This window comes from Brassica napus, chromosome C3, assembly GCF_020379485.1.
Source record: "Brassica napus cultivar Da-Ae chromosome C3, Da-Ae, whole genome shotgun sequence".
Taxonomy (NCBI): Eukaryota; Viridiplantae; Streptophyta; class Magnoliopsida; order Brassicales; family Brassicaceae; genus Brassica; species Brassica napus.
Window position 1 is genome coordinate 29111581 of NC_063446.1, and position 54331 is coordinate 29165911.

Sequence of the window (54331 nt, forward strand, 5' to 3'; positions counted from 1 at the left end):
AGAGTCTATGCAAGGAACATGACACGTGCAAAGCAAGGAGTATTCTAGAGCTGCTGTTGAGGAAAAAAAGAAATAGATAGAACCAGAATCTGTGAACGTACTGGTCAGTATGCTTCAGGGAGACTGTAGGCGCGATGAGTATACACTTAACACAGCTCGATGCTGTGACTTTAACTATACTATTATGCACGTTAGTTGTTCAAGCTCCACAAGGGAGATGAAGCTATGCGTAGATTGTTCAAGCTTCAGAGAGCTAAGATACTTGAATACTCAGCAAGAGAAGACCAAAAAGCGAATAAATAGACTTACATATCTCTACAGTAACATTAGGGGAGACAGTGAAAATGGTCTTTAAGAGACATCAACCCAGACAGCTGTTCTTAACATATACAAGGACGAGCATTTCAGACAGAACAATCTATGACACTGACCAACCATTGCAAAGTGCAAAACCATCATGGTATTAACTAGTTCCACCACTTTGCTGATGAGCCTGAGACTCCCAGAAGAGTCTAACAGTGGAATAGATAAGAGACGGCTCAGCCATCGCGCCATTACCATAGTCACCACAAGCCAACCTCTTCTTGATCGGAGGAATAAGAGTGATTCCAAGCTCATCAAGCGACAAAAGATGCCTCTCCGTAAAAGGATTGTTCCACATCAAAGTATTCATAGCCGGCGCAACGAAAAGCGGTTTGCTATAATCCCAAGCTCTTATGATACAAGTCAGAAGATTATCACACATCCCACCAGCTATCTATAAAGACACAAAAATTGAGCAAAGTGAAGTGTGGTTTTCTAATGAAACTTATAAATAAGGCTCTGGATCCGCAGCTAACAGTAAGAAAAATCTTTAATCTATAATTTTCTGTTACTATTATAACCACAACCAATTGGACCCTTAGATTGTGTTTTTTTTTTAACCTTGGCTAAAGTGTTAGCAGACAAAGGAGCGATGACCATGACGTCAGCCCAGCGTCTGAGCTCGATGTGAAGCACGGGATCGCCGATCTTGTTCCAGCTCGACCACTCGTCTTCGTCGGTGTAGAGAGTCACTTCCTGTGGGAGAGAGAGCTTGTCGAGGAAGTGGAGAGACGATTTCGAGACGACGGCTCTCACTTCCGCCCACTCTGTGAAGCAGTGGCAGAGGTTGCCGAATTTGATGGCGGCGACGCTTCCGGTTGCTGCGAGGAGTACGCGGGGCTTTCTAGGGGAGAGCTGCACTTCCATGTCTTCTCTGTCTCTTTTCCCGTTCTCCATGGCTCTTTTTGAAAACCCTTACAGATCTGAGAATTGGAGAATTGAGGAAGATGATGGTTGATTTAACCCATACCGAACCGAACCGAACCGATCTAGTCATTTATTGGTTATGTACCGATTGGTACGTTTTAAAATTAATTCTTGTTTTGTTTGATAATCGGTTAATTCAGTTATCGTTTTTTTTAAGTTTCCGATCAAACTAGTTTATACCAATATTTCAAACCAAACTGGTATAGCAACCGAAACTACACAAACTTAATCGAATTTAACCAAAGAAACTGAAATTTCTTCGGTTTGGAAACGAAACTAAACAAAATCGAGACGTAATTTGTTTCGGTTCAGTTGGAGTTTTTCAACTTTGGAATCAACCGAAAACTGTATTGCTTGACCCGACTAAACCGAACTAGCCTAATCAAAATGTTTGAGAGAGAGAGAGAGAGAGGACAACAATCATTGCTCTTTCTCTGGCTGGTCAGATGGGCCGTAAACTCCATCGCTGTAGGCCTCATACCTCTTATATCGACATTTTCTTCTTGATATTGACAATACAATGAATCGCGCAACGTATCAAATTTGAATTTTGGTGTTAGTATTGGGTTGCATGGAAACTCCTTTCTAGGGTTGTCTTCGGTGCTGTCAAAAAAAAAAAAAAAAGGGTTGTCTTCGGTTTTAAATATATTTTGGATACGAAATGTGTTGAAAATACAAGGATACGTGTTTCATAGAATTCGAAGTTTAATTTCTACAGTTTGCAAAAAAATTAGTTACTAATATACTATAGGACGTATATTTGTTCCGGATCATTTATATTTCATTGTTATGTTTAAAAAATATACTTTAGCATCTATGATTTTAATATATAGCAAAATTTTATAAGTACATATATTGATATGTTTAAATAATTTATAATTATTATTTTCTTAAATTTTATTCATGATTTATGAATTTTAACCCATTTTAGTAGTGAATGATATTTTAAATTATTTTATTAATATTTTATTATTTTATATTTAATTCATATAATGCTTCTATTTTAGTCAAACATAATAAATGAAAATATAAAACCAAACCAAGTGTCATATTATATTTTAGTCAAACATAATATCATAAATATAATAACATTTAAAATGAAAAAGGAAATAAATTCAAGTCAAGTTCCATATTTGTTTTTAGTCAAATATAATATCACGGAAATATAATTTTAATTAAATAAATATATTGGAAAATACAGAAAATTAATTCAAATCAAATTTTCAAATTTTATATTTAGTCAAAAACTAAATTACAATATGTAAAATAAATACAATTGATCCTAATTAAAATAATAAAGAATAGCAAAATAAACAGTTAAAATTTTAACTTATCTATTGTTCTTATTATCATCAATATTATTTTAATTTTATTAGTTCCTTAATTGTAGTTTTTTATTTATTTGGTTTAACTTTTTATTTCATCATTTTCAATTTGTTTCTTTGCTTTGTTATATACACTTTATTTTCTTTGATTTTCCATATAACAAAAGTTAAGAGCCAAAAATAATATACTTTCTAGTTTCTACTAATCTAATAGTTCTCGACTTTGGCGAAACTATATTAAAACTAGATTCTATTTCTATAATTTGAATTGGATGTTTAATGTTTCATTAAATATTTTACTAATATATTTTATATTTAGAAATATTTTATTTTCGTATATTCGTTTTAGTTTCTATGCAATCTTAGTTAGTATGTAATGCCAAAAATATGTTATATTTTGGTCTAGTTAAAAACAGTTATAGTGGGTGATCGAGACAATATTTTAGAAAATTATTCTTCTTTCTATAAAATTATCGTAAACGCGATTGAGAAAGTTATGTAATAGTACACTAAACAAATATGTACCATTTTAATACATAATTTCTTACAGACATGAAATAACAGATTAAGTATTTTCCATTTTAATTTACCGATTAATGTATCCATTCTATGATACATCACAGATTTAGTACTCAAATGTTATATAATAAAAATTATTGGTGTCGGAGAAAAAGAACATTATGTTGCAGGATTTTGAGTAAAGTTTTATCTAATGTAGGCTGATCATGATAAAAGTTCTATATGTGAAACCCTTTTATGATTAAATATTCATGCTCAGTTGTAAAATAAACAGGCGATTAAAAGTTAGATGAATTAAATTTGAAAAACATGTTAGTATATCATTTTGGATATACAAAAAAACTCATTGATTATAGTACTTGGAGTACACTTGATGTATTGTTACGGAAACATTTCTCAAAATCGTTAGGTTGGAACAGTAAGCACCCAGAATTAATAGACGACTTAATGTCTACAGTTTTAATTAACATTTCATTTAAAGAGCAACTACGTTAATATAAAGAGGTCAAAGGGAGTGTTCTAAAAGACTGAAACAATTGTTGCAACTTGGCCGAACTGTTTCAATGGTTGATGACTTCTCTATGTATACCGAAGGACTAAAGTTCAAAGTGAGTTCAAATGTAGCTGACTATTTGATTAAAACTAACTGTAGACATGGAAAAGATACGAAGATATTACTAACAACAATAATATCAAATTAAGATTCGACCTCAGTGAACTAACATATTAAAAAAAAAAAAAAAAAAAAAGCAGAATAGAAAGAAAGAATGGAGAAGAAAAAACTTAGGTTGATAAAAAGAGAAAACATCCAACACTGGAAATATCCATAGACAGAAACAAACTGACCAGAGCATCAAAAGGTTTTGTCTCTTCTCTAGCAAACTATTAAAAATAAAAATGCCTTACAGGCTTTATTCGGAGACGATCCAACACCCAAATATTAGAAGAACACCATAACCACAAACACCAAGGCTATGTCTAGGCTGTTTTGTTGGACCGTTACTTCAGAAATCAGAACATATCTTCATCCATTGCCTCAGCTTCTGTATTGGGCTGAATCTGGGGCAGGATCTGCGGTTGGGACTGGGTCAAGGGCAGAGGCTCAAGGTCACGCAGAGGTTCAAGCTCAAGCAGAGGCTCAAGCTCTGGCAGAGGCTCAAGCTCAGGCACAGTCTGAGGCTCAAGTTCACGAAGGATCTGGGGTTCAGGCTCGGTCAAGGTCAGGGTTTGAGGCAGAGGCATGGTCTGGGGCTGAGGATCGGACATGGTTTGGGGTTGGGGCTGGATCAAGGTCAGGGTCTGAGGCAGCGGCAGCGGCAGGGTCTCGGGATGAAGCTGGGGCGAAGTCTGGGGCTGCGGCTGGGTCAGGGTCTGAGGCTGCGGCTGGGTCAGGATCAGGGTCTGGATCTGTGCTTGTTCTCCTCCTCCTTCGCTTCCTTGTCCAAGTTCCATTTCTTGTGTTTCAGTTTCTATCTGTGGTGCTGTCTCCTCCGGCTGCACTTCTTCCATGGCATGTGGCTCCACAGTCATCATCTGTATCAGTCCTTCCAGCTCTTGTGCAGCTTGCGCCACAGCCAGATTGTCCCCAGCAATACCAGCGTCCAACACATTCAAGATCTCTTTTACTTTCTCTCTCTGAAACATTCAAAGACCAAAACCAAACATAAGAATCATGAATTTAATCTGAAAAGGTATCAACTAAAGACAAGACTGATTATTATAATCAACTAAACATACAGCAAGGTCAAGCTTTCTCTTGAGTACTCCATGGCCGGCCTCTTGGATAGTCCCAGTAGCCCTCGTGACTGGCCTTGGTATGTCCTAGTTTAATAAAAGTAAAACAAGTTAGATATAAGTTCAGCTAATTCAAGACAGACAATAATGTTTAAATAAGACAATGATATAATCTAGTTTCAAAAAAAAAAAAAAAAAAAAAAAGACAATGATATAATGCATAAATGATTGCAATAAAGAATACAGGTACAAGAAATAAGACTATGACAAAGCATAAAGCGAAACACCACCAACTATTGTCTTAACTGTCCTTGTCCAAATGAAAAATAAAATAAAAATAAGAACTAAACACGAATATAATTTAAAAAAAAAACAAACTTCGGAAATTAGTCAGGTTTTAGATTCTCTCTTTCACTGTCGGAAACAGACAAAGACACCAAATGATTGCAATAAAGTACGAAACCTTTAAACTTCTAACCTAGATATTGCGAATCTACCTCAAAAAAAGAACACAAAGATTCTGATATAGGGATAAGATATTATTACCTGTATGGGTCTACCTGCGGTACGTCCTCGTCCACGCTTAGGTGGACGTCCTGGTCCACGCTTCATCACGGCCGCAACCGCCATAGCTTCTTCACCAGCTGGAGCAAGGGTGGCGACTCCGCCAGATCCACCTCTCATTAGCCTTTCAGGACGTCCGGCATCGTTAGCGGCGACAGGAAGCATAGAGTCAGGAGCCGGGACAGATATGGGCTTCCTCTCTCTCCCTGAAGCTCTACAACTCATTGGCCAGCCCCTTCGTTTCATCGTTACAGCCAGATTCGAAGCTGGAACGCTCGGACCAGATCCGTCTTTCCTTGGACGACCAGGGCCTCTCTTTGCCGGCTCCGTGACCACCGGGGAAGGATTGGTCACAGGCAACTCGGGTTGCTCCTCCCCGCTTGGCTGGACAGCGCTGGGTTCAACATTGATGGATGGTTGCAGCGCTTGTGAGATTGGTTGAGCATCAATGGGTTGTTGCTGTTGTGGAGCTTCGGTCTTAGGCTTTGGTGGACGTCCACGACCTCGCTTCAGAGGCTGAGAAGCCGAGCCAGAAGCAGTGACAGCCAGCATATCATGCGAACCGGTGTTGGTCGGAGGGATCTCAGATCCGGAAGCCACCACCATATCAAGCGGACCGGTGTAAGTCGGAGGAATCTCCGATCCGGAAGCCACATGACCCGCAGCCGCCACGTTCCCCGGAGGAGAAGAGACAGCAAGCTTGTATGATTTCTTAACCATAGTGAGAATGCCACTTTTCTTCATGACCTCGAGATGGTGAGTCATCAAAGCCTCATGACCATCAGGACAATTAGGGTTCAACATCTGGACGTACCTGGAGATTGCCCACTTGCTGGAACCCTCAGGTTCGTTCAACGCCACAACCGCGTCGTAAATCATCTGGATAAAGAGAAAATGTTAGTAAATTATTACAAAAAGACCTATCATAATTGAGTTGAAAGAAAAAAGACTTTAGATCTGAGCCTACGTCGGTGTAAGGACGGCGGTTTGAGGAAGGCTGCGCCGGAACAAGAGCTGCCTCAGAAGCAGCATCTGGCTCACCCTGTGGCTGAACCACGGGCTCAACTTCTGGCTGAACCACTGGCGCAACTTGTGTCTCAACACGGTTTGATTCATTAACAGTTAGTGCATTCGGAGCAGTGGCGCTCTCGGGGACATAGGTGCTGGCGATGGTGGTAACGTCAAAAGGTTGGTGAGAATCAGATCGATCCATGATATCTTTTTTGTTTTTGAGAAAAAACAATGAAAAAAGCGGCTTGTGCGATTTCGTTCTTTTCTTATCTCACTCTTGTGATTATTGTTTGCTTTGTGAATATAAGTAAATTATTGCGGTATAAATAGGTAAAGTTAGCCTGGTTTGAGAGGCTGAGGATGGACGAGGTGCAAGATTATGATATGGTAGAAAATGGTATTGAAGTGTTAGCGTTGAATAACATTTACTTAATGATATTACCTTAGGCCTTGACGTTTGACTCGACAGATTTTTTTCTATTTGAGTTTTGTAAAGTATTTCTTACTTTTTGAACTTTTTCGATCCAAGAATTCTAAGCAAATAATTAAAATATAAAAAAATACCGCCAAGATTTCAACAAAGACCCGCCTAGATTTCAGTGTATACAATTTGTAAAACAAGGATATATTATCTCTTAAAAAGACAAGGATATATTCTCTTACAAAAACAAAGATATCATTTTCTGTCTCATACATGAACTGCAGCAATTGCCAGCAAACATTCATTGTTGCATTAAGTTACCTATGTAACAAACTCCATTAAAGAGCGAATGATAAGCAAATCTAAAGGACGGCTTCCATAAGTAGGTCTACTGATTGAATTACTGTACATCAGTATTGATGCTCAGAAAAAGTGTTAGGGTATATATTTGTTCTTTTGAAACTGTCATATTTTTATCATGATTTGTGCTTCATCCCAACAATACTTATACATATACTTGTTAATTAAGTTTATATGCATCAATGATAATGTCAGGAAAGGTGTTATGTAATTTATGTTGGAATGTGACCGACACCAACCAAAAAGAACAAAACTAAATGATAGGAGGGGAACGTTAATTAATAGTGGTACAATGAAACTGAACTAACAAAGCAAAGAAATAAGAGCAAGTTTGGTTTATAATGTGACACAAGTGTGTGAGGTTCACACAAAAACTCTAAGCACAACGCAATTGATGACTAGTATCCATGAAAAACTCAAGACTAGTTTGTTACTCAAGAGGAAAAAGGCACAAAGGTAAAAAGCAAAGAAGAGCACTGGTGCATCAAAAAACTTAACACTTGAACTAAGTGAAGACTAAGTTGGATCCCATGAAGGGTCCAAATCAAGTGTAACTAACACTTCATCTCAAGAGAAAAAAGAAAGCAAGAAGAAGAGGAAGAAACTTGCCCCTGTGGATTGTTCTCTCTTCCTAAGATCATATGTTTGTGTGTGTGAACAACAAATCCAAAAGGCTTCAATAATGTGTAAGGCACAAATTGGTAATCATTAACGGGTCAAGTATTTGTTGTTAAAGAAACTTATATAAAGCTAAGGAGAAGAAAGAAAGTGATAAGAAGATGAGAGTGAAAGTTGTGATTCTTTATTTTTCAGAGTGATATTTTATGTGCAAGTAGTAGACAAGTTGCTTTCTCCTTATGAGTGTTCTCTCCAGCAAGCTTAGTCATATGTTTCTATCAGGTATAACTACCTTATTAGGTATGTGAGAAATGATGTAATTAGGTGTAACTGTCAAAGTCTACGAGATTAAGTTCAAGCTTTATGTTTGTAGAAATATGTAAGCTTGTCTTCTTAATAAAATTAGCAGCTCTAGTTGAGCTTGTTCACCAGAAAATCACTCTCCATGAAACTTACAGTTTGATTTAGTTCTTCTTCTTTGCTTATTTAGCTTTGATCAAACACGGAAACTATGTTCTTACACTAAAAGTGATCTCATACTCTTTTGTTTCTCACTTGAGTCAATCATATTATCATAAACTGATTGATTGTGTGCTCGCTCATTCATTCTCTCAAATACACTACTCTATGCTAAGTGTGTGATACTCTTTAGTTCTCTCTTAAAGATAGCTCACCAACAAACACTTATAAATTTCTAGTTTACTTTATTTTGTGTTTCATCTCAAAATCACCAACTTTTTTTGTTTCATGAGCTTTTTCTTTGGGTGCGACTCTGTAAGCTTATTTTCTATCTAATCATCTCTCACACTCTCTCATATTCTCCTACTGCCATCAATCCTTGGATATGTGTTTCTGACTTCTCTAGATCTGAGTTGTAGCAGAGATGTGTTGTCTAAACGCTAACATGGTATCAGAGTCATGTATTCTCATTTCAAACAAATTCTTGATATATATTGTTTATTGTTTCCGATAATATACATATGCATGTACTTATAATTAAGTCACTAGATTTTGATCGACGCTTCGAAAACGTAGGTTTTTTTCCTATATAAACAATTTAATATGAATAAGTATTTTGAAATTGTTATATATTTATGTTACAAAATCGTATTATATTGAACAAGCGAATAACTATTTAATTTATGAATTATTTTATTTAAAATTTCTGAACGTACACTCTTATGTAACTATTTTTAGGCATGGTATATTATCCGGACCCGAGAAACCAAACCAAAATTGACTTGAAAATACAGGTTTGGTTCGGATCCGAGTCCAGAGTAAATTACCTATTGGGTATTTTTTTGGACATGCGAGTCTCGGTTTGAATCTGGATCGGGTCTCGGTTTGAATCTGGATCGGGTCTCGGTTCGAGTATAGGTCCTACTCGAGACTTGACAGGGTACCTAAAATATCTATAATATTTTGTGTATATTAGGTATATTTGGATATTTCGAATATGTTTTATGTATTATGAATATTTTTAAAAGTTTTGGTTTGGTTTTAGGTATAGTTTCGGTTTTTGAATAAAATTTCAAATTTTAAAAATATATTTTGGTATTCAGATAAAATTTTGAGTGTGTTTTTTGGTTCCACCGCCAAATTTGGGGTTAAAAACAAATTTTGGGGGGGGGGGGGGAGTGGAGTTTGGTATTTGAAGATTTTTCGGGTATTTGTTTAGGTATTTTTGAGTTTTCAGATACTTCAAATCTTTTTTGGGTCTTAAATATCCGGACCCGAAAGGAACCAATCCGTACCCGAACCCAAGATCCGAATGCACATGTCTACTCTATCTCTCATTATATTTTGTATGTATTTTATAAGAGTTATATTTGTTGAGTTGGTGAAATTTAAGATTTTCTTGGCAGATTTTTAGCTAATTTAAGAGTATAGATTTATATGGTTTATAATAGTTTTAAATTTTCCTTAAATAACAAAATTTATTATAAATACTCTTTATAAAAATCAATTTAAAATATGTAGAGAAAAGTATATCACATGAAATGCGGAGTAATTATATAATTCAGTAAAAATTATTTAAAGTATTGTATAATTAAATTAATTAATGATATGACCAAATCTATATGTGATATGGTGTAGAAATCTATATATGTAAAATGATATTAATGATTAATTAATTAAATAATAGAGACAAATTTAAAATTAATTTGATTGATTGCAAAATTAGTTTGTTAGATATTGTAGGTGTAAATATTAGGAAATATTATATTTTATTAGTATTTATATATATTTTTTATTGATTAAGGTAAATATTGTTAGAGAAATATATGGTAACATATTGTTAATCTAAATTTAAGATAAGTCCAAAAATATTAGTAGTCTAATGAAATGGTGTAACAAACTTGTATAGATAGATTCTTTTAATGTTTCTCTTTTAATAGTATAGATATAGATAGATAGGAGTGGGCGTTCGGAAACCCGTTCGGGTTTGGGTAGGGTATTTCAGATTTTTGGGTATTTCAGTATAGAGATAGAGAACCCGTTCGGGTATTTCTGTACTTCGGGTCGGGTTCGGGTATTTTTAGTTCGGGTTCGGTTATTTGAATCGGGTTTGGATATTTAGATTTTAAAAGAAAAAAATTATTTTTTTTTATTTTTAAGTTTCTTGTATTTAAAAATATAGATTTGGCTTAACTGATTTTTTTGGAGATAATATTTCAAAAACAAATGGATATTAATTTGGGTATTGTTTTCAAACTTTGAATGTAACTTTTGTTAATATTTGAAACAAAAAGTTTGAAATGCATTTTAAATGAATATCAAATCATTTTCTCCATAATTATATATATATACTTATGATCTTGAAGTATGTGTAACATCAATATAAATATTTTAAAAAATGAGAGATGTAAACTAGAAATATAAGGGTAAATATATATATGTTCGGTTATCTTCAGATATCTATTCGGGTTCAGACATTACCCGTTCGGGTTCGGATATCCAATCTCTCTAAACTTAATATCCGTTCAGGTATTTTGCTACTTCGGTTTGGATTTCGGTTCAGGTTTAGGTTTTTCGGGCCGAGTTCGGATGTGGCTTCAGGTATCGGGTAAAGTGCCCACCCCTATAGATAGAGGCATCACTAATACTAAAAAGAAAAGTGATATGTAAATTGTTTTAAGATTATTATATTTTGTACTAAGGGGGTGTCCGCGCTTCGCGCGGACTATTGTTTTATTGTTGTTAAAAGTATGATTTTTTGGATAATGTAATTATGTGATCACTTTTATTTGTTAAGAATGTTATTTGGTGTTTTTATTGTGTTATGTAGTAGTAATAGTGATATGTTAATATATTTTGTCTTTGTTTTTTTAATAATGTGTTTTGTCTATATAGTATTTGTTAGCAGTGAAGTGAGCCTCTAATATAAAAATATATTGAATTTCAATAACTTTGCATTTATGCATTTGTTGATTCTAAGATTTACGGTTTCAGCGTCAAAATTTTCTTTTAATTTTTTTTATATTTTTGAACATTATAACTTTCAAGATGTTTTCGTTTTTTCCCATATTTTTACATTGAGCCTTCAGCATCTATGTATTTTCTTTACGTTTCTGGTATGCAGTGTTTCTCATCATCACCAAAAAAGACTCACCTCATGCTCTTGTTCTTTATCGCCTTCTTCACCTTGAGATTTCTGGTATTTATTGTAGATCGGGTTTAGGAGTTCCCAGTTGTGCGGTTGTTTCTCGCATCATTTTAAGCTACTCCATGCAATATTGGATGCTCCTCTTCTTCCTTAGATTTTAGCTGATGTTAGGAACTGCATCTCTTTGGGTTGAGTCAGAGTTTAGTCGTCTTTGAAGTTGTTTTCTTCGTCGTTGGCTTACCATTGTTACTCCCCTCTCGTCTTAGTTTTCAAGATATGGTTTTTGGTGATCTGACTTCTATAGCTCGAGGACGGCTCCACGATTTGATGATTTCGTTTTGTCTACCCTTCCAGCTATGTTCTTTCATCTCGTTGCAGCTTTCAACCCTGCTTGCGTCTCTGTGACTCTCTCTCTCTTTCGCCATGTTTGCCACTCTAGGTTTGGATAGTGTTCTCCTCCGAGTATGCTCTGTAGATTTGGAAGATTGTTTATGGTCTCAAGTCTGGACTCATGTTTCTCGGGGGTTGGCTTCATTTCTCCCTCACTCATGTTGTTCTCTTCTTCCCTTAGTATAAATGTGTGATATTAGACTATTGGAGCTTTGGTCCCTTCTATCCAGAATTTTGTGGTTCTTCCCCGGCATAGGCGTCTTGTTTGTGCTTGTTTAGTTTGTGAGATGCTTCTTACCTCTTAGCTGGTGGTTGTGCTTATCGTTTGTTATGTATGTCTCTTCCTGCTTCGTGGTGATTTTGGCCTTCTGTTGATTATTCTTACTCTAACCCGCTTTCTTGGTTCTTTGCATTGGTCCTTGATCACGCTCATTTGTGTTCGAGGGATTGCTTTATCTGAAGATTATATTTCTACATTTTACTGACTTTTGATTGTTCTGGCCAAGATACTCTATGATAAAGTGGGGTAAGTTAGTTTTCGTTCTTGATCGCCTTTGAGCTCTGGACCTTTATTGAGTTAGTGTTTCTTTGGCATTTTTTTTCTCTGGGATTATGGTGGTTTTATGTTTAAATTATGTGTTCTGCTTTAGTTTGGTTAATATTAAGATAAATATATAGTTGTAAATGAAATAATAGAAAATAGTAAAAAATAATAAAATAACAAAAGTTTATGTTATTTTTAGCTGCGAATAAATTAAATATTTAAAGTACATTTATATTTTTTACTTATTTCTTTATTCGTTTTGCAATTTTTTGAACAATAAAATAGATTAAAATATATTAGCAAAATTCAAATGATGATGGTTAGTGTGAGAAGGATTAGATAATGTATAATTAGAAAATAGTGAACCAAATTGCAATAATCTAAAAGAAGAAGGATCTAAAATGTAAAAAGACAAAAAGATGACACGTGGCAGCAAACCCCCCTGCCACTTGTCGGAAGAAGGGAAAAAGTCTACTTTATATATAAAGATTACTCTCTGATGACATTTATTAATGAAGTATTGTATTTGTATAGAATAGCTCACATAATAGTAATATATTAATATAGACCATAATACAAATAGCATTACTTTTGAGTTATCAAGAAGCTCAATGATATGTTTGAGCATGTCTCTGATGCAACGAGGATTCTAAGAGAGATCAAGCTTCTCAGGTTGCTAAGGCATCCTGATATAGTTGAGATTAAGCATGTTAGAACATGATTTACCGGGGTTTTTAATTTGGGATTCTTAACTCATGATTTGACATTTTTCTGTTTTTTTTTTAACATTTTTTTTGCTAAAAGCCGGCTCTTACATCTCTTATTTAAGAGACGGTTCTTAGCTTTTCTTAGTTAAAAGCTAAGAAACGGTTCTTATCCGAAGCTAAGAACCCCACCTTAAAAGCCTGAGTTAATCATGGTCTTATGCTTCCTCCTTCGAGTACAGAGTTGAGAGACATTTATGTTGTTTCTGAGCTGATGGAATCAGACCTTCACCAAGTTATCAAAGCTAACGATGATTTGACGCCTGAGCATTATCAGTTTTTTCATGTACCAGCTTCTCCATGGTCTGAAGTTTATTCACTCATGAGGCAAGTGCCTTGGCTAGTGTTATGATAGTCCTATGGCTACTACACCTGAAAAAATGTGTTTGATTTTGTTGTAGCTAATGTGCTTCACCGTGATTTAAATCCTAAAAACATTCTAGCAAACCCTGATTGCAAGCTGAAGATTTGCGACTTTGGACTTGCTCGTGTGTCATTTCACTACAAGAAAACAGCGGTATTCTGACGGACATTCCGACGGAAAATGAAATTTTCGGAATATCCCGAGGAACTTCCGGGGAAATTCCGAGGAAACACCAAATTGGGTTTCCTCGGAATTTCCTCGGAATATACCGACGGAATTCCCAGGAAATATCAATCCGTCGGAATATTCCGAGGAAATTCCGAGGAAAAATGGGTTCCTCGAAAAAACCCGATAAATTCCGAGGAAATATTATAGCCGTTGGAGAGCCGTTGGGGGATTTTACAAAATTCCGAGGAAATTCCGACGAACTAGCCTTTTTCGTCGGAATTCCGTCGGAATTTCCTCGGTCTGTCGGCAGGATTTAAACTATAAATACAAGCCCTCCGCTTCCTCTTCATTCACTCCATATCTTCATCCTCCCTCTTACTCTATTTACACACGAATTTGATTCATAAAAAACATGTCTTCTTCAAATTATTTTCGTTCTTGGATCGATCGACCTCATTTGGATCCGAACACGAGATTGCTTACGGAAGAATACCAACGAGGTATAACCGAATTCATGGGGTTAGTTCACCGACAACCGGAAGAAAAAACAGGTATGTTAAGATGTCCTTGCTCTAATTGTAAAAATAGAAAGGTTATTAAAGAGTGGGATGTTTGGACTCATCTATATTTGAGTGGGTTTACACGAAGTTACAAAATTTGGTATCATCATGGGGAAACTGATTATGAACATGGTAGTACTAGCGAACCTCAGCCAGCGGTTAGATTAGAAGAACCAATTAGAACGGATGTAGATTATGGTGTAGGTACTGAGCAGATGGTAAATAATCATTTTAGAGGGGAAGATTTACCCAATGCACAAGCTAGGAGATTTTATGATATGTTGGATGCTGTCATTTTAGAGGGGAAGATTTACCCAATGCACAAGCTAGGAGATTTTATGATATGTTGGATGCTGGAAAGCAACCATTGTACGAAGGTTGCAGAGATAGTCATTCAGCTTTATCATCTGCTACAAGATTGATGGGCATTAAAACAGATTATAATTTGGCTGAAGACTGTGTGGATGCGATTGCTGATTTTGTAAAAGGTATTCTACCCGAGGATAATGTAGCTCCTGGTTCATACTACGAGGTTCAGAAACTCGTAGCTGGTCTTGGTTTATCGTATCAGGTAATAGATGTATGCAGCGACAACTGCATGATTTATTGGAGGGCGGATGAACAGCGGGTTACATGCAAATTTTGTGGAAAGCCTCGTTATAAAGATACGAGTGGAAGAGTTCCAGTGCCATATAAAAGGATGTGGTATTTACCTTTGACGGAAAGGTTGCAGAGGTTGTATCTGTCTGAACGCACAGCGCAACCAATGAGATGGCATGCGGAGCACTCAACAGATGGTGAGATCAGACATCCTTCAGATGCAAAAGCGTGGAAGCATTTTCAATCAAAGTATCCCGACTTTGCGTATGAGAGAAGAAATGTCTACCTTGGATTATGTACTGATGGTTTCAGTCCGTTTGGCAAGAGTGGAAGACAGTATTCTCTATGGCCCGTCATTCTTACACCATACAACCTACCCCCAAACTTGTGCTTGCGACGAGAGTTTTTGTTTCTCTCGATTCTCGTTCCCGGACCAGAGCATCCTAAGAGATCACTTGATGTGTTTCTTCAGCCACTAATATATGAGTTGCAACAACTATGGGCTCAAGGTGCTGAAACATACGATGTTTCGTGTAAAGAAAACTTTCAAATACGAGCAGTACTAATGTGGACAATAAGTGATTTTCCAGCATATGGTATGTTGTCTGGATGGACAACGCATGGAAGGCTATCATGTCCATATTGTCAAGATAACACTGATGCTTTCCAACTAAAACACGGAAGGAAAACGTGTTGGTTTGACTGTCACAGGAGATTCCTACCACCTGATCATCCATATCGTAGGAGTAGGAATTTGTTTACGAAGAACAAGAGGGTGTTTGACAGTCCACCTCCGGAAATTTGTGGGAAAGATTTGAAGACACAACTAAGAGATTTTGGTGCAGAAAGGACGCCAGACGTCGGTGGACATGAGCGTTTTCCGGTAGATGCTGTTGAAGACCTACATAACTGGCACAAAAAAAGTATTTTCTGGGATCTGCCATCCTGGGAGGATCATCTGCTAAGGCATAATTTAGATGTCATGCATATTGAGAAGAACTTTTTTTGACAATCTCATGAACACGATCCTTAATGTTCAAGGTAAAACAAAGGATAATTTGAAGTCAAGACTGGATTTAGTCGATATATGTGCTCGTTCAGAACTTCATGTTGATGAGAATTGTAGGGCTCCTTTTCCCATATACCGACTTGATGCAGAGGGAAAACATGCGTTCTTTGATTGGATTTCAAATGATGTGGAATTTCCAGACGGTTACGCATCTAATTTGCGTAACTGTATCGACAGAAAGGAAGGAAAGTTTACTGGCTTGAAAATCCACGATTGCCATGTAATGATGCAGAGCCTCCTTCCGTTCGCCTTCAAGGAACTATTACCACGAAATGTTCATGAAGCAATTGCAGGGATAAGTGGTTTCTTCCGCGATTTATGCACGAGATCAGTGACTCTTGAAAGTATTGAAAATTTGTAGACTAACATAGCCGTGATTCAGTGCAACCTTGAGAAGATATTTCCTCCCTCATTTTTTGATGTTATGGAGCATCTTGTTATTCACCTGGCAAGAGAATTGGAACTTGGTGGTCCTGTGCAGTATAGATGGATGTATCTGTATGAGCGGTATATGTTCCATTTGAAAAAGATGGTGAAAAATTTAAGTAGGGTGGAAGGTTCTATAGTCGCACAGATGATCAATGAAGAAACTTCAAACTTTGCCGAGTACTACTTTCCAGCAGAAGTTCAGACCAAAAACAGAAGACCTGCTCGGCATGATGATAGAGGCGAACGGGCAACATATCATGTTACGGTTCCAGACATTTTCACAGACGTTGGACGACTTAGCGGAAAACCAAAGGACCGTCGACTTACTGAGCAGGAGCGCAGTCATTTGCAAACATATTTGCTCAACAACTGCGAAGACGTTCTTCAATATGAGAGGTAAATAAATGAGCCTACAAATTTTTATTTTAACAAGTTGAAATTTAAATCTTAATTAATTACATTATTGTCATCATATACAGGATTTTCATGACAGAAAAGCGGTTCGAGTATAGATATGCCACAGAGGACGAACTAGAAGAAATGAAGCAGAGAGAATTTACTGGATGAATGTTTACTTATGTGAGTGCTTTAAACAAATTAAAATATATTTTATCACATATTTATACTAATTCACATTTACTGATATAACATATATATATATGTGCTATTAATAGGTGTCTGCTGGTTTGGCCAGAGGTGAAACATTTGACGATTGGATACGTGAGATGGTCGTTGGACCAAACTTTGTTGTGAAGTCATATCCGAGATTTTGTACTCGAGGATATGCATTCACAACTCAGAAGAGGAGACGTTCGAGTACGACTTATGATGCTGGCGTTTGTTCTGCATCAGGAGATGATGTATACTACGGACACATACATGAGATTTTGGAAATCAAGTATTTGGGCATGGTTGGATTGCGCTGTACTGTTTTCTATTGTGATTGGCACGACAACACTCCAGATCGAGGTGTGAGAACATATGCATTTGGTGTTACATCAGTAAATTCGAGGCGAAAGCTGCAATATTATGATCCTTTCATTCTTGCTTCTGAGACCGATCAGGTATTTAAATGTTAATTATTCAGAATGATTCATCATCATGTGTATTAATTTATAATTTTTCTAAATGTTACAGGTTTGTTATATCAAGTACCCCCGGGTAAGGAACAGAGATGATCCATGGGTTACTGTTACAAGACTCAATCCGAGAGGCCAAGTTCAGGGAAGTTCTGAGCTGAAAGACCCACTACAACCAAGCACATCCAGCAACTTAAGTGCAGCAGAAGATTTAGTTGGAGTTGGCCTTGTAGTCGATTTAACTGAATTTGGAGAGGAAGCCGTCGTTCACGTAGAGGATGAACCAGTGATTGGAGAGTTTCACCAAGATCCAAATTCAGATTCATCTGGTGATGATGACTCGAAAAACAGATTACCATTGATTTTGTTTTTTTTTTTTTAAGAAATACCGAGGAAATTCCGAGGAACACTTGATATAACCTCTTTCCTCGGATATTAGTTATTTGGTTTATCTAGCAAGGCAAAGCTGAATACGAATTAAAAACTACTCAAAACACAACCAAATAAAACGAAGAAACCATGTAAAAGAAATACGAACTCATAATTAAGAGAAAAAAAAACTAAGTTCAAAATTAACAGAAAATAAGACCATAAAACGTTAGAATAGAAAAGAAAATAAAATAGCACGGTCGGAAATCAAATGGCAATACTGGCCGGTGATAGCTTCTAATCCTCGTCTCCTGCTCCAGATGTTCCTGCATCGTTGGGTCTCTTGGACCTCTTTCTTACCCTGTGTGTACCACTCGAACCCGAACCAGAGCTGGATGGAGAGTTGTCCTGATGAACTACATCATCCTTTTGGCAACGACACGGCCTGATACGTGAAATGGCAGCCCAGATCTTGTGTAGCATGTCGTTGTTTGTCTTTATGCTCTGATCTCTCCAATGTTGTTGCTGGCGCGAAGTGGCGTTCGGTGGAAGCTCTTGCAGCTTGTACTGGCTGGAGTCTGATGGGAGTAGCTGATGGGGTTGTGAATCATCTGGAATGTCTTGTGCAGCCTCATATTCTCCTTCTTCATCAACCACGGCCTTGCCTTTGGTCTGATATTTTGGCGTGAAGAAGGATGGCTTGTCTACTAGTGCGGTAGCAGGGGGTAGGAACTCAACTGCAGCCTCTGAAAGTAGAGCAGTCAGGCCGATCTGAGGCAGGTGGCAGTAGAGTGTTTTCTTCGCTCGGTCCTGGAATACGTAGACGTAAGGACCATCCCGATCGATCCTCGAGTGGGGACCAGCTATGAACTCCTTACTTACTAGAGAAATGACATCCAGGTAGTTCCAAGCAATGTTGTTCGATCTGTCCAGTGCTACCTGTTGGTTCTCGCAGTCTACACCCACATGTCTAAGGATCCGAGTAATCACTGCACCAAATCCACATGCATTGCTCTTGGATTTGGTTACTTTCCCCTTGTATCCTGCTAAGTTTGCGGCCAGCACCGCTCCCATGTTGAAGGCAGTAGCAGGTGGGAATGTAGAGTTTCCAAATACCGGTAGCAAATGCCTCACACCTTGGTACAGGAGGCACAACTCCCATTGCGTGACTGATGCGGCTGTGGTTGTCCCATATAGCAATGAGCCAATGAGGCGTGTGGCATATCTCAGTACTGGGCTCCGGATAAGTGACTCATTTGCCTGAGAAGATCTATAAACCCCTGTGCCAATCGTTTCCCAGAAGTTCAACAGCTCTGAAGTCCAATAAAGACCAGATGTCCTCTCCCCTGCACTCAATCCAAATAGTCCGCAGAGGTCTGTGAAAGATACCTCATAGTATACTTTCTGCACTACGAATGCCAGAAAACCTTCCTGATGGCTATCATCGGGACAGCTGACGTATGCGGATGCTATGAACTGGCGTACCAACTCCGGATAAGTGGGTTCGTTGAGGTTGCATAGTTGGCCTAGACCCATGTTCTGGAACAACCCTTCAATATCTGATTTGATTCCCAATATTGTCATCGTCTCAGGACATGCTAGTTGTGTAGCCGGAACGGCTACCTTCTTCATGTTGTTGTAGTGGGTGGTATCAGACTTATCCCACTTCTTTGGCCTTTCCTTCTCTCGCTGAGATGAACCCTCTTCTTGTGTGTTCTTCTTTGCTGATATTTTCGTGCGCTTCATTCTCTACAAAATAGAATCATTGCTCTCAACATGGTTATAATCAATTAAGAACTCAAAGCAACATGAAAATGAAAGGCGAAATCGAGTTGTGATAAAAAAAACCAAATTGAAAAAAATTCTCAATCCCTAAATCATCTCAAATCCTGTTCCAAACTCGTTGATCACAGACAATTGTGTTCTATTCCATGTTTAAACATATGTTTCATGCATATTTGATCAAGGAATCAACACGGAAATAAGAAATTCACAAAACCCAAAAAATTGCTCAAGAACACGATTTCAGAATGTGGAGATTCGCGGAGTATACCTGTCTTAGGGTGAAAACGAGTGTAGGAATCAGGTAGAGCTCGAAAAATCAAGGGGAATAGAGCCCAAAATTGTTCAAATCGGATGATTATAGAGAGAGAAAGGGGGTGCGAATTATAGGGGAAATCGGAGGGGATGAGAGTTCTGAGGTTTAGATCCAAAATGTTTGGGTTTTGCCTTATAATTCTGTTTCCCGCACACGCATCGATCGATGCGTTTTTGAACAAATACGGATCGATCGATCACATTCTTACGGTCCGGTCCATCTTAGTGATCGATCGATGCGTTTTTGGCCATATATCCATCGATCGATCCGTTTATAAAAAAACTTACAAGATTTTCCGAGGACATTTCGAGGAACAATTGAGATTCTCGATCGATCGATGGGATAATCTCATCGATCGATCACATTCTTACGGTCCGGTCCATCTTAATGATCGATCGATGCGTTTTTGGACATATATCCATCGATCGATCCGTTTATAAAAAAACTTACAAGATTTTCCGAGGACATTCCGAGGAACAATTGAGATTCTCGATCGATCGATGGGATAATCTCATCGATCGATCACATTCTTACGGTCCATTCCATCTTAATGATCGATCGATGCGTTGTTGGACATATATCCATCGATCGATCCTTTTATAAAAAAACTTACAAGATTTTCCGAGGACATTCCGAGGAACAATTGAGATTCTCGATCGATCGATGGGATAATCTCATCGATCGATCACATTCTTACGGTCTGGCCCATCTTAATGATCGATCGATGCGTTTTTGGACATATATCCATTGATCGATCCGTTTATTAAAAAGAATTGACGTATTGAAACCCCAAACACTAGTTCCTCGGAATTTCCTCGGAATATTCCGAGGATATTCCGAGGAAGAAGAGGGTTTCCTCGGAATTCCCTCGGAATAATCCGAGGACATTCCGAGGAATTAGGGTTTTTAAACCGAAAACAACGTTTTGCGGTTTGAATAACACCTATATAACCCTTATTAAGTGTCTTACGTTCATTATGAAGTCAAAAATTTGTTCCTTACCGTATAATTAACATTTTTCCGATTGTATGAACGAAATCCCATAACATAAGAGAAACACTTATACCTTTTAATGAACGGTAAAGGGAATACTTTCAATTAGTTTTGAAATTTGTTATTTCATGGTTTATGCTCAGCTATACAAAGAATCCTCAATGATATGCATTACAATTGTATAAGAAATGAAATACGGCAAAAAAAATTGATGTTTTGAAACCCCAAACACAAGTTCCTCGGTATTTCCTCGGAATATTTTCATTTTACCGGGCAAATATTTGGCGAAAATTGAAATTAGAATTCCGACGGATAATGTCCGTCGGACCCTAGGTTTTATAACCACGAGCCCTTTCTCCTTCCCCATTAGTTATGATCCTTTCATTCTTGCATCTCAGGCCGATCAGGTAACTAAATGTTAATTATTTAGAATAATTCATCATCATGTGTATTAATTTATAGTTTTATTAATAATTTTTTTAATGTTACAGGTTTGTTATATCAAGTACCCCCGGGTAAGGAACAGAGATGATCCATGGGTTACTGTTACAAGACTCAACCTGAGAGGCCGAGTTCAGGGAAGTTCTGAGCTGGAAGACCCACTACAACCAAGCACATCCGGCAACTTAAGTGCAACAGAAGATTTAGCTGGAGTTGACCTTGTAGTCGATTTAACCGACTTCGGAGAGGAAGACGTCGTTCACGTAGAGGATGAACCAGTGATTGGAGAGTTTCACCAAGATCCAGATTCAGATTCATCTGGTGATGATGACTCGAAAACAGACTAGCATCGACTTTTTTTTTTTTTTAATAGAAATACCGAGGAAATTCCGAGGGAAGATAGGTTTTCCTCGGAATTTCCTCGGAATAGACCTTGTCAATTTAGGGATTTTATTATAGAGTCTTTTTCCTCGGAATTCCCTCGGTATCTCCGACAGAATTCAGAGGAAGATAAGGGTTTCCTCGGAATTCTCTCGGAATATTCCGAGGAAATTCCGAGGAACTAGGGGTTTTTTTACCGAAAACAACGTTTTGCGGATTGAATAACACGTATATAACCTTCATTAAGTGTCTTAACCAGATTATGAAATCAAACTTTGGTGGTTTACCCAATAACAAACACTCTTACGATTGCATGAACGAAAACCACACAACATAAGAGAAACACTTATACACTTTAATAAACGGTAAAAGGAATACTTACAATTATTTTTGAAATTTTGTTATTTTATGGTTTATGATCATCTATATAAAGAAATCATCAATGGTATGCATTACAATTGTATAAGAAATGAAATACGGCAAAAAAAATCGATGTTTTGAAACCCCAAACACTAGTTCCTCGGTATTTCCTTGTAATATTCCGAGGGAATTCCGAGGAAGAAAAGGGTTTCCTCGGAATTTCCTCGGAATATTCCGAGGAAATTCCGAGGAAGTAGGGTTTTTAAACCGAAAACAACGTTTTGCGGTTTGAATAACACTTATATAACTCTTATTAAGTGTCTTAGACTGATTATGAAGTCAAAAATTTGTTCCTTACCCTATAATAAACACTTTTCCGATTGTATGAACGAAATCCCCACGACATAAGAGAAACACTTATACACTTTAATGAACGGTAAAGGGAATACTTACAATTCGTTTTGAAATTTTGTTATTTCATAATTTATGATCATCTATACAAAGATTTTGTATAAGAAATGATATAGGGCAAAAAAATTTGATGTTTTGAAACCCCAAACATGTGTTCCTCAGAATTTCCTCGGAATATTCCGAGGAAATTCCGACGGATATTTAAGTGTCCGTCGGAATTTCCTTGGAATATTTTCATTTAACTGGGCAAACCAGCCGCGAAATATTTCGCGAAAATTGAAATTGGAATTCCGAAGAAATTCCGACGGAAACTATCCGTCGGACCCTAGGTTTTATAACCACGAGCCGTTTCTTCTTCCCCATTTTTCTCTTCTTCCTCTCTGGCTCCTCTCCCTCCTCTCCGGCGATCTCCCCCTTCTCTCCGACGATATCTCCGGCCAATCCTCTCTAAATCTACACAAATCATGTAAGGACCCTATCCCACTCTCTTAGGTTCTATTTGTTAGGTTTTTTGTGTAGATTTGATAGATTTTTTTCAGGATGATTGGTTAGGATTGTGATTTGGTTGTATAATAGGTTTAGAATTGTGATTTGGTTGAATACTTTGTTTTGTTGAATTGATTTAGAATTTTTTTATAATTTTTTTATTTTTTTCATATTTATAAAATCGTTTTTTTGTATATAAATTCGATTTTTGTGTATAAATTCGATTTTTGTATTTTACAAAACGATTTTTGAATATAAATTCGATTTTTTGGATTTTACAAAGCGTTTTTTGTATATAAATTCGATTTTTTGGATTTTACAAAACATTTTTAATATCTATAAAAATATTTTTGTGATTAAAAACTATTATTTGGGATTAAAAAATATATATATATATATATATAAAAAAATTTCTATATTTATTAAACATTTTTAATATTATAAAAACTATTTTTTGTAATTATTAAACTATTTTTTATTTATTAAAACTATTTTTTGTTTATTAGAACTATTTTTATATATTTATTAAACATTTTTAATATCTATAAAACTTTTTTTGTGATTAAAAACTATTATTTGCGATTTTTTAAAAAAATTTATATATATATATATAATATAAATTTCTATATTTATTAAACATTTTTAATATTATTAAAATTATTTTTTGTAATTATTAAACTATTTTTTATTTATTAAAACTATTTTTTGTTTATTAGAACTATTTTTATATATTTATTAAACATTTTTAATATCTATAAAACTTTTTTTGTGATTAAAAACTATTATTTGGGATTTTTTTTTAAAAAAAATTAAAAATTTATATATTTATTAAATATATTTGTTTTTTAATTTACCGGTTTCATGATGATTAGACCCGGCCTCGACAGTGTCGTGGTCGTGGTGGTACGGGGAGCCAGTCTCGGGATTCCAGCCATTTTCAGGATTCCCCTTCGCCCCACAGCTCCTACCTTACATCTCCCTCTGCTGCACCCGCTCCTGCTCCTCTCGCTCCCGCTGCTGCACCCGCTCCTGCTCCTCCGGGTCCTCCGGGAGTAATGAGTGTTGCAGAGTTGGTTCGACAGCCCGGTCGTGACCATCTTCCCTATCTCACTCTGTATCCACATGGACGGGGTCAAACATGGTAATTAAACATTTTTTTTTTCATTAAAATTTGATTCATTATTAAGCGTTTGTTCTTTTTATTAGGTTCAACCGATCCGGGAACGGGATCAGCGCATGGATCAACCGTATGATGTACTCGGCCCTCGACAAGGGACATCCGACTTTCACTCACTTCCCTACCGACAAGCAACATCTGTGTTTTCGTCAGTTTGCGGTAAGTATTCTAATTTTTTACTTATATTTTTAATCTTTAATATATATATTCTACTAATTGTGCTTTTTTTCAGCAAGAATTCAACTGGAATTCCGATAAGACGCTCTTTATCTATCACCACTTCGTCCATAAAGTTATGGACAACTATGGGAAGCAGATCCACGAGTGGAAGAAGAAGTGGGAAATCAACAAGGTTCGATTTAATTTATTAAACTATTTTTTTATTTATTAAACTATTTTCTTTTTTTTGTTAAAAGGTCCCAAAGTCGATAAACAACACGGTCTGGACGGAGTTGTGTGCGCATTGGGATAAGGAAGAGACGAAAGAAACTTCTTCCACCAACTCCACCAACCGCAGGAGCGACCGTAAAGGGAAGGGCGTCTTCAAGCATAACTTGGGTGCTCAATCTATTGTCTCTCTGGGGGATCGCATGGTAAGTTCAGCCGCTTTTTCTTCAATTATTTAAGTTTTGAAAATTTATTTTTTGTCCATTTCTTCTAATTTCTAATGTTTCTTTAATTTATGTTTTTTTCAAGGCGGAAGAAAATGATGGCGAGCCGGTTGATGATCTCGCCCTAATGAAGAGGGCGTATACCAACAAGAAGACCGGCCAGATTGATAACGGTCTTGTGAGGGAAGTGGTCACCCTGGTCCAAACTCAGGTGCAAGACGAAGTGTCTCAGCTTCAAACCGAGGATGACGCTTCGACGGCTTCGACCAAGTTGTCCCGGTTTCAAATCAACGAAATCGTTGAATCCGTAAGTTCTTTTTTTAAAGTTCAATTCATTTATTTCTTGATTTAAATTTGGCGATTTTCTATTTCAGTCGGTTCCAAAGAAGAATGGACGTTTGGTCGGTTTGGATCGTCGCACCCGATCGGTTCCTCTTTCTTCTGCACCACCGCCCTTTGTTGATCCAGAAGTACTTACGGCTCAGTTGAAGGACAAGGATGATCGCATATCTTTGTGGGAGACCCAGATGGCGGCTCAACAGGCAGGCTATGAGGCCCAGAGGAGGCTGAACCAGCAAATGATGGAGATGATGCAGAGGATGTACCCGAACGAGGTGTTCCCGAACGTGCCAGACCCGTAGTTTTTTTTTTTTCAAAAACTCGGAATGTTTTATTTTTATTTGTACAACTTTGAATATTAACTAATCTGTTTTCAATTTTAATTTTAATTTTATATTTTCGAATTTAAATTTCAAAAAAAAATTAATTTTTTTTTTTAATTCCGAGGAAATAAACCCTCGGAATATACCGAGGGACATGTTCCTCGGAATATACCGAGGGACTCATTCCTCGGAATATACCGAGGGACTCGTTCCTCGGAATTTTCCGAGGGCTCCGTTCCTCGGAAATTCCCGATGAAAATTCCGAGGAACATTTCGTCGGAACTTCCGAGGATTGGACCATCAGAAAGTCCATCGAAATATCCCGAGGAAGTTCTCCCTCGGTATATTCCGAGGAGCTTTCCGACGAACTGGTGGTCCTCGGAGTTTCCTCGGAAATTTGTTTCCTTGGAATTCCGTCGGAAAATTCCGAGGGATTTCCGAGGAAAAATGAATTTCCGAGGAGTTATTTCCGAGGACTTGTTTCGTCGGTATGTCGTCGGAATAACGTTATTCCGACAACATACCGACGATTTTTTCTCTCAGTATGTCGCTGTTTTCTTGTAGTGGATAGAGAAGTGAATCTTACTCGTTATGATGATGATTGTGTCAGTAACTTTCTCCTTAACTGATACAGGAACTATTACGTGTTATAATTGTTATTAGCAGATACAAGATACATGTGGGGTTGTTACGGGAACTATTACGTGTTATTAAATAAACTTTGGTTGTTTAACTTTCTCCCTAACTGATACGGGAACTTATACTTGTTATTAGCAGATACTGATACATGTAAATAATACAATGTTTTTACATATACACATACTTATGATGTATTAAAGTATAGGTTAATCTATATTGATAACATATACATATGTCAATATCACCTAAATTTATACATTTCTTATAAAAAATAAGATAGTTGAGTTAATAGTTATCCGTTAAATAAAAAATTAACATTTAGTCAAAGAGATAACAAGTAACAGTTGCTAGGGGTGTTACGCATGTCGTATGGCTTGCTCAGAAACCGCAAAGGGATAGAGCTCATCACCACCATCGTGGATCAGAGGAAGAGTTCGCTGTAGGTACAGATTACGGAATCGTTCCCATTTCTAATCCCAAAAGTGAAATTCCGTAAAAACTCCCAAACGTGGAATTCCATAAAAACTCTAACTCGTCTGGTTCAAGCGCCTCGATGATCGTCTCGGTTTTCTTGATCTTATGATACGAGTTTACACGCTCACCCACCGATTCATCACCAGCAGCTAACATTCTGGGGGTAGATTGAGTTCTTCCATTATAATGGATCTGGAAATTGTATGAGAGAAGGTATTGGAGGTTAGGGTTTCGGTGAACAGTTGAGCCAAAAGAGGAAGATGGTAAATGAAACGAAAAAGATGAATTGGTTGGGGGATTAAATGCGACTCTTCGTTGTTCGAAGCCGACAAGGTCCTCTCACGCCCCATCATTTTGAACTTGAAAAGGCACGAACCATGGGATTGTCCAATGGGAATGAACGGTGCTTCTGACACGCAACCAAAAGCAGACCAGTGCTAGGAACCCGTAGGTCTACAGAGCTAGAAGGGGTAAAATAGTCACAATAAAAGATGGCCAAAAGTTGAGGGTATATGGCTAGATATATGAGTGTTTGGGTGCAACCCCACCAATTTCTCTTCTTCTTTTTGGTAGTCCCATTTGCCTTTTGCTTTGTTCTCTTTTGGTTTACTAACCGCTTTAGTGCTGGTGAATATACTTTTACTGGCTGCACATATATTTAGTGCACAATACAACACAGTTGTAATAATGTTTTCTTCCTTCTCTAGTTTAGTAGTTTCTCTATATAGCCTTTCTCAATTGACTGAATAAGACACTGGTGATCTGACATCTGAACACACTGAGTTTGTATATCTTACCTTTTGTAACTCTTATGTAGCAATCGTCGCTAGTCCTTGTGAGTTGTGAATTGATGTAGACTTTGCCTAGAACTAAAATTGAAAATCCATTTTGCATATTGTTTGTTATGGCGTTCCCCAAAAAAAGGGTTAGGGTGTTTTTTAAGCAGCTTTCACGACAACCATTCGCGTGCCTGACGTTACCATTTTAACATGGAGCTCCCCACTTAATTTTTTTCTTTTACCTTTTTAGGTTTTTACTATTCAAGAACAAGAAGGGTATTATGGAAAATGGATATATATGTTAATCGTGTGTGCTCTGAAATAATTTTTAGATGTAAGTGTACCTAAATATTCTTGTGATATATTTGGTTTTTGGCAGAAAAAAACTCGAGTATTTTAATAGGAAACAAAATTTGAGTTTGGTATTAGTTCTTGCTTCACAACAAGAAAAAGAAACAAAACAAACCATGGGCGTAGAGTTCTTTTTCTTTTGAACTTCGTTTTGCTATGTCATGGAAGTACGCTAAAAGTTTAGGGAATTCTATTTATTATGAATGTTTGTGATACAGCTTTTCATATATATATTTAAATAACATTCTCTCCATTCTCAAATATAAGATCTTTTAAGAAAATTTGATGTTTCGATATATAAGATATTATAATAGGAAAAAAGTTTTATAGCTACACGAAATTTACGTTAATACGGTGAAAACCATCCAGTGTATGAGAATGTCTCAACAACTACACGAAGTTTATGTTAATACATGTACATGTACGAAGTAAATAATAATATGATGGCAACATCACAATCGAGTTTAGTTGATTTTAAGATAAGTTAATAGGGTCAATCCGTAATTTACTAAACTTAATGATTTATTAAGTTTAATAGACTTAATTGATTTTATTAATAAACTTAATAAACTTTAATAATTTATTAAACTTAATAAATTTATTAAACTTAGTAAATTTATTAAACTTAATAAACTTTGACTTAATAAACTAAATAATTTATTTAATTAATAAATTTATTAAAATTAATAAATTTATTAAAATTAATAAATTTATTAAGTTTAATAAATTTATTAATTTTAATAAGTTTAATAAATTTAAATTAAGTAAATAAATATATTAAGTTTGATAAATTTATTAAGTTTATTGAGTAAGTTTAATAGATTATTAATTTTATTAACAAAATCAATTAAGTTTATTAAACTTAATAAATCATTAAGTTTATTAAAATAAATCATTAAGTTTATTAAGTTTAATAAATTACGGATTGACCTCATTAACTTACATTAAAATCAATTAAATCCGACTATGATGTTGCCATCATATTATCATTTACTTCGCACGTGTGACATGTATTAACATAAACTTCGTGTAGTTGTGGACACATTCTCATACATTGGATAGTTTCTACCCGTAAATTTTGTGTAGCTAAGAAACTTTTTTCCTATCATATTTCTAGATAAGTTTTAACTTTATCAAAACTGTGTAACCAATTATAGTATATAATCTATTTTGTAACTGGTTGAATAGCTTTTAATTTATATGTTTAATAATATTTTTATTATAAAAATTAAATTTTTAATATGTGTGTTTTACTTAAAATATATTATATTTAAGAACGGGGGTAACAATTCTCCTAAATATTAAACCTTAAACATGAATCAATAAATCATAAACTTAAATGTTATAATACTTTTGATTGCGTGTAGTTTTCAAAAGCGATATTCAACTTAGGGTGTGACTGGTAACCATCGAGTAACATTAGGAATGAATAGAAAAAGAATGAATAGGAATAAAATTTTGAAATGATGAGGAATGATGGTTCCTTATCAAAATTAACAAGGAACAAATTTGGATTATAATTCTCTACAAAAAAAGGGAATGAGAAGGAATGAATTGGAAAAATGATAACATTTTTGAGGAACGTTAAGGAATGTAGTATTCTTCTTCATTCCCTTGTTTACCATTCAAACCCTAATTGTATTTCAAACAATTTTCCAGAAAAAATGATGCACCACAAAGACAATGTTTTTAATTATAGTCACTGAAATAAAACTGCATGGTTCTTTTTTTTTTTAATGTGTAATTTGAAAAAAAATAAAAGTGAAAATTTTATATGGGAAAAAAATTCTGAGTTACGAACAAATCATGTTTTTCTTAAAATCATGTTTTTTTTTGTATGACATATTGTTTATTCATAAGACATAATTGTGTGTAATTTGTCGATTGTGCAAATTACAAAATAAAACTAAAAGATCCCTTATAAACTTTTTTTTATTTTTTGGCTAAAAAGATCCCTTATAAACTTACTGGATTTATAAATAAAAATCAGTGAACCTGTCGATCAGTCGGTCATCTCTGGTCTTTCGAGTTTCAATGCAAAGAATAATCATCCCGTGATTCACATATAAAAAGGTTCCACTAATTAAAATTAATATTCTAATGTTTCTTGTAAACTAATAAACTAAACTTAACCTGAAGTTAATGGATTAGATTACGATTTAAAAGATGTTTCTGTTATTATAAGGCATCAGAAATTATTTGAGATCAGATTAAAATAAATTCACAAGTACAGTAGAACCTATATAAATTAATAATGTTGATACTTTAAAATTTTATTAATTTATAGATATATTAATTTACAAAAATTTCATTATTTAAATTTCTTATTTTAAGATATATTTATTCTAAGATAAGAATTTTTTTTATTTTAGTGTATAGACATTAATTGTTATTTTTTAAAATCTGAAATTTATATTAATTTATTATATTATTTGGTGTACATAATATATATTGCATATAATTTAAATATGGTTTTAGATAGAATATTACTAAATCTCATCAAAAATATATTAAGTGTTAAGAAAATATAAAGATAATTCTATTGTGAATATAAAATCATATAATAATAAGTTCTTACTTATATAAAATATGTATACATATAAATTATTAGTTTATAATTATAATAGGATAATATATTTACATAGATTTTTTTAAAAAATATTATCTTATTATTTTATCAATTTGTGTCAAATTTTGAACCGCCACAAATTGAGACCGACAAAATTTATTAATTTTTAAAAATTATTAATTTATCGAATATTAATTCATAGAAGTTTTACCTTATGTTAGATGCTCAAGTATTAAATAAATAAAAATCAAAGAAAAGATAACGAGTAAGTATTAAATTGGTTTCGAGATCCCATTTGCGATATTATTACACCTCTTCAACTCCCTCTGACTCTTTGTTCTCTGTCTCCAGGCTTCCAGCGATGTTCCAACACGCGCCGTCTTTCATTTCCCTCATCGTCTTCTTAACCATTCTATCACCCGTATCACCAAACTCAGACCCGGTCACCGTCCAGCCATTCCGGGTCAAACCATCCCCACCCGACACCATACCCGCTTTCCCGGAGCAATCTGACTTCTCCGGCTGCCCACTCGATCTACCAGAAGACCTCTTCCACGGAATCAAATCAGCATGCACCGGCAAAAAGCTCCACAGAGCAAAATGCTGCCCCGTGCTAGGCGCGTGGCTCTACTCCGCTTACTCAACCACCGCTCTCAGCCGTTCCCTTCCCTCCTCCTCCTCCTCCGCCGCCTCAAGAAACGCGACGACTCCGGAAGAAGAAGACATGCCTTTGCTTCCCGACGACTCGGAGACTTGCGTGGACGGATTGGAGAAGTCGCTGAGAAGGAGAGGGATTGAGCTTCAGAGACAGAACGAGACGTGCGACGTCGCGTACTGCTACTGCGGAATCAGATTGCATCACCTGAGCTGTTCCGAGGCCTTTAGTGTGAACGAAGAAGGGAGGCTCGTTGGAGACGAGAGTGTTGATAGATTAGAGAATGATTGTTTGAGTGGAAGACACGCCAATGGTGATAGATTGTCTCATCTTGGTAGATGTAACAAGTGCTTGCACAGCCTCTACAAGGTAACGTAGCGATGCGTGCTGTTATATGGAATTAGATTGAAAGATCAAAACTTTGCTGCAAATATAGTAACTTTAGAACATGTTTTTGATGCCCTCTTCGTGATCTGGTGTTTAATCATTTTTAGATGATTAGTGAGTAATCTAGTATCTAATTAAGGTATAGTCCAAAGTTGATGACTATTTAATGGTTCTTTGGTGTTTAAAGATTAGGATTTTACTAAATGAGTGAGTGAGATTTGGAATCATTTGTTCTAGGATCCTTTCATGATCTGTTTCCAGCTTGGCGGATTTAGACAAGTTTTGTTCTTTAGCTTTGTCTTTGTTCCTTTTTATCTGACAAGTCTAACATAGTTACATACACGTATACGCGCTTACAGGTGCCGTGATCCACACGCGTTTTTATTTTTCCTTCCATCATATATATATGATTTACATTCTTGTGTATCTTAATCACCAACCCACCATTAACTAAAAGCTTTAGCCACTAGTTTCTACTTTCTAGAAACAGATCCTAACCAACATAGTCAAACACTTGTTTTTTTGTTTCTTGTTTTGTTTGCAGCTAAACCCGAAGAAAACTTCAGGGACAAGAAACCAATCAAAGGAAGACAGAAACAGAACCACAAAGATGCATAACAAAGACTGTGTCCTGATGGGTCTCACTTGGCTTCTCGCTAAGAACCGTACGGCTTATTTCCACTCTGTCACTTCTGTCCTCAGAGCCGTCATGCTCAGCCAAAACGAGCCTCGGTCATGTGCTCTGGGAGGTGACGGCATGCCTTTAGCTGTTGACTCTTCCGAATTCTCCAACGACTCATCATCAGCTTTACTTAAGTACCCGTACCACTTGGTCCACTTTATACTTTACAGCGTCATCGCATTGGTATTACCATTGGTATTACCAGGCTTGTGGTGACTAACGTTGACGTGGGTTTGGATTGGGTGTGGCATTTCGTGATTGGCTGATAGAAGTTAAGTGAAAATCAGATAGAGAGAAAAAGAGATAAGGGTGATTGTCTCAACGTCTTTTGTAAATTAGTTTTGCTTTTGTTGTTGTTATGGCGCCATTTTGTTTAAACAGAAATTGGTGTCATTGCCCTCATATTGGACAGTAATTAGCGAATTGCCCTTGCATCTCTAACTAGATAAACCATTCCAATTTTAACCCTACACATCTAATCAACCTGCTGCGTCAGTATCTAGCTGTGGCAGTACGTGCGTCAAGCTAGTGGGCTGCTAGTCTAAAACACTCCTATGTGTCCATTGGTTTTTTTTTTGAAGATGTACTACTTATGAATTGTGTTTTTACTACTTTTTATCTCTCTCTTCTTATGATTTATTCTTTTATCTATTTCTTTCCTCTCCACGTAGTTCTATCTCTTAACTCTCTTTCCTCTTTCTTTTTCTGTGTTCTAATTCATTGTAACTTAAATTTTAGCTATATAATTTTTTTTCAACTACAGATATTTTTTACTAGAATGTTAGCTGCTAAATGTGTTCTCCTCCGCTAAAATAATCTTCTTAGTCATATATGTGCTTTAACAACTGTATGTGGCAGTTAAATGTATGTCTATTCTGCTAAGACATACACTGATTTATAGATTATCACCACAATATATAGAACATAGTATATATATAGTTATTCTAGTTTATCAAGCTATCCACTAAAAATATATGTTAAGGATTGGTCGTTAAGTTTATACTTACATGCTATAACATACACTAAATAATATTTTTGTTAACCACAAACTTATATTTTATCGATCCATTAAATCAATGCTTATTTATATAGTATACTGATCTAATCCTTCATTTTTCTGAGAACAATTAAATAACTGCTAACATTATCAATGGCCGTTACCATTTGATGTATCCTGCTAACATGAAAATTAGTCATTATATTAACGACTAACAAACTATGTAGCAACGGTACATAGTTGGTTAGTCGTTAATAACACAACATAGTCGTTACAACTTTAAACATTATGATTATGAAGCATAGTTTTTTAAACCTATGCCCATATACAACTATGTTTACGCTTTCATGTGTTGTGAGGGTTTGATATTACGTTAAGCGTAACAGATGCGGTTGACTCAGGCATATTATCGAATAGATTAATAATCAGCTAATGGGAGATTAATCCATGATTAGTTAGGGATTTATTTTAAGAAATTTTAAATATCTTAGTTTGTTACTAAGTCGTTAATAACACAACATAGTCGTTACAACTTTAAACATTATGATTATGAAGCATAGTTTTTTAAACCTATGCCCATATACAGCTATGTTTACGCTTTCATGTGTTGTGAGGGTTTGATATTACGTTAAGCGTAACAAATGCGGTTGACTCAGGCATATTATCGAATAGATTAATAATCAGCTAATGGGAGATTAATCCATGATTAGTTAGGGATTTATTTTAAGAAATTTTAAATATCTTAGTTTGTTACTATTCAATATACTATATGTTTTGATACAAAGATGATAAATGTCCAAGAAATGTATCATTGTGTATTACTATTCAATATACTACATGTTTGATACATTGTTATATCAAAGTATCGACTAAGAGAGCATATACCGAACAATATATTAACTAATAAACTATTTGTTCAATCATATATCAGTTAACAAATTAAGTATTAGATAACAAATTATATATCAGCTAACAAACTATGATAACCTTATTTATTGACAATAACACAATATTGTCAAGGGTAACATTTTTTATTGGGCGTTATCGATGCAAGTAGCATGCTAACATATAACTTAACATATGTAATATATAATTTTTTTTAATAAATATAATTTTTTACTAAAATGATAAATGATTTATATTAGATGATTTCTCTATTGTTATCAATTTATTTCATATTGGATAGTTAAAGTTAATGTTTGAACCAATAATAATAATATATATTTAATTCCAAAGCAACAGTGTTATTGATTGTGATTACTATATTCCAAAATTTTAGTTGTTTATCTAATAATATATACACAATCTTCATTACATCGAGTATAAAATCGATGTATTATCCATGGGATCTTTTATTGTACCTACTCATATGACAGGGTCCACATCTGCAAACAATACATGCTCTCTATCTGACACAACGTCTTATTTTCTGCGATTCTAGTGTTTTCCAGAAGGGTATAACCCTGTTCGGAACTACGCTAGGCGCTAGTCGGGCAGCGATCCCGGGCCTAGCGAGTTACCAGAAAATCGGGGATTAATCGGGGTATACGCGGAGCCTAGTTTAATTATTATTTTATTTATTATTATATTTAAATTAAATATAAAATATAAAAATATTAGAATATAATAGTTTTTTGTATGTTATTATTGAATTTATATGTATGGATTTAACAAAAGTTAATTGTTAGTATATGTGATGCCTTAACTTAGACTAGTTTTGAATTTTTCTCATATGTATATGTCTATATATTAACATATGCGCAAAAAAACAATGTGATCGCTGTCTCCTAATGGCCAAATGTGATGATCTTATGTCCATCAACCCGGGTTCGATATACACAATCTGCAATTAATATTTTTCGCATTATTTGGATTGATGGGCAAAGTCCCACATCGGTTAGAAAAAAAAAGAGGCAAAATCTTAGTCTATATATAGAGTAATAGTAATAATGCTAAGAGAGTGGTAAAGTATTTGGGCTTCGGGCTTCATGCTAAAGCCTAGAAAATATTTTCTTAGTTTATATTTTAAGTCCAATTAATGGGCTGATTAGTCGGTAATTGGACCATCTAATCGGCTTAATGGGCCGCCTAATCGGTTTAATGGGCCGAGTAATTGGTGTCCGATTTTGTTGGCCGATTACATCAAAATCGCTTCGGCTTGGGTCCGGTTAGCGACTAGGCGGGCGCCTAGGCGGCTAGGCGCCCGAGTTTTTGAACAGGGGGTATAATTATCACTTGTGAACTAAAATGGTAGATAAACTGGGCTTATGATTTTAGTGGGGGCATTCGGCTAATTTGAGTTTCTATTGGGTATATTTAACCTATGGTCTCTTGTTTAAAAGGTCGCATTATTATTTTTTTAATAATTTCATCTATATGTCTAGTCAGATCACATCATTATATGACGGCAATGCAATGCAATCAATCAAGAAACTATATCGATAAGAATAATTGAGAAAGGCATGTGAGGGATGAGGGATGAGGGATGGGGACGAGGTTGTTTGGCTGGTTTGGGAGATACTTGTGACAGCTTTGATTTCCCGCAAAACTATGCATTATAATTGATAATGCGACCAAGAGAAGTGAAGCCCCACGGCTGACTTTTTATTTCTTCGTACACTTGTATGGTTAACTAGGTGTTTAGCCGGCGTGTGAACATAAATATCTTATAATTACTTATTAACTAGGTAAAAACTCACGCTTTATGCGGAACGTAATTATTAGTTTCATTTTTTAATAAGAAAACATTAATCTGTTTAATCTGTATATTGGTTCGGTTTTAGGTTGTTGTTTTTTTGTTTTTAATCTCCTAAAATATAACTATCATTTTAAATCAATATTTATTTGGTTTATTCGGTTAAAATGTTTGATGTTTTTGGTTTTTTTTTCCTGTAATAATAAAAAATTACTATTATTTGTTTGTTTTCATGTTATGAATCTTAGATAGTCGTGATGTCGAACCAATGGTTTCATATTATAGTTTCTAAACAGATAATAGTTAAAAAGAAAATTATTAAGACAAATCATTTTACTACAATTTGGTCGATAGTGAAAAAAGCATTAAAAAAAATAGTTAAATTATATATTTTATTCATTAACAATATAAACATTTAACAGTTTGACTTTTAACCTGAGACGAAAATTCAATTTAATAGTATAGATTTGTGTGGGCTCGCATTGTGTTTTTAGTACGAGTCCCTCGGCCATTGTTAGTGTTTGGGAGAGACTGTCAGAGTTTTTTTGATTCAGAAATGGCGTATCAGAGCGAGAGAGCTGGAGATAAAATGAATGTAGGTATACTCTAGGTCTAGGGTGTGGTGCGGTTTCTTCGAGAGAGAACTTTTATCTGGGCCGATGAAATTGATTTTGCTTATAATAGGCCGAACTGGGTGAGCCCATTTTTAAACCGAAATATCATTTGAACCGGTTTATTTGTTGGACAGTTCCCTATTTAATAATTAAACCAAAGCGAGAATCAGTAAAGTTGGTCTGACTCTATCTTATTAAAATCGGTTTCGAATTTCGTACCCGCAGTAGTGTATTTGGTTCACTAACCAAAACCATATTGAAATCTGTTTCGATTTTACTAAACCGAACATATACAATAAACTAATAGAGCCGGTCACTTCGATTCGGTTTAGTTCGGTTAAAATAAATAAAGTAGAATCTCGGTTTGGCTTTGAAGGGATAGCATTCATTAATTACTCCGAGGAGGGGGAGATCGGAACTAAAAGCCATCTCTCGCCGGAAAGTTCATCACTTTTATCTTTTACTTCAATCCAAAACGATAGCCATGAGGTCGTTGGTTCGAATCCGATAGCTATCAAAAGGCCATGGATTTAGTCAGGTTTGTTCTGCTCTAACTAACTAACTAACTAACTCTGTGTGGTCTTCTTCCTTTCTCTCGCTATGGGTTTATCATTGCGTTTGTGGGCAAGTGTAGAAGCTTCTGGAGGAAGCACAGAAAGAAGATTCTGGTGACAACAACTTGTTTGGGAAGTGGTTATTTGCTTTACAAACTATACAACGCCCACACTCGTAACCTCGCCGACTTAGAACGTGAGCTCGCCGACGAGCGTCACAATGACGAAATCATCAAAACCCAGTTACGTTCTTGAACCACCACATGATAAAGTTGGTTCCTTTATCTCTTAACATTTTCTCAGTGTCTTGTCTTGTTGCTTGTTTTTATTTTTTGGCTAGAATGAAGGCTCATTTCGAGAACATTCAGATGATTGCTGATGTAACTACATTACCTCACGCATTGCGTCGCTTGAGCAGCCGCATTGGTGAGGAGATCCATGTCTCTGGTGTTATGGAGACGTTAAGTAAAGGAAAAGGAACTTTGGTTCCTTCTGAGAAGCTTCATCTTTGGAATGAGCTCAAGATTTTGAGTCCGTACTATACTTTCTCTTGCTGTACTTCTTACTTATTGGTTCTTCTCTTTTATGTGTGTTGTGTGTTGCTTTCCAGGTTTCACGAGAATGGTTTTGTCGCTGTGGTCAGTCACTATGCTTAGTTTGTACATTAGAGTTCAAGTCAACGTTCTGGGAAGACACTTATATATCGACACTGCTAGAGGTCTCACCAGCTCCCATTTACTTGTAAGTCATTTTACTAACCTCTTTTGTTATGTTCATTATTAATTTTATTATTTTTATATTTCGTTTATGTGTGTATTTTCTTTTTCACAGGAAGAGTTAGATCTGATAGATAGAGAGGAGGAGAAAAAGTTTCTGACAAGTGCTGATTATCTTGCAACGAATGGCATGCCGAGTTTGATTTCCGATATGAAGAGAGCAGTGAAAGAAGTTCTCAAAGGGTACATTTACGTTACATTACATTATCAAAGTTCTTGTAAGGATGAAATCTATTGATGCCTGCTTGATTGCAGAAAGCAGTTAAATGATATGTTAACCACAAGAAGTCTTGAAGAAACTGTGATTCGGATTCTTGATGTGTTTATGAGCAAAGGAAGTCCACATCACTGGGTAGATTATTTAATGATGGCACAAGACGCAACAATGAGTCCAAGAGACACCACCACCACTAGTGTTCCCTCTTCAGATGATGCAACTGTCACCAAGCTTCATCAACTCATAAACGAGACTCGGGAAGTACTCACAAGGTAAGAATGTCTCTGCTCCACATAGCTTATTCGTTGCGACCATTTAAAGATTCCTTTGCCTCTTTGTCTTTGTTTGCAGCACTGAGTTTACAAATGTAGCAGAGATCTCGCTCAAGTCTTGTACCGTAGCGTTAGTAGAGGAGATGGAGAAGCAGACCGGTTTGGCTGCAGGGATGCAATTGGCGAAGCTCTTACCACAGATTGAGAAGACTGTCCCGGAGATTTCAGCTGTACCGGACGAGAACCGGTTCTTGCAACTCATCAGAGATTTGCCTGAAGTTCAGCTCTTTTTTACTCTTTTATACTCAAACATGCCACTATAATTCGCAAAATTGCCAAATTGATTTTATGTTTACGTTTCAACAAAGTAAACAACACATACTGAGAATAATTTGTTCAATATGAATCAATCATTTTAGTTTCACCAGCTCATTGGTATGTCAACAAGCAGACCAAACCTGATCATAAACTACTATTTTTGCTTCTTCATTGTCAACTTTGATTCAGTTTTGATCTTCTTTCATTTATTCATAAATCAATTGCAAACCAATTTTGATTACAACTCAAAAAGTAAAACGACTAGAATCCATTGTATGAAAAGAGTAAAGACCCACTTGAGGAGCATGTGTTTTGGCCAAGTTCTTGTGTGTGTATGTACAGATAAGTGTTAACTTCAAGAATCAGTGTTCCTCAAGTAGATGTTTGTTTAGAGACTCTGGATCTTGTGGACTTGTCTCTTCAACCATCTGTCTTCTTTCTTGGTTTTTGCCCCAAAGAACTAAGTAGAGTCCCAGCATTATGAACACTGCACCAAGAACACTGTAAAGCAAAGACTGGATTAGAACAAGCAACCGGGAAGAACAAAGCTAGTTAACTATGGCTTTACAATGTGTTTTACCTTCCAGAGTACAACTGATCACCAAGAACAAGAAACGCCATTGCAGCAACAAGAAGTGTCTGTAGAGGCTGGAAGACTGCCACAAAGACAGGACCGCCTTTGTAGATACACCATGTCTGAAGATAAACCACCAACCCTGACGCTATTATTCCCTGTAACCAACAAAAGATTCTTTTAGCTAACTTCAACGTTTCAGATGAAGGAAAAGATAGGGAGAGAGAGAGCTTACCGCATATAGGATGGTGAAGAGCTCTTCCCAAGAGACAATGATCCAGTTATTGAGATCAGTTTCAACAAACAAAGCAATGACCAGAAACTGAACCAGGCCAAAGAAACATGTGAAGGATGTTAGAGTGAGCTTTGCTGGGTACTTCTTTAGGACAGGAGCTTGAAGAACCATCCAACCAGCCCATGACAGACAATGTCCCATGAGGTATAACCATCCCAGTGTCCAGTTCTGCGAGTTCTTAGATTCTGTCTCTTCATCCTCATGCAAGTTAAGGCCCTTGTGAAACATAGGAAACCCTCTGTACAATGTGATCACTGTGGCTCCACCGATGCTCACTAGGGTTCCTAGTACCTTGGCCACACCGTGTTTTCTCACCAAGTCTATGTTCTCCAACCTTGATACAAAGAGGAAGATCAATGTTAGACCATGATGAAAACGATGTTTTCAGTAAAAGAGGTTTGTTAATGTTAGGTACCTTAGGGCACAAGCCATGATGAAAGTGATGGCAGGAACAGAGTTCTGCATTGCAGAAGCAAAGGTTGGAGTTGCATAGTAGAGTCCCAATAGATAGAATCCTTGGTTTGCTGTGATTCTGATGTTAAGACACAAAGAGTTAACTACATAAGCAAATTCTTTAAAGATTGAGGAAACACAAAGAGTCTTGTTATGTCTGCTTACCCAATAAGTGCCAAGAAGAAAAACTGAGCTAGTAAAGAGATTGTGAGTGGAGGTCTTTCCTTTCTGTTGAAACAAAATGCATTGTTAAGAACATTAACAATCTTATCCAACAATGGACTAAAGATGCAAACTTTATGAAATTACACAAGAAACCCTAATGAGATCAAGAAAATAAACTTTCTGAAGTTACACAAAAGTCTCAGATGAGATCAAAGGTTCAGACTTTCTGAGGTTACACAATAAACCCATATGAGAAACACTAGCAAACCCTAGAAATTTTGAGAGATAAAAGGACTTACTTTTCGAGGAAGTAAGCGAAGGGGCCAATAAGGAGAAGGGCAAGAAGATTCCTATAAACGGGGTAGACAACTTTGCTGACACCAATGTTAAGAGCAACTCTTGAGACAATGTGAAAGCCTGCAAAACAGAACTGAAGTGTGATCAATGCCACCACTAGCTTCATCTTCTCTGATACTACTGCTTTGGCCATTTTCTTCTTCTTCTTGAGCTCTTCTCTTTTTTTGATGGTTGATTGCACATCAATGGTTTGCTTTTATATGAATGTGTGGTAGTGGTATACTTGAGATTTAAAACAGAAAATAATCATTGCTGATTATAATTAATTATTTGGACGATTATTGGGTTTAGTGGTAACAGAATGGTCCATCATTTCTTCAAGTAGGGTACTTTGTTTATTTGTAATCAATGATTATGAATAATCATGAATTGATGGTGTAAGATGGTTACTTGACTATAATAATATGATTTGGAGGTTGAATGTTTATGTGACTTAGATATGTAGGGATATGTATATGTTGATAGTAACATTTGTACATTTTTATGTTCTTCCATTTCCCACATACACAAACAGTTCTGAATTTGGATTATGTTATGACTGTGACAATGATACAACTCTCTTTAACTATGAGTTCAGGTAACTTGAATCTTTCCTATGTGCTAAGAAGGCAAAAGCAAGTGAAGGAATCCGTTTGTTTATTCAGCATTCATCTTCCCTTGTGGTACATTTCTGTTATAGTTTTTTATTCTTTTGTAATAATGTCTTTATGGAATCAAATAGCATGTGATCTAACCACACAATTAGGCATCTTGTCTTGAATATGGAAAACCATCAATAATCAATCCATTTGTATATGAATAATTTGAGTAATATGTTCAGTAATGAATATTTAAGGAACAACCACCGTTTTTTTCAGTTAACTTGTTCTTTTATCCATGTCATTAGATTCTACAAAACGGCTGCAACTATATGTACCATTAATCAGCTTCAATATAAAACTATGATTTCTTACCAAAATATATGTTGAATATTATACTTTTCCTTAATTTTTAATGTGACAACTGACAAGGAACTATTATGTTTTATAAAAATAATTATGATAGTCATAATTGAAGTAACTAGTACTCTCTAGTTTTTTTCTCTTATTAGTGGGACACATGCAAGATTCTCTCCATTTCTCAGCTCATGATATGAAAAACCTCTGCATTAATTATATAATCAAGAGATCCCAACTTAAACAAAATCATCAGAACAACATCAGATCACCAAAGATCAACAACAAACCCGGAAACACAGAGAGACCAGATCTTTTTTCTAGAACATCAGATCAACAAGAAACCTCTGTATTGATTGTGTGTTCAACATCATATCAACTTAGATACTCGTAAAAGATAGCGAGCAAATGAAAGTGTATATATAAAAAAGTCATAAATAACAGATTCACAATGACACAGCATAAAGTCAACTAATCAGGTTTGGTGGTACCGTTTCACAACCAATTTCGATTTGTCTTGCCATAAACTAAGTAGACAGATACAAGACACATTCAAATCTTTTCTTCTCTCTTCCATTATTTAGGTCAACGTGCAAAGTAGCCCTTACACTTCTTTCCATTCAACCGAGACCACAAAGGTAAGAAGAGCCACAATCCATGAGTTGTGTCTCGATTCATCAGTAAAGAGCACACTCACTAGAGAGTGAGCAGCAACACCAACTACAATTAGACAACACTGATTCTTCCTTAAACACTCACAACAATATCAGATAACAACAATACAACTCCTCTTGTGGTATAGATAAAGCTGAGACTAAATTTCATGTACATTACAAAAAAGTTAAACAGCAAACAGTTCATCTCAAATGATTTTCTACACAAGCTCAGTTTTAAGTCACCTTAAAACAGGAGCAATTCTTTAATAGTCATCCAATACAAAGTTTCTTCAAGCTTGGGGTGCACGCACTGCCTTAACCAATTTCTGCAATAGCAACAAGGAGCATATGTTATTATCTTACACCTTTACGTTAAAAGAGAGAGCTATAGGCTTGAATCAATCAAATGCTTTTACCTGTCTTAGAGCATCAAGCGCCCTTCCTTTCTCCTCTTTCTTTTCACAAAAGCACTCTCCACACCAGCTGGAGAACTCCTTCTGGTGACTTTTGAGCTCTCTAAACACAGAGCTGCAAGGAAACGCTTGATAAGAAAGTGGAACTTAGCAGTCAAGTCTCAATTGGTATATTACTTTACCTTCTGCACCATAGTAGCATATTGACTCGATGTCCTGATGTTGTGGCTCTGGCACCATGGCGGTGGCGCCCACGGTGAAGTACAGCTTGCCCCGGTACATGACTATAATCATATATTTCCTGGTTTCGTAATAAAACAGTTTGTTTACATTAGCCATCAGCAAATGTTATAGGAGAAGTAAGCAACTCAAAAGGAGTAGCATACATCTGGCTTTGTAGTTGTGTTAACGTGTCTCTCACACCGAGTCCCACGGAAAAATAACTCCCCACCCACAAACTGGTTACCCAAACAAACATTCAGTGTTACCTCTGAATCGTCCACATGAAAGCCTGCAAAATTTATATTCAAACAGGAATTTTAAGACAAACTAGTAAAGGCCATCTGAAAATTCTGCAGGATTAGGTCTCAGTACCTAAATCAAGATCCCTATCTTTGCCATACTCAACAACAAACCCATGGTGAGAGTCCAGAGTTGCTCCACCTACATCACTGAAGAATACTACAAAACAAAATACGTATGGTAAGTAACTTTTTAGCCTTAATAATAGTATGTATGTAATGGATTTCACTTATATATTACCTTTAGTCATGGGACGTATAAAAGACTCCATGAGTTTGTCAAGCATGCTATCCAAGCCAAAGTCATCAAGCACAGCACCGTATTTATTCATGGTGTTTGGTCTCATGATTCTGAACTTTGTCTCACCCACCCACTTCTCAAAATTTTCTACCTGCAGGGACAAACACGAGCACATGAACAAAACGTATAAAGACAACATAAAAGGAGAAAGGATGCACATTACCTCGGCTAGCATCATCTCGCAGAAGCTGGGTTGGAGCATGTCAAAGACAAAAACACCAGGAGACGGTTCAGATATAATGCTTCTGAAGCTTTTCTCTGAGCTTTCATTGATCGCCTTTATGAAAGAGGGGACGAAGCATTGCATAGGAGCTAGAGTATACAACTCCTTGTGAAGCGGCTGCAGAGAGAGAGAGAGAAAAAAAAACATATTAAACTACAAGCTGATGAACTGGAGGAGCCCCAATATCGAACATCAAGAAAGGGATTCACACCTGATAATTAGTTATTATCTTCTGCCTATAGACGCTGTGCCTCTGAGCCTGTAGCACAAGACACAAAGGCCAAAGCAATAACCAAACAAGTTAAAAATGCAAAAACGAAGAGCCAATTTGCATCAACAAGAAACTAACAATCACAAGAACCCATGTAAGAAAGGTCAAAACTTTGATAAAGAAAAGAAGCAAACAAATCACAAAGTCTTAAAACTTTCTATAAGCATTTAGCAAACCCATGTGAAGAAGTCAGAGAAAGGTCAAAACTTTGAAACATACTCTGGACCGTTCTCCGTGAGGGAGGTGCCTGAGCATAATGTCAGTCATGAATTTGACTTTCTCTTCCCTGGTGGAGACCAAGATTTGCTGCGGCAAGTACTTCTCGAGACTAGAGTAGACCGCACTGGGGAAATCGAGCTTCAGATCCTCGTAGCTCTCGGGCCTATGCTCGTTGTTAGGGTTTATCCTCAGTCTCTGCGAAGAAAACGTCGTCGTAGCAGCTGCAGCTCTCATCGTCGTAGTTCCGCTACCGTCCACCGTCGTCTCCTGCTGAGCTTCTCGCTGGTCGCTTGACATCACTGTGAAGGGGAGCAATTCAAGTGAGGAAGTTAGGGTTGCTGAGGACAATACATTTCGAAGAATCCAAATCTGGGGGATCTTGATTTTGAGTTCCCGTTGAAGTTAGGGTTCCCTCGATGACTTTTTTTTTTTTTTTTTTTTTTTTTTTTTAAGTAAATAAAATTACGCACGAAATCTCCCATCACACTGATTTTCCGGCCCATCTTTGAGGCCCATAATATTATTCGAACTGGTTGTTTGGTACTATAAAACTGAAAAAGGATTACCGGTAAACGCTGTGTATATATATCTCTATATATATAGTAAAACCTAATATTGTTGATAAAGATATTAATTAGAAATTTATACAGAAACTTTGTTTTTGTTCATAAACTTTTCTTGAATAATTAAGGTTAACTAATAAACGCACCTTTTGTAGACGGGCATATATCTAACGAATTTTTATTTTAATTTTTATTTGAATTAAAATTATTAAATTAGATATAAATTTTAAATTAATATTATAAATTATTTAAATTCAATATTTATATTGATACTTGATGTATTATGTTTTTCTGTTTTTTTTTCCTTTAAAAGATGACGATGTTGGATCATTAATTATTTATTAAAATGAATAATTTAGTCTAAAATTATGAAAACATGTTAAATTAGCAAAAATATGTTTAAATAATAGTATAGCCTAGATTATGGTCTAAATCTTGTGCAGACTAATATATATATATATATATAAAATTTTATTTTTAATGTTAAATTTTCATTTAAACCTAAATTATTAAATTATATAAAAATTTAAATTTATATTAGAAATTATCTAATTTTAATGTATATATTGACAATTGATGTATTAAGTTCTGTTTTTGTTTTTTTTTTCCTGCTTAACTAAATTTTCTATACCAGAGTTTGTAACTTTGTAAATTTTCATGGTCGGTTTGGTTTGGTTACCTTTTCGGGTATTGGTTTAGTTATTTCGTAGATTTTTCAATTTTGAACTCATTAATTATATCGATGAATTACAATCTTCTCATCCGAAATCACATACAACTAGATGATAACATGCGCCTTGCGCGGAGTGAATTTTTTTAAAAAAATATATTGTACTTAAATATTATAAACAATATACATTTTGTTATCAATATTTGCATTTGATTAGAGGTGGGCATTCAAGTACCATTTGGTTCGGCTCGGTTCGGATCCTTGCGGGTTTGGCTCGGTTCGGATCTTTGCGGGTCTGGTTCGGGTTGGATTCACATAAGGTATTTTTTTTTTTCAAAAATTAAAGTTCATATATACTTTAAAGTTTTCAAAATCTAAAAATAAAATAATATATAACATATAAATTTCAATAATGTATGCCAAAATACTTAAACATAACATAAAAATTAGTTTAACTTAAATATTTGGATAGGAAATCAATAGATATTTGAAGTATTTTAGGTATTTTAAGTATTGGCTATTTTATAACAATTTGTATATATTTCCAAGTATTTTGGACAACTTAAAAACATCTTATATATTTTGTATATTCTTTTAGATATTAAATTTAAAAATAATATTAATATATTTAAGTATATAAATCTGGTTCGGATATATTTGGATACCCGAAATATTTTGGTTCGGATCGGTTAGGTTTCGGTTCTTTAGATACCAAAATTTTGAACCTATTCAGATATCTAACCAATTTTGGTTAAAATTCGGTATTGTTTTTGGATCGGTTTTGGTTCAGTTTTTTTGATCCGGATTTTTTGCCCAACCCTTTATTTTTATTATGACAAAATTTTAAACGAAAATGATGATTGTTCATACTAATTTTGGGTATGCAATAATTTTCAAACCAAAACACGTTTTGGCTCATTTAGTTAATCATTAAAAATTATTTTATGCCCATTTAAGAAAAATAATGGGCTGAACTTAAAAAATTACCATTTCAGATTGTCAATCAACACTTCCAAATATTCCATGTCGGTGTTGTGACCAATAGAAAGGTGGTTAGAGTTAGGAAAAAAAATTTGTTGTGCAATCTATGTTCTCGCTAGGTGAATTCAATAGCTTCTAAATAAATCTTAGTTGTATCGATCTCTTGTAAGATTTTCGAAGAATATTAAAATAAAATCTTACACATGCTGAATTGTTTCTCAATTAATATATAGGAGATTAGAGTAATAACATAAATCAACATAATACCTCTTGTTTATTTACAATATATTTATGGTAAATAAATCAAAATAATCATTTTATTTATTTTATATGCTATATAATTATATTTCAATGATATTGACATAAATATATAGTATATTATAATATAAATATTTATGATTGAGAATTCCTACTCATATGGTTTTATTAACATTTGTATATTTGATGTAACAAAAAGTTTAAACCATTAATCCCAAAATTTTCGATGTGATATTTTTTCGATGCAAATTTCAAAATTAAAATATCAAGGTCCCAATACTTTTTCAATGCAAATTTAAAAATTAACATACTTATGTATTTTTAAATGGTACATAGTTTAATTTAAACAATATTATTATATATATATATATAATTTAATATGAAAATTTATTGTATCTTGTTATATTAATACGATTTTATGATCATTGTATCTTGTTATAACAAAAATATTAAGCTATTGATCACAAAATTTTCAAAGGGATTTTTAACATTTTTGTAATTTAAAGTCGCTTTAAAAATTCAAAATATAAAGTATTAGAAAAATCTAATTTTTTTCATTATATGGTTAATGTGATTGTTTAATTTCTTTTAATGACATAAAATTAAATAAAATGAGGAATGATACAAAAACTGTTATCAAATCTTTATTATTCATAATCATTAATTGCTAATATATATGTTAATCATATTAGGTAACACCGTAGTTTTTATTTAAGGAAAGAATACATGTTTCTTATATTTTAGGTTAATCATTAGCAATTGGATTTTCGACCTATAAATTATTCAATTGATTCTTATGATGCCACGTAAGTCAAATTGACATCCTAATTAAGTGACACATTATCAAATATCTTTGGTAATTAATACAAAATATAGGTTACAACTTCTTAAATGATTTTCAATTAATATATAGGAGATATAGGTTACAACTTCTTAAATGATTCTTAATTAATATACAGGGGATACAAATTAAATATAAAAATTTACGCACAAAGAAAGAGACATTTTGTAACTAGTTGCCTCCACAATACGATACCTAATCGGTAAGTTGTTTATTTATGTTGGTTGAATCCAGAGATCTATCGACATTTAAATGGTTGAGAAAATCATGTTTAACCGCGTCACTGTGATTGTCACTGAAACTTCTTGCAACCCCTGCCAAAGGAACCAAAGAAACTACAAGAAAGTTTGGTTGCAAGACATATCACAATGCAAGTTGGTATATATATTTTGTCAATATTTTTTAAATGTAGTTTTGTCTTTTACCATTTTTTATCCTTCTTCGCAAAGAGTAGAGGTGCCAGCTGGGGGGTGGGGATTAAACAACCAGCTTTTGTCCTTGGTCCAAGAAGATTATGGGCTTAGGCCCAGAACTTCTTGAATTCAAACTAGGGGTAGGCAAAAAACCCAAACCGAACCGATCCAAACCAAACCAACCGAAATTAAACTGATCCAAACCAAACCGTGCTCTTTACATAATCCAATTGGTTCATGTTTTACTCAACCCGAATGGTTTGGTTTGGTTTGGGTTCAAACCGAACCAAACCGAACCAAACCAATAATCCAATATATTTTTATCTATATATATATATATATATATATGTTAACATATTGTAAATTTTAGTTAAAGTTTAGTTTTTCATTTTTTCTTAACTTCCATATATTTTTAAAAAATCCAAATATGATTCAAATAATCCTAATACCTAAAGATTGTACTGAAAACAAAACCTAAAAACTATAAGCATCTAAATCGTAGCCATCTCGTTTCGTTCATCTTCTCCAATTTTCATTCTCTAAATTATGTAACAAAGTTATTATAGGATCAATAAAAACAAAAAGGTAGACGCAAATAGTCTTTTCGTTAATAGGTTTTAGAATGCTTACAAGTCTTTGTTACGCTAATTAGATTACAAATAGTCTGCTATTTGCTTATTATGTATTTCTTCCTTTGACGTGGTTAAGAGTTTTGTCATCGAGCTTTAAATTGTTTTTTGTTTCATAGTTTTTTAAAGAAAACCAAACTAAATCTAAACCAAACCGAACTAAACCGAACCAAACTAAACCAAAACCGAACCTAAACCAAAGCTACTTTGGTTTTAATTGGGTTGAGTTTTATAAAACCCAAATTAACCAAACCAAACGGAACCCGAAACTAAACCGATATGCCCATCCCTAATTCAAACTATTGAAAAGTTGGTAATATATATATATATAATAAAACATGGTTTTCTCCCCCCTCCTTCTGCCACTTCATCAAAATGCATAGGGCAATTTGTGACACCTGTCACCTTTAAAAAAAGTTACAAAACTCATTTTTCCTCTTTCTCTTTGCGTTCTCTGATTGGACCTTCTGTTTCTTTCATTTAGGCTTCTTGTGCTCATTTCGTTTTTTTATGAATAGGTTCTGTGATATGGGTTTTTATGTGTGTGATTGATTATCTCCAGGCCCAGATATGTCGTCTGATTTTGTAGAAAATAGAAGCTCCTAGGTCTGAATGTCGTCTAGATGAAGCCGCCTCTAATGAAGATCCTGAAACGCCTTGGGTTTCCTTTAATTTTGTTCTTCAATCCGAGCATTAACATGCTTCATCCCACTCGCCCCACTATGCAACAGTTAATCAAGCTCAAACTCTTCGTATGTAACAGGCTAAATCTCTTCTATAAATTGGCATCCTTGCATCGATAAAGGCCGTCTTATCTACGGAAACTATAAGTATCATTTTTTTTTTCAAATTATCAGCTCTGGCAATGGCGTATTCCTTCACCTTGCTTGCTGATATTAAAGCTGGTCGATGTTCAACCACAGCCGAGGTCCGTCTTTTGAGGTTTTGGGAGGCTCCTAACGTGAAGAGAGGCAATAAACATATGGGTGTGGACATGCTACTGATCGACGAGCAGGTAATCACTCCCATTTTGTGCTAACCCTTTTGACGAAACCAGTTTTACAGAGACTGTAATTTTTCATTTGTTTGTCTGCAATAGTCAACGCTTATGGAAGGATCCGTGAGTGTTAACCTTCTCAGCATCTTCATAGAGCGTTTCAGTGAAGGCTCTGTGTACACGATGTGCGAGTTCGAGGTAACCCAGAGTAACAACAGTTTCCGAGTGTCTGAATCATAGCTTTCCTCCTCAGTTTATGTTTGCTATTCATGATCAAGAATGCAGATTTGAAATGTTGTGTCTGCAAAATCTTGGATTCAGACTATATGATGCTTTGGTTTTGGCAATCCCAGCTCTTGAGTGATTTTTCTATGATCCTTTTTTGGTTTTACCTCAGAATCATTCAGCATAACAATGATCTTTTCGCTAAAGAGGTATCACATCATTGAACGATTAGCACATGATCCCATTCTTATGTAGTTCCTTAGTGTTGGTTTTACAATAGTTTTTTTTCACCATCCATAAGCAATTCAAATATCTCAAATATATAACTTATCCACAACTCATTTCTGCCATGTACGAGCTCATAAAAATTAAATTGAATTACCGTCAAGATCGTATTATGGATTTTCATTTAACATACAAATTTAGATTTGGTTCATTTCAGTGTAGATTGTCTACGTGGTCTTTTCTATGAGGAAACTATAGATGATATAGATTACAAGCGAAAAGTGCAAGTGCAAGATCTTGGTACAGATGTAAAAGTTTGTGATGATGAAATTAAAGAACAAGGCTTCATAGGGAAGAAGAGGGAGGTTGATTATGTGAATACATACCCAGAAGGTCTAATAAACATGGAGTTCAACTGAATAGGTAACGTTTAAAGAAAAAAAAAACTATAAATTAACTTAGATACTATCTTTTTGACTAATCGTCTTTCCTTGCTAACCAAACTTTATAATTTGATATAGTCCTCTTACTGATGACAGATAGTTGAGTCTCTGCACTGCTAAAGTGACTGATTGAAAGGAACTTTGTTGATGTTTGTTGCAATGCGGTAGATCAAAGTATTGTTCTTTTGATCAATTCTGAGATCTTGAGTAGATGTTAAAGGTTTTTTTATCTCCAGAGACTGGCATCCAGATAGAAAATGATGGTGTTACATAGGTTATTCTAAATGTGAAAAGAATCTCCAGAGAGATGTTGGTACCTCATACTGTCTTAAAATATTTTTTCCCTAAAGAATATATTTATGATCATTACTATATTCTACAGGGAGGTGACCATAGTGCTGATGATGCTCTATGCCTGGAGAGAATCCAGTAGCATCCAAGGTATCTCTGATGGTGACAATAAAACTGATGTTGAGCTACCAGATGGTGTGTCAGGAGAAGTCAAAGAGAGTACAAATGCCAACCATCAACCATCCTCATCTGTGGTACCTGGAGGCGGTCGTCTTGCATCAACCAAACCGGTTGATGGTCTAAATGAGAATGGAGAGAAAGCACGTATGGCACAGCTCCACTTCAAAAAACACTCATCCCCACTAAATTTTCTTCTGTTGTTATGTCTTCCTTTTATTTTCTTATCGGACAAAGCTTTAGCAACTCTTTTCTATTTATTATTAAACCTGATACAGCGGTGGATGTTTTGACTATTAACGCAAGTTATTTACGCAACATTTCCTTTGATTTTCTTATCGCAAAAAGCTATATAAAATATCTTCACTTATATGCAACAGCTTCCTTGGTCCTACCATTATAATTTTTTTTTTTGAAAAATGTTGTAAAAGAAATTTGTGTAATACTTATATTATGTAATGGTCTTTACCTTTATAGAGTATAATATCTATATAAATTATCTTGGAAAAATAGTCAGTTTAGATCCAATCAATACTAGACCATGATTAATAATTCACTTACTGGATTCAGAAATAGACGATGAGAAATTAGCACATCCATGACATTGACAAAGCATGCGAAGATTGTTATTATTTTAAGACGATGAACGAATTTATTATCTTCGTTCTTCAAAACAACACATGCATTTACATTCTTTTTTTGGAACTTTAACTTTGTTTTATGTTTTAAATTCAATTATATTTACATCGGTGCAACTATTAACTATTTATTCTATTTTATTGAATTAATCAATAAAAATCACTTATACTACTGTCACTAACCACTATTAAAACATATAAACATTATTTTAAATTTACTAGAAAATAAAACATATGAACCTGATATCTTGCATATTTCCATTGTTTTATCCATTCACTCATGTGCATTTTGATCATATAGACTAGGATTTAGCCATGTTTAGGTTGCATTTTGCATACATGAGTCTTTATCAGGTATTGGAGTACCACATGGAGTTCTTTGAGACATTTGGGTGCATTTGGAGCTCAAAAGAGTTGATAAAGGTGATCATTGGATGAGCAGGGCATGGGAGCGACCTCACTGGAGCGACACCGTGAAGTCGCTGTGATACCCCCTTCAGAGCGACTTGGCCAGAGCGACACCCCGATGTCGTTCGCGTTTTCATCGCCTCGGAGGCACGAGAGCGACCTTACCAGAGCGACGAGGAGAAGTCGCTCGGAGGCACGAGAGCGACCTTACCAGAGCGACGCGGAGAAGTCGCTCGCGTTTTCATCGCTCGGAGACACGAGAGCGACCTGGAGCGACGTCTCGCAGCGACTCCTCCAGGTCGCTCCCGAAGCCTGAAGCGACCTCTCGGAGCGACTACTGGAGGTCGCTGCGCGCCTTTTGTTTGCTCGACTTCATGTTTACTCAAGGACCTTTTGGTCATTTCATTATGCACGTTTTTACTTTCTAAACCTAAGTTTAAGTATCTTTTGTAAGCCATTAGAGGCAGATTATCTTTGATCAAAAAGAAACCACCAAAAACCTCTTGGAAAGTTCATCTCTTTGAATCAATTGATCATTTTGTTATTGCAATTCTGTTGTTTTCATATCTATTATCTGTATTTCTCTACATGATTAATCTGAAATCCAATATGGGTTTAAGAGGAATCATGAAGAGTAGTGAGTAATCCATTCTTGAATTCATGGGTTAGGGAGATTAAGGGTGATTAGGCTAGATCTAGGATGTTATAGTGTAGATCCTTCTTATTCCTTGCTAATAGAGTATTCATAATCATCTTCTGAGTTGGCCTCTCAAAAGTTGATCTTTAGGAATTTCCCACCCACAAGGTGTTTGATGAAATGCTTGAGACAACTCTCCTAAGCTTTTAACATACTTTACCAAAGACATTTGTTGTTAATGGTGTTAAGATAGCCAATAGACTTGTTAGTAATGATTGTTTTTATATTATTCAACCAAAGACATTTGATGTTTGAAATATGTTAGTAAATGAACATTCATTTAGATATAGAGTTTGTTTAAGATTGTGTCTAAGCTTAAGGTTGATAGTTTGATTCATCATTTGCCTTCCTTAGTTCGAAACTTGATCACCTAAGGTCTAAATCCTATACCCATGAGTTCTCTTTTATCATAAACAAGAAAGTCACTTCTTTTATTGTTTTATTTTTCTGTTCTTGCATTCTATTATTAGTAGTAGTTTAAAACCATCCAAATTATCGGTTGCACTTAGATTAAGTACGTACTTGCATTCTCGGTGCTTGAAATCCCTTAGAATTGGTTCGACAATCTTTTATACTACATCATTTGTCTTAGGAGCCTTGAAAACTCCTAACATCAAATTGGCGCCGTTGCCAAATTCTGAGTAGATTTGAACATTGAGATTTAGTCAGTTGCTTGAGACTAAGTCATTTTTATTTTCTTTTGTTACTGATTCTACTTCTTCACCTCCCTTTAATTTACAGGTGTATGAACTTGAGGAGCATGGGTCCATCAAACCTAGTTCCAAGAGCTGCAGACATCAGAGCTTTAGAGAGAGAGTGTGCTAGAAAGAGAAGAGAAGAAGAGCAGCATGCTCACTTGCAGAGATTGGATACTGATATGGGAGACATACCTCAAAATGATGCGGACGTCAATGGAGCTAACAACGTTCCACAAAACCAACAGCGAGCAGCTCGACCCATTGGCACTTATGACCGCCCCAACATTCATGGTCATAGATTGGGAATCCGAGCACTAGCTGTAGCAGCCAACAACTTTGAAATCAAATCAGGACTCCTCAACGTGATCGAGAACAACAAGTATCATGGCTTGGATCTAGAGGACCCATTTGATCACTTGGACAGGTTCGACAGCTACTGTGGGTTGTCAAAGACCAATGGTGTGTCCGAAGATGCCTTAAAGCTCAAGCTATTCCCTTTCTCTTTGGGGGATAAGGCATGTCAGTGGGAAAAGTCTCTACCCAACGACTCTATAACCACCTGGGATGACTGCAAGAAAGCATTTTTGGAGAATTTTTTCTCTACTTCAAGAACTGCTAAGTTGAGAAATGAGATTTCCAGCTTTCAACAGAAGAACTTGGAAGGATTCAGTGAAGCCTGGGAGAGATTCAAGGGCTACCAAGCTCAATGCCCACACCATGGCTTCTCTAAGGAAAGCTTGCTGAGCACATTCTACCGGGGTGCTCTTCCTAAGTACAGGGCCAGACTGGATACATCTAGCAATGGGTTCTTCTTGGGGAGAACTGAGGAAGATGCAGAAGAGCTGGTTGACAACATGGTAAAGAGTGATGCAGTCTACAGTGGAGACCACGACAGAGGCAGTAGATCAGATGACAAGCAGACGAGGAAGAAGTTGAAAGCTCTACAGGATAAGATAGACATCCTCATTGTTGATAAAGCCACCCAAGAGCAGCTGCACTTTGTTGGTAACCCAAGCCAAGAGACACCACCTGTTCTCCATGAGGTTGAGAGTTTGGAAGGTCAAGAAGAGCTGTGTTTTATCAACAACAATGGTAGCTGGTACAAAAAGGAGCCCAACTTTCAGTACAACAACTACCAACAGAAATCATATTCTAACAACCAACAGAGTGGTTATCAGCCTTGGAACAACCAACAAGGCAGCTATCAGCCTCAACAAAACTCTCCTCCTGGTTTCAACAACAAAGGACACCATTCTTCCCAACAACAAGCTAATCCTTCTACCTCCACTCCTCAAGTCAGCAGCACTGATGCCCTGCTGAAACAAATCTTGGAGTCTCAGACAAGAAGTGAGAAGCCTGTTAGCTATGAGTTGAAGAACCTTCACTCAAAGATTGATGGAAGCTACAATG

The 54331-nt window shown here is 35.6% G+C and overlaps 6 protein-coding genes, 1 non-coding gene and 1 pseudogene across 7 annotated transcripts; 3 read left to right on the top strand and 5 right to left on the bottom strand.

Moving 5' to 3' along the window:
* Nucleotides 1-280: 280 nt before the first annotated feature.
* LOC106382678 (phosphopantothenoylcysteine decarboxylase) lies at nucleotides 281-1301 on the bottom strand. Its single transcript, XM_013822721.3, has 2 exons — nucleotides 925-1301; nucleotides 281-757 (listed from the first exon to the last, which is right to left on the bottom strand). The coding sequence occupies exons 1-2, from the start codon at nucleotides 1258-1260 to the stop codon at nucleotides 464-466; spliced, it is 630 nt and encodes a 209-aa protein (XP_013678175.1). The 5' UTR covers nucleotides 1261-1301; the 3' UTR covers nucleotides 281-463.
* A 2603-nt stretch (nucleotides 1302-3904) lies between these two features.
* Nucleotides 3905-6880, bottom strand: LOC106358668 (apoptosis-stimulating of p53 protein 1-like). The gene is made up of 3 exons (XM_048753155.1): nucleotides 5415-6880; nucleotides 4872-4955; nucleotides 3905-4769 (listed from the first exon to the last, which is right to left on the bottom strand). The coding sequence occupies exons 1-3, from the start codon at nucleotides 6309-6311 to the stop codon at nucleotides 4146-4148; spliced, it is 1605 nt and encodes a 534-aa protein (XP_048609112.1). The 5' UTR covers nucleotides 6312-6880; the 3' UTR covers nucleotides 3905-4145.
* Nucleotides 6881-11395: 4515 nt separating this feature from the next.
* LOC125583000 lies at nucleotides 11396-26540 on the top strand (annotated as a pseudogene).
* Nucleotides 26541-30437: 3897 nt separating this feature from the next.
* LOC125584528 (uncharacterized GPI-anchored protein At4g28100-like) lies at nucleotides 30438-32364 on the top strand. Its single transcript, XM_048753156.1, has 2 exons — nucleotides 30438-31241; nucleotides 31804-32364. Exons 1-2 carry the CDS (start codon nucleotides 30579-30581, stop codon nucleotides 32155-32157), a joined length of 1017 nt encoding a protein of 338 aa, XP_048609113.1. The 5' UTR covers nucleotides 30438-30578; the 3' UTR covers nucleotides 32158-32364.
* A 4238-nt stretch (nucleotides 32365-36602) lies between these two features.
* On the top strand, nucleotides 36603-38493 carry LOC106382288 (peroxisome biogenesis protein 3-1). The gene is made up of 7 exons (XM_013822283.3): nucleotides 36603-36785; nucleotides 36882-37043; nucleotides 37142-37332; nucleotides 37412-37542; nucleotides 37633-37760; nucleotides 37833-38066; nucleotides 38146-38493. Exons 1-7 carry the CDS (start codon nucleotides 36772-36774, stop codon nucleotides 38387-38389), a joined length of 1104 nt encoding a protein of 367 aa, XP_013677737.2. The 5' UTR covers nucleotides 36603-36771; the 3' UTR covers nucleotides 38390-38493.
* An 85-nt stretch (nucleotides 38494-38578) lies between these two features.
* Nucleotides 38579-41572, bottom strand: LOC106380090 (WAT1-related protein At3g18200-like). Its single transcript, XM_013819909.3, has 6 exons — nucleotides 40171-41572; nucleotides 39872-39934; nucleotides 39669-39785; nucleotides 39194-39587; nucleotides 38965-39116; nucleotides 38579-38885 (listed from the first exon to the last, which is right to left on the bottom strand). The coding sequence occupies exons 1-6, from the start codon at nucleotides 40359-40361 to the stop codon at nucleotides 38747-38749; spliced, it is 1056 nt and encodes a 351-aa protein (XP_013675363.1). The 5' UTR covers nucleotides 40362-41572; the 3' UTR covers nucleotides 38579-38746.
* A 317-nt stretch (nucleotides 41573-41889) lies between these two features.
* Nucleotides 41890-44202, bottom strand: LOC106382681 (2-oxoglutarate and iron-dependent oxygenase domain-containing protein CP2-like). Its single transcript, XM_013822725.3, has 9 exons — nucleotides 43768-44202; nucleotides 43489-43536; nucleotides 43218-43394; nucleotides 42995-43145; nucleotides 42827-42913; nucleotides 42619-42743; nucleotides 42415-42533; nucleotides 42236-42347; nucleotides 41890-42145 (listed from the first exon to the last, which is right to left on the bottom strand). The coding sequence occupies exons 1-9, from the start codon at nucleotides 44062-44064 to the stop codon at nucleotides 42110-42112; spliced, it is 1152 nt and encodes a 383-aa protein (XP_013678179.1). The 5' UTR covers nucleotides 44065-44202; the 3' UTR covers nucleotides 41890-42109.
* Nucleotides 44203-53538: 9336 nt separating this feature from the next.
* LOC125584694 lies at nucleotides 53539-53645 on the bottom strand. The gene has a single exon (XR_007321604.1). It is a non-coding gene; the product is annotated as a small nucleolar RNA R71 (small nucleolar RNA).
* Between the last annotated feature and the right edge of the window lie 686 nt (nucleotides 53646-54331).

Excerpts from the sequence above, each read along its gene's own strand:
- LOC125584528 (XM_048753156.1), top strand. The coding sequence starts at position 30,579 with ATGTTCCAACACGCGCCGTCTTTCATTTCCCTCATCGTCTTCTTAACC. Across the intron at positions 31,242-31,803 it reads GCTTGCACAGCCTCTACAAG|CTAAACCCGAAGAAAACTTC; the intron begins GTAACGTAGCGA and ends TTTTGTTTGCAG.
- LOC106382681 (XM_013822725.3), bottom strand. The coding sequence starts at position 44,064 with ATGTCAAGCGACCAGCGAGAAGCTCAGCAGGAGACGACGGTGGACGGT. Across the intron at positions 43,537-43,767 it reads CTCACGGAGAACGGTCCAGA|GCTCAGAGGCACAGCGTCTA; the intron begins GTATGTTTCAAA and ends CTTGTGCTACAG. Across the intron at positions 43,395-43,488 it reads AGATAATAACTAATTATCAG|CCGCTTCACAAGGAGTTGTA; the intron begins GTGTGAATCCCT and ends CTCTCTCTGCAG.
- LOC106382678 (XM_013822721.3), bottom strand. The coding sequence starts at position 1,260 with ATGGAGAACGGGAAAAGAGACAGAGAAGACATGGAAGTGCAGCTCTCC. Across the intron at positions 758-924 it reads CTGCTAACACTTTAGCCAAG|ATAGCTGGTGGGATGTGTGA; the intron begins GTTAAAAAAAAA and ends GTGTCTTTATAG.
- LOC106382288 (XM_013822283.3), top strand. Across the intron at positions 37,761-37,832 it reads GTGAAAGAAGTTCTCAAAGG|AAAGCAGTTAAATGATATGT; the intron begins GTACATTTACGT and ends GCTTGATTGCAG. Across the intron at positions 38,067-38,145 it reads ACTCGGGAAGTACTCACAAG|CACTGAGTTTACAAATGTAG; the intron begins GTAAGAATGTCT and ends CTTTGTTTGCAG.
- LOC106380090 (XM_013819909.3), bottom strand. The coding sequence starts at position 40,361 with ATGGCCAAAGCAGTAGTATCAGAGAAGATGAAGCTAGTGGTGGCATTG. Across the intron at positions 39,935-40,170 it reads TTCGCTTACTTCCTCGAAAA|AAAGGAAAGACCTCCACTCA; the intron begins GTAAGTCCTTTT and ends TTGTTTCAACAG. Across the intron at positions 39,588-39,668 it reads ATCATGGCTTGTGCCCTAAG|GTTGGAGAACATAGACTTGG; the intron begins GTACCTAACATT and ends CTTTGTATCAAG.
- LOC106358668 (XM_048753155.1), bottom strand. The coding sequence starts at position 6,311 with ATGATTTACGACGCGGTTGTGGCGTTGAACGAACCTGAGGGTTCCAGC. Across the intron at positions 4,956-5,414 it reads CCGCAGGTAGACCCATACAG|GACATACCAAGGCCAGTCAC; the intron begins GTAATAATATCT and ends TTATTAAACTAG. Across the intron at positions 4,770-4,871 it reads AGAGAAAGCTTGACCTTGCT|AGAGAGAAAGTAAAAGAGAT; the intron begins GTATGTTTAGTT and ends TGAATGTTTCAG.